Source organism: Phaenicophaeus curvirostris, unplaced genomic scaffold (assembly GCF_032191515.1).
Source record: "Phaenicophaeus curvirostris isolate KB17595 unplaced genomic scaffold, BPBGC_Pcur_1.0 scaffold_327, whole genome shotgun sequence".
NCBI lineage: Eukaryota > Metazoa > Chordata > Aves > Cuculiformes > Cuculidae > Phaenicophaeus > Phaenicophaeus curvirostris.
The window spans coordinates 1-52,180 of NW_027206930.1; the positions used below are offsets into that span (position 1 = coordinate 1).

Genomic DNA, 52,180 nt, shown 5'->3' on the forward strand with positions numbered 1-52,180 from the left:
CCCCGCACCCCCAAATCCCCCGCACCCCAAACCTCCTGCACCCCCAAACCCTCCCCTGCACCCCCCAACCCCCCTGCACCCCCAAAATCCCCCCTTGCACCCCCCAAAACCGCCCCCCTGCACCCCAAAATCCCCCCTTTGCACCCCCCAAAACCTCCCCCTGTGCCCCCCAAGCTTGTGCCCCAGCCGTCTGCACCCCCAAAATCCCCCCTGCACCCCAAATTCCATCCCTTGCACCCCCCCAACCCCCCCCCTGCACCCCAAAATCCCCCCCTTGCACCCCCAAAACCTCCCCCTGTACCCCCAAAGCTTGTGCCCCAGCCGCCTGCACCCCCAAAATCCCCCCTGCAACCCCAAAATCCCCCCCGAACCCCAAACCCTCCTGCACCCCAAATCCCCTGCACCCCAAACCTTCTGCACCCCCAAACCTCCCCCTGCACCCCCAAAATCCCCCCTTGCAGCCCCAAAACCTCCCCCTGTATCCCCAAAGCTTGTGCCCCAGCCGACTGCACCCCCAAAATCCCCCTGCACCCCCAAAATCCCCCCTGAACCTCTAACCCTCCTGCACCCCAAATCCCCTGCACCCCAAACCTTCTGCACCCCCAAACCTCCCCCTGCACCCCCAAAATCCCCCTGAACCCCAAACCCCCCCTGCATCCCAAACCTTCTGCACCCCCAAACCTCCCCCTGCCCCCCCAAATCCCCCCTGCACCCCAACCCTCCCTACACCCCAACCCCTTGCACCCCTAAACCCCCCCTGCACCCCACTCCCAGCACCCCCAACCCCCCCTGCACCCCCAAACCTCCCCCTGCACCCCAAAATCCCCCCTTGCAACCCCCAAAACCTCCCCCTGTAACCCCAAAGCTTGTGCCCCAGCTGACTGCACCCCCAAAATCCCCCCGAACCCCAAACCCTCCTGCACCCCCAAATCCCCTGCACCCCAAACCTTCTGCACCCCCAAACCTCCCCCTGCACCCCCAAAATCCCCCCTGCACCCCAACCCTCCCTACACCCCAACCCCTTGCACCCCTAAACCCCCCCTGCACCCCACTCCCAGCACCCCCAACCCCTCCTGCACCCCAAAATCCCCTCCTTGCACCCCCAAAACCTCCCCCTGTACCCCCAAAGCTTGTGCCCCAGCCGTCTGCACCCCCAAAATCCCCCCTGCACCCCCAAACCCTCCTGCACCCCCAAATCCCCTGCACCCCAAACCTTCTGCACCCCCAAACCTCCCCCTGCACCCCCAAAATCCCCCCTGCACCCCCAAACCTCCCCCTGCACCCCCAAAATCCCCCCTGCACCCCAACCCTCCCTACACCCCAACCCCTTGCACCCCTAAACCCCCCCTGCACCCCCACTCCCAGCACCCCCAACCCCCCTGCACCCCCAAACCTCCCTCTGCACCCCAAAATCCCCCCTTGCACCCCAAAACCTCCCCCTGTACCCCCAAAGCTTGTGCCCCAGCCGCCTGCACCCTCAAAATCCCCTGGCACCCCCCAAAATCCCCCCTGAACCCCAAACCCTCCTGCACCCCCAAATCCCCTGCACCCCAAACCTTCTGCACCCCCAAACCTCCCCCTGCACCCCCAAAATCCCCCCTTGCACCCCCAAAACCTCCCCCTGTACCCCCAAAGCTTGTGCCCCAGCCGCCTGCACCCCCAAAACCACCCCCTGCACCCCCAAAATCCCCCCCAAAACCCCAAATTCCCTCCCTTGCACCCCCAAAACCTCCCCTTGCACCCCCAAAATCCCCCCTGCACCCCCAAACCCTCCTGCACCCCAAAATCCCCCCCTGCACCCCAACCCTCCCTACACCCCAACCCCTTGCACCCCTAAACCCCCCCTGCACCCCCACTCCCAGCACCCCCAACCCCTCCTGCACCCCCAAACCTCCCTCTGCACCCCAAAATCCCCCCTTGCACCCCCAAAACCTCCCTCTGTACCCCCAAAGCTTGTGCCCCAGCCGTCTGCAACCCCCAAACCACCCTCTGCACCCCCAAAATCCCCCCTGCACCCCCAAATCCCCTGCACCCCAAACCTTCTGCACCCCCAAAACCTCCCCCTGCACCCCCAAAAACCCCCCTGCACCCCAACCCTCCCTACACCCCAACCCCTTGCACCCCTAACCCCCCTGCACCCCCACTCCCGGCACCCCAACCCCCCCTGCACCCCCAAACCTCCCCCTGCACCCCAAAATCCCCCCTTGCACCCCCAAAACCTCCCCCTGTACCCCCAAAGCTTGTGCCCCAGCCTTCTGCACCCCCAAAACCAACCCCTGCACCCCCAAAATCCCCCCTGCACCCCCAAACCCTCCTGCACCCCCAAATCCCCTGCACCCCAAACCTTCTGCACCCCCAAACCTCCCCCTGCACCCCCAAAATCCCCCTGAACCCCAAACCCCCCCTGCATCCCAAACCTTCTGCACCCCCAAAACCTCCCCCTGCACCCCCAAAATCCCCCCTGCACCCCAACCCCTTGCACCCCTAAACCCCCCCTGCACCCCCACTCCCAGCACCCCCAACCCCCCCTGCACCCCCAAACCTCCCCCTGCACCCCAAAATCCCCCCCTTGCACCCCCAAAACCTCCCTCTGTACCCCCAAAGCTTGTGCCCCAGCCGTCTGCACCCCCAAAATCCCCCCTGCACCCCCAAATCCCCCGCACCCCAAACCTCCTGCACCCTCAAACCTCTCCCTGCACCCCCCAAACCCTCCCCCTGCACCCCCCAAACCCCCCCCGCACCCCAAAATCCCCCCCTGCACCCCACAATCCCCCCCTAGCACCCCCAAAACCTCCCTCTGTACCCCCAAAGCTTGTGCCCCAGCCGCCCTGCACCCCCAAAAAACACCCCCTGCACCCCAAAATCCCCTGCACCCCAAACCTTCTGCACCCCCAAACCTTCTGCACCCCCAAAATCCCCCTGCACCCCAACCCTCCCTACACCCCAACCCCTTTGCACCCCTAAAACCCCCCCTGCACCCCCACTCCTGGCACCCCCAACCCCCCCGGCACCCCCAACCCCCCCCTGCACCCCAAAATCCCCCCCTTGCACCCCTAAAACCTCCCCCTGTACCCCCAAAGCTTGTGCCCCAGCCGACTGCACCCCCAAAACCACCCCCTGCACCCCCAAAATCCCCCCCTGCACCCCAACCCTCCCTACACCCCAACCCCTTGCACCCCTAAACCCCCCCTGCACCCCCACTCCCAGCACCCCCAACCCCCCCTGCACCCCCAAACCTCCCCCTGCGCCCTCAGACCCCTCTGCACCCCCAACTCCCCTGCACCCCCAAACCCCCCTGTACCCCAAACCCTCCTGCACCCCCAAATCCCCTGCACCCCCAAACCTCCCCTGCACCCCCAAAATCCCCCTGTACCCCAAACCCTCCTGCACCCCCAAATCCCCTGCACCCCCAAACCTCCCCCCTGCACCCCAAAATCCCCCAGCACCCCCAGACCCTGCATCCCCAAAATCCCCCCTGTACCCCAAACCCTCTTGCACCCCCAAATCCCCTGCACCCCAAACCTTCTGCACCCCCAAACCTCCCCCTGCACCCCAACCCCCCCCCTGCACCCCCAAAATCCCCCCCTGCCCCCCCAACCCCCCCCTTGCCGAGCCCCCCCCTGTGCCCCCCAGGATGCTGCGAGTGACAAGGGCCCCTCGGGCCCCCCCCCCCACCTGGACCTCAGCTGGGACCCCACAGGTGATGACCCCCCCCTGACCCCCCCCTTGACCCCACGGGGTCACCCCCTCAGCCTTGACCCCCACCCTGACCCCCACCTTGACCCCACGGGGTCACCCCCTCAGCCTTGACCCCCACCTTGACCCCCCCCTTGACCCCACGGGGTCACCCCCTCAGCCTTGACCCCCACCCTGACCCCCCCCTTGACCCCACGGGGTCACCCCCTCAGCCTTGACCCCAACCTTGACCCCCCCCTTGACCCACTGGGGTCACCCCCTCAGCCTTGACCCCCACCCTGACCCCCACCTTGACCCCGTGGGCCACAAGCTCCACGTTGACCTCAACCTTGACTCCAACCCTGACCCCGTGGGCCACAAGCTCCACATTGACCTCAACCTTGACCCCAACCTTGACCCCATGGGCCACAAGCTCCATGTTGACCTCAACCTTGACCCCACAGGCCACAAGCTCCACGTTGACCTCAACCTTGACCCCAACCTTGACCCCAAGGGCCACAAGCTCCACGTTGACCTCAACCTTGACTCCAACCTTGACCCCAACCTTGACTCCAACCTTGACCCCAAGGGCCACAAGCTCCATGTTGACCTCAACGTTGACCCCAAGGGCCACAAGCTCCAAGTTGACCTCAACCTTGACCCCAACCCTGACCCCAAGGGCCAGAAGCTCCACGTTGACCTCAACCTTGACCCCAACCTTGACCCCACAGGCCACAAGCTCCACGTTGATCTCAACCTTGACTCCAACCTTGACCCCAAGGGCCACAAGCTCCATGTTGACCTCAACCTTGACCCCAACCTTGACCCCGTGGGCCACAAGCTCCATGTTGACCTCAACCTTGACTCCAACCTTGACCCCAAGGGCCAGAAGCTCCACGTTGACCTCAACCTTGACCCCAACCTTGACCCCAAACTTGACCCCAAGGGCCACAAGCTCCACGTTGACCTCAACCTTGACTCCAACCTTGACCCCATGGGCCACAAGCTCCATGTTGACCTCAACCTTGACCCCATGGGCCACAAGCTCCACGTTGACCTCAACCTCGAGCCCAGGGGACCCCCCTCAGGCCTCGTCGGCGCCGCTGGCCGCGCTGGCCGCCGCGGTGGCCCGGGCTCGGGCTCGGGCCGGGTCCAAGCGAGGCCCCGTGGTGCCACCAGGCTGGGAGCTGGAGTTCCGTGACAGCTTCGTCCCCGTCAGCCGCGAGAGGCTGCAGGGGCTGCTGCTGAGGGTGGGGACGGGGGGGACGAGGGGGACGGGGGGGGACATGGGGGTCATGGGGGGAGATGGGGACATTGGGACGAGGGGGGACATGGAGACGTGGGGGGACATGGAGGGACTTGGGGACATGGGGACAAGGAGGACATGGGGGGTCATGGAGGGATGTGGGGACATGGGGACAAGGAGGACATGAGGGGACATGGGGGGACATGGGGACATGGGGACATTGGGGAGATGGAGACATGATGATGGGGGACAAGGAGGACATGGGGACAAGGAGAACATGGGGGAGAGATGGGGACATGGGGACGTGGGGGACGTGGAGGGACATGGGGACATGGGGACATTGGGGAGATGGAGACATGATGATGGGGGACAAGGAGGACATGGGGACAAGGAGAACATGGGGGAGAGATGGGGACATGGGGACGTGGGGGACGTGGAGGGACATGGGGACATGGGGGGAGAGATGGGGACATGGAGACAAGGGGGACGTGGGGGGACATGGGGACATGGGGACATGGGGGGAGAGATGGGGACATGGGGACAAGGGGGAGGTGGGGACATGGGGGACATGGGGACATGGAGGGAGAGATGGGGACATGGGGACAAGGGGGATGTGGGGACATGGGGGACATGGGGACATGGGGGGAGAGATGGGGACATGGGGACAAGGGGGATGTGGGGGGACATGGGGACATGGGGGGAGAGATGGGGACATGGGGACAAGGGGGATGTGGGGACATGGGGGACATGGGGACATGGAGGGGACATGGGGACAAGGAGGACATGGGGGGACATGGGGACATTGGGAGATGGAGACGTGAGGATGGGGGACAAGGAGGACATGGGGACGAGGAGAACATGGGGAAGAGATGGGGACACGGGGACAAGGAGAACATGGGGGACATGGGGGACATGGGGCCATGGGGGACACTCAGGGGCCGTGGGGACCCCCTGTCCCCCAGGAGTTCCACGCCTCGGCGGCCGCCCGCGCCGCCTTCCTGGCCTTCGCCGCCCGGCTGGACGCCGCGCTCGGCAGGCGCTACCTGCGGCTGCACCACCACCTGCAGGTGGGGCGCCCCGCGGCAGCCGGGGGGGGCTAGGGGGCACCTAGGGGGCGCTGTGGGGCACCTAGGGGGCGCTATGGGGCACTATGGGGCACTATGGGGTGCTATGGGGCACCTAGGGGGTGCTATGGGGCGCTATGGGGCGCTATAGGGTGCTGTGGGGCACCTAGGGGGCGCTAGGGGGCGCTAGGGGGCACCTAGGGGGCGCTATGGGGCACTATGGGGTGCTATAGGGTGCTATGGGGCACCTAGGGGGCGCTATGGGGCGCTATGGGGTGCTATGGGGCACCTAGGGGGCGCTATGGGGCGCTATAGGGTGCTATGGGGCACTATAGGCAGCTATGGGGCCCTATGGGGCACTATGGGGTGCTATGGGGCACCTAGGGGGCGCTATGGGGCGCTATGGGGTGCTATAGGGTGCTATGGGTCACCTAGGGGGCGCTATGGGGCACTATAGGGTGCTATGGGTCCCCTAGGGGGCGCTATGGGCTGCTATGGGTCAGTTATGGGGTGCTATGGGGCACTATAGGGTGCTATGGGTCCCCTAGGGGTCAGCTCTGGGGCACTATAGGGTGCTATGGGTCCCCTAGGGGTCAGCTCTGGGGCACTATAGGGTGCTATGGGGCACTATAGGGTGCTATGGGTCCCCTAGGGGTCAGCTCTGGGGCACTATAGGGTGCTATGGGGCACTATAGGCAGCTATGGGTCCCCTAGGGGTCAGCTCTGGGGCACAATGGGGCACTATAGGGTGCTATGGGTCCCCTAGGGGTCAGCTATGGGGCACTATAGGGTGCTATGGGGCACTATAGGGTGCTATGGGTCACCTATGGGTCAGCTGTGGGGCACTATAGGGTGCTATGGGGCACTATAGGGTGCTATGGGTCCCCTAGGGGTCAGCTCTGGGGCACTATAGGGTGCTATGGGGCACTATAGGCAGCTATGGGTCCCCTAGGGGTCAGCTCTGGGGCACAATGGGACACTATAGGGTGCTATGGGTCCCCTAGGGGTCAGCTATGGGGCACTATAGGGTGCTATGGGGCACTATAGGGTGCTATGGGTGTCCTATGGGTCAGCTGTGGGGCACTATAGGGTGCTATGGGGCACTATAAGGTGCTATGGGTCCCCTAGGGGTCAGCTGTGGGGCACTATGTGCTGCTATGGGGCACTATAGGGTGCTATGGGTCCCCTAGGGGTCAGCTCTGGGGCACTATAGGGTGCTATGGGGCACTATAGGCAGCTATGGGGCCCTATGGGGCACTATAGGGTGCTATGGGTCCCCTAGGGGTCAGCTCTGGGGCACTATAGGGTGCTATGGGTCCCCTCGGCTCTCTCCCCCCCCCAGGCCCTCTACTCCCCGCTGGACCCGGACCGGGAGGCCCCTCCGGGGGGCTCGGGGGGCGCGGGGGGCTGGCCGGGGGCCGAGGCTCGCCGGGCTCGCCGCTTGGTGGCCGCGCTGGCCCCGCTGCTGCGCCACGGAAACTTCCAGCGCCTGCCCGAGGCCGCCATCGCCTTCGCCCTCCTCGTGCAGCACCCCGAGGACGAGGCCCAGGTGGGGGGCGCTACGGGGTGATAGAGACCTCTATGGGGCTCTATGGGGCTCTACGGGGCGATATAGACCTCTATAGGGCTCTATGGGGCTCTATGGGGGCTCTATGGGACTCTATGGGCCTCTATGGGGCTCTATGGGGCTCTATGGGGCTCTATGGGGGCGCTATGGGGCTCTATGGGGGCTCTATGGGGCTCTATGGGCCTCTATGGGGCTCTATGGGGCTCTATGGGGCTCTATGGGGGCGCTATGGGGCTCTATGGGGGCTCTATGGGGGCTCTATGGGGCTCTATGGGGCTCTATAGGGACTCTATTGGTCTCTATGGGGCTCTATTGGTTTCTATGGGGCCCTATTGGTTTCTATGGGGCTCTATGGGGCTCTATGGGTGGCTATGGGTCTCTATAGGGCGCTATAGGGCGCTATGGGGCTTTATGGGGACTCCATGGGGCTCTATGGGGCTCTATGGGGGCGCTATGGGGGCTCTATGGGGCTCTATCAGTGGCTATGGGGCTCTATAGGGCTCTATAGGGCTCTATGGGCCTCTATGGGGCTCTATGGGTCTCTATTGGTTTCTATGGGGGCTCTATGGGCCTCTATGGGGCTCTATGGGTCTCTATTGGTTTCTATGGGGGCTCTATGGGTCTCTATGGGGCTCTATAGGGCTCTATAGGGCTCTATGGGGCTCTATGGGGCTCTATGAGTGGCTATGGGGCTCTATAGGGCACTATGGGGCTCTATGGGGCTCTATGGGGTGATATAGAGCTCTATGGGAGCTATGGGGCTCTATGGGGCTCTATAGGGACTCTATGGGGCTCTATAGGGCTCTATGGGGTTCTATGGGGGCTCTATGGGGGCTCTATGGGGGCGCTATGGGGCGCTATGGGGCTCTCTGGGGCTCTCTGGGTCTCTGTGGGGCTCTATGGGGCTCTATGGGGCTCTATGGGGCTCTATGGGGGCGCTATGGGGCTCTATGGGGTTCTATGGGGTTCTATGGGGGCTCTATGGGGGCTCTATGGGGCTCTATCAGTGGCTATGGGGCTCTATAGGGCTCTATAGGGCTCTATGGGGCTCTATGGGGCTCTATGGGGGCTCTATGGGGGCTCTATGGGGCTCTATGAGTGGCTATGGGGCTCTATAGGGCACTATGGGGCTCTATGGGGCGCTATGGGGTGATATAGAGCTCCATGGCTTACTATAGTGCTCTATGGATGCTATGGGGCTCTATAGGGCTCTATGGGGCTCTATAGGGCTCTATGAAGCTCTGTGGGTCTCTATGAGGCTCTATGAAGCTCTATAGGGCTCTATGAGGCTCTATGGGGCTCTATAGTGCTCTATAGGGCTCTATAGGGCTCTATAGTGCTCTATGGGGCTCTATAGGGCTCTATAGGGCTCTCTGAGGCTCTATAGGGTGCCGCCCCCCCCCCCAGGTGTCCGTCAAGCTGGAGGACTACGAGGAGCTGCAGCTGTGGGCGCAGGGGCAGCGCCTCGGCCCCCTCCCCAGCGAGAGCGGCGCCCCCCGGCGCTGGGCCCGCAGCGCCCCTGCCCCACACAGGCCAGTGGGGGGCTCCAAGGGGGGGGTCGGGGGGTTCCTGGAGGTGGTGTGGGTTCCAGGAGGTGGGTTTGGGGGGTTCCTGGTGGTGTTTTGGGTTCCAGGAGGTGGTTCTGGGGGTTCCTGGTGGTGGTTTGGGTTCCAGGAGGTGGTTTTGAGGGGTTCCAGGAGGTGGTTTGGGTTCCAGGAGGTGGTTTTGGGGGGTTCCAGGAGGTGGTTTGGGTGCCAGGAGGTGGTTTTGGGGGGTTCCTGGTGGTGTTTTGGGTTCCAGGAGGTGGTTTGGGGGGTTCCAGGAGGAGTTTTGGGTTCCAGGAGGTGGTTCTGGGGGTTCCTGGAGGTGGATTGGGTTCCAGGAGGTGTTTTAGGGGGGTTCCTGGTGGTGTTTTGGGTTCCAGGAGGTGGTTTTGGGGGGTTCCAGGAGGTGTTTTGGGTTCCAGGAGGTGGTTTGGGGGGTTCCTGGTGGTGGTTTGGGTTCCAGGAGGTGGGTTTGGGGGGTTCCAGGAGGAGTTTTGGGTTCCAGGAGGTGGTTCTGGGGGTTCCAGGAGGTGTTTTGGGTTCCAGGAGGTGGATTGGGGGGTTCCTGGTGGTGGTTTGGGTTCCAGGAGGTGGTTTGGAGGGTTCCAGGAGGTGTTTTGGGTTCCAGGAGGTGGTTTTGGGGGGTTCCTGGTGGTGGTTTGGGTTCCAGGAGGTGGTTTGGGGGGTTCCAGGAGGAGTTTTGGGTTCCATGATCAGATTTGGGGGGTTCCTGGTGGTGTTTTGGGTTCCAGGAGGTGGTGTTTTGGGTTCCAGATGGTGTTTTGGGTTCCAGGAGGTGGTTTTGGGGGGTTCCTGGAGGAGTTTTGGGTTCCATGATCAGGTTTTGGGGGTTCCTGGTGGTGTTTTGGGTTCCAGGAGGTGTTTTAGGGGGGTTCCTGGTGGTGGTTTGGGTTCCATGATCAGATTTGAGAGGTTCCTGGAGGAGTTTTGGGTTCTAGGAGTTGGTTTTGGGGGGTTCCTGGTGGTGTTTTGGGTTCCATGATCAGATTTGGGGGGTTCCTGGAGGAGTTTTGGGTTCTAGGAGTTGGTTTTGGGGGGTTCCAGGAGGTGTTTTGGGTTCCAGGAGGTGGTTTGGAGGGTTCCTGGTGGTGGTTTGGGTTCCAGGAGGTGGTTTTGGGGGGTTCCAGGAGGTGTTTTGGGTTCCAGGAGGTGGTTTGGAGGGTTCCTGGTGGTGGTTTGGGTTCCAGGAGGTGGTTCGGGGGGTTCCTGGTGGTGTTTTGGGTTCCAGGAGGTGGTTTTGGGGGGTTCCAGGAGGTGTTTTGGGTTCCAGGAGGTGGTTTTGGGGGGTTCCAGGAGGTGTTTTGGGTTCCAGGAGGTGGATTGGGGGGTTCCAGGAGGAGTTTTGGGTTCCAGGAGGTGGGTTTGGGGGGTTCCTGGTGGTGTTTTGGGTTCCATGATCAGATTTGGGGGGTTCCTGGAGGAGTTTTGGGTTGTAGGAGTTGGTTTTGGGGGGTTCCTGGTGGTGGTTTGGGTTCCAGGAGGTGGTTTGGAGGGTTCCTGGTGGTGGTTTGGGTTCCAGGAGGTGGGTTTGGGGGGTTCCAGGAGGAGTTTTGGGTTCCAGGAGGTGGTTTGGGGGGGTTCCAGGAGGTGTTTTGGGTTCCAGGAGGTGGTTTGGGGGGTTCCTGGTGGTGTTTTGGGTTCCAGGAGGTGGGTTTGGGGGGTTCCTGGTGGTGGTTTGGGTTCCAGGAGGTGTTTTGGGGGGTTCCAGGAGGAGTTTTGGGTTCCAGGAGGTGGTTTTGGGGGGTTCCAGGAGGTGTTTTGGGTTCCAGGAGGTGGTTTGGGGGGTTCCTGGTGGTGGTTTGGGTTCCATGATCAGATTTGAGGGGTTCCTGGTGGTGTTTTGGGTTCCAGGAGGTGGTTTTGGGGGGTTCCAGATGGTGTTTTGGGTTCCAGGAGGTGGTTTGGGGGGTTCCTGGTGGTGGTTTGGGTTCCAGGAGGTGGTTTGGGGGGTTCCTGGAGGAGTTTTGGGTTCCAGGAGGTGGTTTGGGGGGTTCCAGGAGGTGTTTTGGGTTCCAGGAGGTGGTTCGGGGGGTTCCTGGTGGTGTTTTGGGTTCCAGGAGGTGGTTCTGGGGGTTCCAGGTGGTGGTTTGGGTTCCAGGAGGTGGTTTGGGGGGTTCCTGGTGGTGGTTTGGGTTCCAGGAGGTGGTTTTGGGGGGTTCCAGGAGGAGTTTTGGGTTCCAGGAGGTGGTTTTGGGGGGTTCCATGAGGAGTTTTGGGTTCCAGGAGGTGGTTTTGGGGGTTCCTGGTGGTGGTTTGGGTTCCAGGTGGTGTTTTGGGGGGTTCCAGGAGGAGTTTTGGGTTCTAGGAGTTGGTTTTGGGGGGTTCCTGGTGGTGGTTTGGGTTCCAGGAGGTGGTTTGGGGGGTTCCTGGTGGTGTTTTGGGTTCCTGGTGGTGGTTTTGGGGGGTTCCTGGTGGTGTTTTGGGTTCCAGGAGGTGGGTTTGGGGGGTTCCTGGTGGTGGTTTGGGTTCCAGGAGTTGGTTTGGGGGGTTCCAGGAGGTGTTTTGGCTTCCAGGAGGTGGGTTTGGGGGGTTCCATGAGGAGTTTTGGGTTCCAGGAGGTGGGTTTGGGGGGTTCCAGGTGGTGTTTTGGGTTCCAGGAGGTGGTTTTAGGGGGTTCCTGGAGGAGTTTTGGGTTCCAGGAGGTGGTTTGGGGGGTTCCTGGTGGTGTTTTGGGTTCCAGGAGGTGGGTTTGGGGGGGTTCCTGGTGGTGTTTTGGGTTCCAGGAGGTGGTTTGGGGGGTTCCTGGTGGTGTTTTGGGTTCCAGAAGGTGGTTCTGGGGGTTCCAGGAGGAGTTTTGGGTTTCAGGAGGTGGTTTTTGGGGGTTCCAGGTGGTGTTTTGGGTTCCAGGAGGTGGTTTTGGGGGTTCCAGGAGGTGTTTTGGGTTCCAGGAGGTGTTTTAGGGGAGTTCCAGGAGGTGGTTTGGGTTCCAGGAGGCGGTTTGGGGGGTTCCTGGTGGTGGTTTGGGTTCCAGGAGGTGGTTTTGGGGGGTTCCAGGTGGTGTTTTGGGTTCCAGGAGGTGGGTTTGGGGGGTTCCAGGAGGTGTTTTGGGTTCCAGGAGGTGGTTTTGGGGGGTTCCAGGAGGAGTTTTGGGTTCTAGGAGTTGGTTTTGGGGGGTTCCTGGTGGTGGTTTGGGTTCCAGGAGGTGGTTTGGGGGGTTCCAGGTGGTGTTTTGGGTTCCAGGAGGTGGTTTTGGGGGTTCCAGGAGGAGTTTTGGGTTCCAGGAGGTGTTTTAGGGGGGTTCCAGGAGGTGTTTTGGGTTCCAGGAGGTGGTTTGGGGGGTTCCAGGTGGTGGTTTGGGTTCCAGGAGGTGTTTTAGGGGGGTTCCAGGAGGTGGTTTGGGTTCCAGGAAGTGGTTTGGAGGGTTCCAGATGGTGGTTTGGGTTCCAGGAGGTGGTTTTGGGGGGTTCCAGGAGGTGGTTTGGGTTCCAGGAGGTGGGTTTGGGGGGTTCCTGGTGGTGTTTTGGGTTCCAGGAGGTGGTTCTGGGGGTTCCTGGTGGTGGTCTGGGTTCCAGGAGGTGGTTTGGGGGGTTCCTGGTGGTGGTTTGGGTTCCAGGAGGTGGTTCTGGGGGTTCCTGGTGGTGTTTTGGGTTCCAGGAGGTGGTTTGGAGGGTTCCTGGTGGTGGTTTGGGTTCCAGGAGGTGGTTTGGGGGGTTCCTGATGGTGGTTTGGGTTCCAGGAGGTGGGTTTGGGGGGTTCCAGGAGGAGTTTTGGGTTCCAGGAGGTAGTTCTGGGGGTTCCAGATGGTGGTTTGGGTTCCAGGAGGTGGGTTTGGGGGGTTCCAGGAGGAGTTTTGGGTTCCAGGAGGTGTTTTAGGGGGGTTCCTGGTGGTGGTTTGGGTTCCATGATCAGATTTGAGGGGTTCCAGGTGGTGTTTTGGGTTCCATGATCAGATTTGGGGGTTCCAGGTGGTGTTTTGGGTTCCAGGAGGTGGTTTGGGGGGTTCCAGGAGGTGTTTTGGGTTCCAGGAGGTATTTTTGGGGGGTTCCAGGAGGAGTTTTGGGTTCCTGGTGGTGGTTTTGGGGGGTTCCTGGTGGTGTTTTGGGTTCCAGGAGGTGTTTCTGAGAGGCTCCAGGTGGTTTTTTGGGGCTCCAGGTGCTGTTTTGGGGGGGTTCCAGGTGGTGTTTTGGGTTCCAGGAGGTGGTTTGGAGGGTTCCTGGAGGTGTTTTGGGTTCCAGGAGGTGGTTTGGGGGGTTCCAGGAGGAGTTTTGGGTTCCAGGAGGTGGTTTTGGGGGTTCCTGGTGGTGGTTTGGGTTCCAGGAGGTATTTCTGGGGGGTTCCAGGTGGTGTTTTGGGTTCCAGGAGGTGGGTTTGGGGGGTTCCTGGAGGAGTTTTGGGTTCCAGGAGGTGGGTTTGGGGGTTCCAGGAGGTGGTTTTGGGGGTTCCAGGAGGAGTTTTGGGTTCCATGATCAGATTTGAGGGGTTCCAGGTGGTGTTTTGGGTTCCAGGAGGTATTTCTGGGGGGTTCCAGGAGGAGTTTTGGGTTCCTGGTGGTGGTTTTGGGGGGTTCCTGGTGGTTTTTTGGGGCTCCAGGTGGTGTTTTGGGTTCCAGGTGGTGGGTTTGGCTTCCACGCCCCCTTCCGAGGTCTCTCGACTCGCTTTTCGAGGTCTCACCGGGCGGTTTCGGGGGGGGGGGTCCCAGGCGTTACTTCAGCCGCGTGGTGGTGGTGGCTCGCCAGCGGGCCGGGCCGCTGGAGCTAGCCGAGTTCCGGAAGGTTCCGTTGGAGGCCTTGGAGCTTCTCCTGGAGAAGGGCCGCGTCAGGACCCCCGGCTTGACCCGCGCCCGGCTCCACCTGGGGCTGCTGGGCTGGGCCGCCCTCCTCTTCCTCAACCTGGGCCTGGGGCTCATGGCCGACCTCAAGGTGGGGGCCACCGCCCTGCTGCTCGGCCTCGGCGCCCTCGTCACCCTCCGCGGGACCAAGGTGGGGACAGGGGGGGACGGGGACGGGGGCCACCAGAGGTCCTGGGGGCACGGGGGGGCCCGGGTCACCTCCATGTCGTCTCCATGTGTTCTTCACGCCGTCTCCACGTCATCTCCACGTGATCTCCACACCATCTCCTCATGATCTCCTCGTGATCTCCATGTGTTCTCCATGCCATCTCCTCATGATCTTCTCGTGATCTTCACATGATCTCCTCATGGTCTCCACGTGTTCTCCATGTGATCTCCATACTATCTCCACATGATCTCCATGTGTTCTCCACACCATCTCCTCATGATCTCCTCATGATCTCCATGATCTCCACACCATCTCCTCATGGTCTCATGATCTCCTCATCATCTCCACACCATCTCCTCATGATCTCACGATCTCCACACCATCTCCTCATGGTCTCATGATCTCCTCATGATCTCCACACCATCTCCTCATGGTCTCACGATCTCCTCATGATCTTCACACCATCTCCTCATGGTCTCACGATCTCCTCACGATCTCCACACCATCTCCTCATGGTCTCACGATCTCCTCATCATCTCCACACCATCTCCTCATGATCTCCTCATGGTCTCATGATCTCCACACCATCTCCTCATGATCTCACGATCTCCTCATGATCTCCACACCATCTCCTCATGATCTCACGATCTCCTCATGATCTCCACACCATCTCCTCATGATCTCACGATCTCCTCATGATCTCCACACCATCTCCTCATGGTCTCACAATCTCCTCATGATCTCCACACCATCTCCTCATGGTCTCCTGATCTCCTCATGATCTCCACACCATCTCCTCATGATCTCCACACCATCTCCTCATGGTCTCACGATCTCCTCATGATCTCCACACCATCTCCTCATGATCTCACGATCTCCACACCATCTCCTCATGGTTTCATGATCTCCTCATGATCTCCACACCATCTCCTCATGGTCTCACGATCTCCACACCATCTCCTCATGGTCTCACGATCTCCTCATCATCTCCACACCATCTCCTCATGATCTCCACACCATCTCCTCATGGTCTCACGATCTCCTCATCATCTCCACACCATCTCCTCATGATCTCACGATCTCCACACCATCTCCTCATGGTCTCACGATCTCCACACCATCTCCTCATGGTCTCATGATCTCCTCATGATCTCCACACCATCTCCTCATGGTCTCACGATCTCCACACCATCTCCTCATGGTCTCCTGATCTCCTCATGATCTCCACACCATCTCCTCATGGTCTCATGATCTCCTCATGATCTCCACACCATCTCCTCATGGTCTCACAATCTCCTCACGATCTCCACACCATCTCCTCATGGTCTCATGATCTCCTCATGATCTCCACACCATCTCCTCATGGTCTCACGATCTCCTCATGATCTCCACACCATCTCCTCATGGTCTCGTGATCTCCACGCCATCTCCTCATGGTCTCATGATCTCCTCACGATCTCCACACCATCTCCTCATGATCTCATGATCTCCACATCATCTCCACACCATCTCCTCATGGTCTCATGATCTCCTCATGATCTCCACACCATCTCCTCGTGATCTCTTCACCATCTCCTCATGGTCTCATGATCTCCTCATGATCTCCACACCATCTCCTCATGGTCTCACGATCTCCTCATGATCTCCACACCATCTCCTCATGATCTCCTCATGATCTCATGATCTCCACACCATCTCCTCATGATCTCATGATCTCCTCATGATCTCCACACCATCTCCTCATGGTCTCCTGATCTCCTCATGGTCTCCACACCATCTCCTCATGGTCTCACGATCTCCACATGATCTCCACACCATCTCCTCATGATCTCCACACCATCTCCTCATGGTCTCATGATCTCCACACCATCCTCTCATGGTCTCACGATCTCCTCATGATCTCCACACCATCTCCTCATGATCTCCTCATGGTCTCATGATCTCCACACCATCTCCTCATGATCTCACGATCTCCACACCATCTCCTCATGGTCTCATGATCTCCTCACGATCTCCACACCATCTCCTCATGATCTCATGATCTCCTCATGATCTCCACACCATCTCCTCATGGTCTCACGATCTCCTCATGATCTCCTCATGGTCTCATGATCTCCTCACGATCTCCACACCATCTCCTCATGATCTCATGATCTCCACACCATCTCCTCATGGTCTCACGATCTCCACGCCATCTCCACGTGATCTCCTCGTGACCTCCTCGCGTTCTGGGTGGCGTTGGCGTGTCAGGCCTTCGCGCGGCGGCGCGAGGCGGCCGCTCTGGACCTGGCTCGCAGCCGGTACCGGCGCAGCGCGGCGCAGCACGCGGACCTCCTGGCCGCCCTCACGCGCCGAGCCCAGGACGAGGCCACCAAGGAGCTGCTGCTGGCCCACACCTTCCTGCCCCGCTGCGGGGGTGAGGGGGACACGGCGGGTTTGGGGGTCCCTGTAGGGGTTTGGGGGCTCCTGGAAGTGTTTTGGGGGGTTCTTGGGGGGTCCTGGGGGGATTTTGGGGGGTCCTGGTGGGATTTTGGGGGTTCCTATTGGGGTTTGGGGGGTCCTGTGGGGGTTTGGGAGGTTATTGAGGGGTCCTGGTGGGATTTTGGGGGTTCCTATTGGAGTTTGAGGGGTTCCTGTTGGAGTTTTGGGGGGCCCTGGGGGGGGTTGGGGGGTTATTGGGGGGTCCTGGTGGGATTTTGGGGGTTCCTCTTGGGGTTTGGGGGGTTCCTCTTGGAGTTTTGGGGGGCCCTGGGGGGGTTGGGGGGTTATTGGGGGGTCCTGGTGGGATTTTGGGGGTTCCTATTGGAGTTTGGGGGCTCCTGGAAGTGTATTAGGGGGTCCTGGGGGCATTTTGGGGGTTCCTATTGGAGTTTTGGGGGGCCCTGTGGGGGGGTTGGGAGGTTCTTGGGGGGTCCTGGTGGGATTTTGGGGGTTCCTATTGGAGTTTTGGGGTCCCTGTTGGGGGTTGGGAGGTTATTGAGGGGTCCTGGTGGGATTTTGGGGGTTCCTATTGGGGTTTGGGGGCTCCTGGAAGTGTTTTGGGGGGTTCTTGGGGGGTCCTGGTGGGATTTTGGGGGTTCCTGTTGGGGTTTGGGGGGTTCCTGTTGGAGTTTTGGGGGGCCCTGGGGGGGGTTGGGAGGTTATTGGGGGGTCCTGGTGGGATTTTGGGGGTCCCTATAGGGGTTTGGGGGGTTCCTGTTGGAGTTTTGGGGGGTCCTGGGGGGGGTTGGGAGGTCATTGGGGGGTCCTGGTGGGATTTTGGGGGTCCCTATAGGGGTTTGGGGGGTTCCTATTGGAGTTTTGGGGGGTCCTGGGGGGGGGTGGGAGGTTATTGGGGGGTCCTGGTGGGATTTTGGGGGGTCCTATTGGGGTTTGGGGGCTCCTGGAAGTGTTTTGGGGGGTTCTTGGGGGGTCCTGGTGGGATTTTGGGGGTTCCTGTTGGGGTTTGGGGGGTTCCTGTTGGAGTTTTGGGGGGCCCTGGGGGGGTTGGGGGGTTATGGGGGGTCCTGGTGGGATTTTGGGGGTTCCTGTTGGGGTTTGGGGGGTTCCTGTTGGAGTTTTGGGGGGCCCTGGGGGGGGTTGGGAGGTTATTGGGGGGTCCTGGTGGGATTTGGGGGGGTCCTGGGGGGGGTGGGAGGTTATTGGGGTGTCCTGGGGGTGTTTTGAGGGGTTCCTGGGTGGTTTTGGGGGGGTCCTGGGTGGTTTCGGGGGCCCCTGAGGGGGGTTGAGGGGGTTTTGGGGGGGCTGTTGGATTTTTGGGGTGCCCCCCAGGCCCTTCGGTGGCTCCCGAGGAGCTGGAGGAGCAGCTGCGGCTTCAGGTCGAGGAGTGGCTGGAGCGGAATTTCGGGGTGCCCCTCGCCTTCCCCGCCGGGAGAGCCCTGGGGGGGCTGCGGGACCTGGGGGGACCCCCCAAAACCTCAGGACTTGGGGACCCCCCACCCCCCCCCCAGCCCCGCCTTGGGGACCCCCCTGAACCAGCTGGGGGGGACCCCAAAATGAAGGGAGGCACTAAAACAGGGGGGGGACCCCAAAACTCTGAGCTCCTCTGAGGGGGCTCAGAGTCTTGGGGACCCCCCCCAGCACCCCCTAAATCAGCTGGGGGACCCCAAAACCCTGAGTGGAGGGGGGAGACCCCAAATTTGGGGGGTCCCCCCCTCTTAAGTTGGAAGGGGGGGGGGATCAATAAATTGGGGTCCCACGGCACCCGTGCCCGGCTCTGCTTCAGGGGCCCCCCCAACACCCCCCCCCCCCCACTAGGGGGACCCCAAAACCCCCAATTAGGGGCACCCCAAGCCCCCCTCCCACCCAGGGGACCCCAAAACCCCCCCTAGACCCCCCCAAAACCCCCAATTAGGGGCACCCCAAGACCCCCCCTAACCTGGGACACCCCAAAACCCCCCCCAGACCCCCCCAAAACCCCCAATTAGGGGCACCCCAAGACCCCCCCAACCTGGGACACCCCAAAACCCCCAATTAGGGGCACCCCAAGACCCCCCCAACCTGGGACACCCCAAAACCCACCCCAGACCCCCCCAAAACCCCCAATTAGGGGCACCCCAAGACCCCCCCTAACCTGGGACACCCCAAAACCCCCCCTAGACTCCCCTAAACCCCCAATTAGGGGCACCCCAAGACCCCCCTCCCACCCAGGGACCCCAAAAACCCCCCTAGACCCCCCAAACCCCCAATTAGGGGCACCCCAAGACCCCCCCAACCTGGGACACCCCAAAACCCCCCCCAGACCCCCCCAAAACCCCCAATTAGGGGCACCCCAAGACCCCCCCTAACCTGGGACACCCCAAAACCCCCCCAGACCCCCCCAAAACCCCCAATTAGGGGCACCCCAAGCCCCCCCCTAACCTGGGACACCCCAAAACCCCCCCTAGACCCCCCAAAACCCCCAATTAGGGGCACCCCAAGACCCCCCTAACCTGGGACACCCCAAAAACCCCCCTAGACCCCCCAAACGCCCAATTAGGGGCACCCCAAGCCCCCCCTCCCACCCAGGGACCCAAAACCCCCTCAAGCCCCCCCACTAGGAGCACCCCAAGTGCCCCCCCCCCACCCAGGGGACCCCAAAACCCCCTCGTGGTGTCCCCAGAATCTTCTCCAGCTTCAGCTTTTATTGCATTGCGGGGGGGAGGGCAGCGATGACGTCACTGGCCACCTTGATGATGTCACTGGCCACCTTGATGACGTCACTGGCCACCTTGATGACCTCCTAAGGCACATTGGTGGCCACCATGGTGACCACGTTGATAGCCATGATGATAGAAGAGGATGGTGGCCACCATGGTGACCACGGTGGTGGCCACAGGGGTCTCCATGATGATAGAAGAGGATGGTGGCCACCATGGTGACCACAGTGGTGGCCACAGGGGTAGCCACGTTGATAGCCATGATGATAAAGGTGATGGTGGCCACCACGGTGACCACGGTGGTGGCCACAGGGGTAGCTACGTTGATAGCCATGATGATAGAAGAGGATGGTGGCCACCATGGTGACCACGTTGGTGGCCACAGGGGTCTCCATGATGATAGAAGAGGATGGTGGCCACCATGGTGACCACAGTGGTGGCCACAGGGGTAGCCACGTTGATAGCCATGATGATAAAGGTGATGGTGGCCACCACGGTGACCACGGTGGTGGCCACAGGGGTAGCTACGTTGATAGCCATGATGATAGAAGAGGATGGTGGCCACCATGGTGACCACGTTGGTGGCCCCATTGGTCTTAATGATGACAGAAGATGCTGGTGGCCACCATGGTGACCACGTTGGTGGCCACAGGGGTAGCTACGTTGATAGCCATGATGATAAAAGAGGATGGTGGCCACCATGGTGACCACGGTGGTGGCCACAGGGGTCTCCATTATGATAGAAGAGGATGGTGGCCACCATGGTGGCCCCATTGGTGGCCACAGGGGTAGCCACGTTGATAGCCATGATGATAGAAGAGGATGGTGGCCACCAGGGTGACCACGTTGGTGGCCCCATTGGTCTCCATGATGATAGAAGAGAATGGTGGCCACCATGGTGACCACGGTGGTGGCCACAGGGGTAGCTATGTTGATAGCCATGATGATAAAGGTGATGGTGGCCACCATGGTGACCACGGTGGTGGCCACAGGGGTCTCCATGATGATAAAAGAGGATGGTGGCCACCAGGGTGACCACGTTGGTGGCCCCATTGGTCTTCATGATGATAAAAGAGGATGGTGGCCACCATGGTGACCACAGTGGTGGCCACAGGGGTAGCCACGTTGATAGCCATGATGATAAAGAGGATGGTGGCCACCATGGTGACCACATTGGTGGCCACAGGGGTAGCTATGTTGATAGCCATGATGATAAAGGTGATGGTGGCCACCATGGTGACCACGTTGGTGGCCCCATTGGTCTTAATGATGACAGAAGATGCTGGTGGCCACCATGGTGACCACGTTGGTGGCCACAGGGGTAGCTACGTTGATAGCCATGATGATAGAAGAGGATGGTGGCCACCATGGTGACCACGGTGGTGCCACAGGGGTAGCTATGTTGATAGCCATGATGATAAAGAGGATGGTGGCCACCATGGTGACCACGGTGGTGGCCACAGGGGTCTCCATGATGATAGAAGAGGATGGTGGCCACCATGGTGGCCCGTTGGTGGCCACAGGGGTAGCTACGTTGATAGCCATGATGATAAAGGTGATGGTGGCCACCATGGTGACCACGTTGATAGCCATGATGATGAAAGAGGATGGTGGCCACCATGGTGACCACGGTGGTGGCCACAAGGGTAGCCAGGCTGGTAGCCACGCTGGTAGCCACGCCGGTAGCCGGGTCAGTCCTTCTTGCGTAGGTGCAGGTAGGTGATGCCGCTGCCAGGGCCAGCGGGACGCAGAGCCAGGCCAGCACGAAGCAGTGGCCAAAGTGGCCACCGGGAGGGTGACCCCCCCAGGCCGCGTACAGCCCCGCGCCCCCAGCACCAACAGCCCTGGGGGGGCAAAAAGGGGGGTCACAGGGGATCTGGGGGGGGTAAAAGGGGTTGGGGGGGCAGGGTTGGGGGGTAAAAGTGGTTGGGGGGCAGGTTTGGGGGGTAAAAGGGTTGGGGGGCAGGTTTGGGGGGGTAAAAGGGGTTGGGGGGCAGGTTTGGGGGGTAAAAGGGGTTGGGGGGCAGGTTTGGGGGGGTAAAAGGGGGTTGGGGGGGCAGGTTTGGGGGGTAAAAGGGGTTGGGGGGCAGGTTTGGGGGGGTAAAAGGGGTTGGGGGGCAGGTTTGGGGGGGTAAAAGGGGTTGGGGGGCAGGTTTGGGGGGTAAAAGGGGTTGGGGGGCAGGTTTGGGGGGTAAAAGGGGTTGGGGCAGGTTTGGGGGTAAAAGGGGTTGGAGGGGGCAGGTTTGGGGGGTAAAAGGGGTTGGGGGGCAGGTTTGGGGGGTAAAAGGGGTTGGGGGGCAGGGTTGGGGGGGGTAAAAGGGGTTGGGGGGCAGGGTTGGGGGGGTAAAAGGGTTGGGGGGCAGGTTTGGGGGGGTAAATGGGGTTGGGGGGCAGGTTTGGGGGGTAAAAGGGGTTGGGGGGCAGGTTGGGGGGGTAAAAGGGTTGGGGGGCAGGTTTGGGGGGGTAAAAGGGGTTGGGGGGCAGGTTGGGGGGGTAAAAGGGGTTGGGGGGGCAGGTTTGGGGGGGTAAAAGGGGTTGGAGGGCAGGTTTGGGGGGTAAAAGGGGTTGGGGGGGCAGTTGGGGGGGTAAAAGGGGTTGGGGGGGCAGGTTGGGGGGGTAAAAGGGGTTGGAGGGGGCAAAAAGGGGGGTCACAGGAGATTTGGGGGGACAAAAGGGTTTGGGGGGCAGGTTTGGGGGTAAAAGGGGTTGGAGGGGCAGGTTTGGGGGTAAAAGGGTTTGGGGGGGGTCACAGGGGTGGGGGGGGCAGGTTGGGGGGGTCCCAGGGGACCTGGGGGGGGCAAAAGTGGTTTGGGGGGCAGGTTTGGGGGGGTCACAGGGTTTGGGGGGGCAGGTTGGGGGGGGTCCCAGGGGATCTGGGGGGGCAGAAGGGGTTGGGGGGTCAGGTTTGGGGGGGTCACAGGGGTTTGGGGGGAATAAAAGGGGTTTGAGGGGGGGGAGGTTGCAGAGGGATCTGGGGGGAGGGGTGGGGGGGGGTTTTGGGGTGTCCCTGGGGTTTTGGGGGGCCCCCCCTGACCTGCGAGCAGCTGCCCCCCCCCAGGGGCGAGAAAGGGCCCCCCCCTTGGCCCCAGCAGGAGCTGCCACACGAAGAGCCCGAAGGCCGCGCTGGAGACGAGAAGAGCCCCCAGCAGCCCCCCCTGCACCCCCCAGAGCCAGGCTGGGGGGGGGGGGAAAAGGGGGTTCAGGGGGTCCCCAAAAAATCCTGACCCCCCCCACCCCAAACCTGCCCCCCCAAACCCCTAAAAAACCCCCCTAAAACCCTGCCCCCCCCCTTCCAAATCTCAGCATCCTCCCCTCAAAGACCCCTCTGTGTCCCCCCCCACCCCCAAAATTTAGGCTTGGGGGGGGGAAAAAGGGGGTTCAGGGGGTCCCCCAAAAATCCTGACCCCCCCCACCCCAAACCTGCCCCCCCAAACCCCTAAAAAACCCCCCTAAAACCCTGCCCCCCCCCTCCAAATCTCAGCATCCTCCCCTCAAAGACCCCTCTGTGTGTGTGTCCCCCCCAAAAAATTTAGGCTTGGGGGGGAAAAAAGGGGGTTCAGGGGGTCCCCCAAAAATCCTGACCCCCCCACCCCAAACCTGCCCCCCCAAACCCCTAAAAAACCCCCCTAAAACCCTGCCCCCCCCTTCCAAATCTCAGCATCCTCCACTCAAAGACCCCTCTGTGTCCCCCCCCACCCCCAAAATTTAGGCTTGGGGGGGGGAAAAAGGGGGTTCAGGGGGGGTCCCCAAAATCCTGACCCCCCCCCCATGTGCCCCCCCTGCCCCATAGGTGCCCCATAGGTGCCCCATAGGTGCCTCCCCTGCCCCATAAGTGCCCCATAGGTGCCTCCCCTGCCCCATAAGTGCCCCCCCTGCCCCATAAGTGCCCCCCCTGCCCCATAAGTGCCCCATAGGTGACCCATAGGTGCCCCACAGCCTCCCTGCCCCATAGGTGCCCCATAGGTGCCCCACAGCCTCCCCGGCCCCATAAGTGCCCCATAGGTGCCCATAAGTGCCTCCCCTGCCCCATAAGTGCCCCATAGGTGCCCCATAAGTGCCTCCCCTGCCCGATAAGTGCCCCATAGGTGCCCCATAAGTGCCTCCCCTGCCCAATAAGTGCCCCATAGGTGCCCCATAGCTGCCCCATAAGTGCCCAAGAGCCTCCCCTGCCCCCCAGGTGCCCCCCAGGTGCCCCCCAGGCGCTCACGGCCGTCGGCGGCGCGGCCGCAGGCCCAGGCGCTGCTGCTGTTGTCGAAGGTGCAATCGAACCAGATGTTGCGGCCCCCGCCGCCCGGCAGCACCCACCAGCCCTGGGGGGGGGGGGGGCACCGTGGGGGTCTCCGGGGGGCTATGGGGCAGGTTGGGGGGCTCTAGGGGGCTATGGGGCAGGTTGGGGGGCTCTATGGGGGCTACGGGGAAGGTTGGGGGTCTCTATGGGGGCTATGGGGCAGGTTGGGGGTCTCTATGGGGGCTACGGGGCAGGGTGGGGGGCTCTATGGGGGCTACGGGGCAGGTTGGGGGTCTCTATGGGGGCTATGGGGCAGGATGGGGGTCTCGATGGGGGCTACGGGGCAGGATGGGGGGCTCTATGGGGGCTACGGGGCAGGTTGGGGGTCTCTATGGGGGCTACGGGGCAGGTTGGGGGTCTCTATGGGGGCTATGGGGCAGGGTGGGGGGCTCTATGGGGGCTATGGGGCAGGGTGGGGGGCTCTATGGGGGCTACAGGGCAGGTTGGGGGGCTCTATGGGGGCTACGGGGCAGGGTGGGGGTCTCTATGGGGGGCTATGGGGCAGGATGGGGGGCTCTATGGGGCAGGATGGGGGTCTCTATGGGGTCTATGGGGCAGGTTGGGGGTCTCTATGGGGGCTATGGGGCAGAATGGGGGTCTCGATGGGGGCTACGGGGCAGGATGGGGGTCTCTATGGGGGCTACGGGGCAGGATGGGGGTCTCTATGGGGGCTACGGGGCAGGATGGGGGGCTCTATGGGGCTACGGGGCAGGTTGGGGGTCTCTATGGGGGCTACGGGGCAGGCTGGGGGTCTCTATGGGGGCTATGGGGCAGGCTGGGGGTCTCTATGGGGGCTACGGGCAGGGTGGGGGTCTCTATGGGGGCTACGGGGCAGGATGGGGGTCTCTATGGGGCTACGGGGCAGGATGGGGGGCTCTATGGGGCTACGGGGCAGGTTGGGGGTCTCTATGGGGGCTATGGGGCAGGGTGGGGGTCTCTATGGGGGCTATGGGGCAGGCTGGGGGTCTCTATGGGGGCTACGGGGCAGGCTGGGGTCTCTATGGGGGCTATGGGGCAGGCTGGGGGTCTCTATGGGGGCTACAGGGCGGCTATGGGGCAGGCTGGGGGTCTCTATGGGGTTTCGGGGCGCTATGGGCAGGCTGGGGGTCTCTATGGGGCTCCCTATGGGGTTTCGGGGTGCTGTGGGGCAGGCTGGGGGTCTCTATCGGGGTTTCTCTGGGGTTTTGGGGCCCTATGGGGCAGGCTGGGGGTCTCTATCGGGGTCTCTATGGGGTTTCGGGGTGCTATGGGGCAGGCCTGGGGGTCTCTCTGGGGGTCCCTAGGGGTTTCGGGTGCTCTGGGGCAGGGTGGGGGTCTCTATGGGGTTTCGGGGCGCTATGGGGCAGGCTGGGGGTCTCTATCGGGGTTTCTCTGGGTTTTGGGGCCCTATGGGGCAGGCTGGGGGTCTCTATCGGGTTTCTCTGGGGTTTCGGGGTGCTATGGGGCAGGCTGGGGGTCTCTATGAGGGTCTCTATGGGGTTTCGGGGCGCTATGGGGCAGGGTGGGGGTCTCTGGGGGTCCCTATGGGGTTTCGGGGCGCTATGGGGCAGGGTGGGGGTCCCTATGGGGTTTCGGGGCGCTATGGGGCAGGCTGGGGGTCTCTATGGGGTTTCGGGGTGCTCTGGGTACCTTGTCGAGGGTGGCGATGAAGAGGAAGAGGAGGACGAGGCCGTGGAGGGCGGAGACGGAGATGAGGAGGGGGCTCATGGCTGGGGGGGGGGGCACGGGGGAGGGGGGGGTCAGCCCCAGAGAGACCCCCCCCTAAAAAATTTGGGGGGGAAAAAAGGGGAATTTGGGGGGAAAAGGGGATTTTGAGGGGAAAATTGAAGGTTTTGGGGGGAAAATTGAAATTTTTGGGGGAAAAGTGAAATTTTGGAGGGGAAAATTGAAATTTTGGAGGGGAAAATGGGGGATTTTGAGGGGAAAAGTGAAAATTTGGGAGGAAAATGGGGATTTTGAGGGGAAAAGTGAAAATTTGGGAGGGAAATTGGATTTTGAGGGGAAAATGGGGAAGGTTGAGGGGAAATTGAAATTTTTGAGGGGAACACGGAGGGGAAAATTGAAATTTTTGAGGGGAAAACGGGGGATTTTGAGGGGAAAACTGAAAATTTGGGAGGGAAATGGGGGATTTTGAGGGGAAAACTGAAAATTTGGGAGGAAAATGGGGGATTTTGAGGGGAAAAGTGAAAATTTGGAGGGAAATTGGATTTTGAGGGGAAAATGGGGAAGTTTGAGGGGAAAATTGAAATTTTTGAGGGGAAAATGGGGGATTTTGAGGGGAAAAGTGAAAATTTGGGAGGGAAATGGGGGATTTTGAGGGGAAAACTGAAAAATTGGGAGGGAAATGGGGATTTTGAGGGGAAAACTGAAAATTTGGGAGGGAAATGGGGGATTTTGAGGGGAAAAGTGAAAATTTGGGAGGGAAATTGGATTTTGAGGGGAAAATGGGGAAGTTTGAGGGGAAAATTGAAATTTTTGAGGGGAAAATGGGTGATTTTGAGGGGAAAATGGGGGATTTGGGAGGGAAATGTGAATTTTGAGGGGAAAATTGAAATTTTCAAAGGGAAATTGTCTGATTTTGAGGGGAAAATGGGAAAATTTCAGGGGAAAATGGGGATTTTGAGGGGAAAAGGGGGGATTTGGGGGGAAAAGGGGGATCTTGAGGGGAAACTGGGGACATTTGAGGGGAAAATTGAAATTTTTTTGGGAAATGGGAAATTTTGAGTAGAAAAATTGGGATTTTGAGGGGAAAAGGGGGAGTTTTGAGGGGGAAAGGGGGAATTTGGGGAAGAAAAACATGAATTTTGAGGGGGAAATGGGGGATTTTGAGGGATAAAAATAGAGTTGTGGGTGAAATGGGGAAATTTGAGGGGAAAATCGAAAAACTGGGGGAAGGGGGAATTTGGGGAGGAAAACGTGAATTTTGAGGGGAAAAGGGGGAATTTTGAGGGGAAAAGGGGGAATTTGAGGAGGAAAATGAGAATTTTGAGGGGAAAAGGGGGAATTTGAGGAGGAAAATGCGAATTTTGAGGGGAAAAAGGGGGAATTTGAGGAGGAAAATGTGAGTTTTGAGGGGGATAAGGGAGTTTGAGGAGGAAAATGTGAATTTTGAGGGGGAAAGGGGGAATTGGGGGAGGAAAATGTGAGTTTTGAGGGGAAAAGGGGGAACTTGAAGAGGAAAATGTGAGTTTTGAGGGGGATAAGGGGAATTTGAGGAGGAAAATGAGAATTTTGAGGGGAAAGGGGGAATTTGGGGGGGAAAATGTGAGTTTTGAGGGGAAAAGGGGAATTTGAGGAGGAAAATGTGAGTTTTGAGGGGAAAAGGGGAGTTTGAGGAGGAAAATGCGAATTTTGAGGGGATAAGTAGAGTTTGAGGAGGAAAATGTGAGTTTTGAGGGGAAAGGGGGAACTTGAGGAGGAAAATGTGAGTTTTGAGGGGATAAGGGGAGTTTGAGGAGAAAAATGTGAATTTTGAGGGGGATAAGGGGAGTTTGAGGAGGAAAATGCGAATTTTGAGGGGAAAAGGGGGAATTTGAGGAGGAAAATGTGAGTTTTGAGGGGAAAAGGGGGAATTCGAGGAGGAAAATGTGAATTTTGAGGGGAAAAGGGGGAATTTGAGGAGGAAAATGCGAATTTTGAGGGGAAAAAGGGGGAATTTGAGGAGGAAAATGTGAGTTTTGAGGGGGAAAGGGGGAATTGGGGAGGAAAATGTGAGTTTTGAGGGGAAAAGGGGGAACTTGAATGAAGAGGAAAATGCGAATTTTGAGGGGAAAAGGGCGAATTCGGGGGGGAAAATGTGAGTTTTGAGGGGAAAAGGGGGAATTTGAGGAGGAAAATGTGAATTTTGAGGGGAAAAGGGGGAATTGAGGGAGGAAAATGTGAGTTTTGAGGGGAAAAGGGGGAATTTGAGGAGGAAAATTTGAATTTTGAGGGGGAAACGGGGAATTTTGAGGGGGATAACGGGGAATTTGGGGTCCGCCCCTCCCCTCCCCTCCCCCCTCCCAGCGGTTCCCAACGGGACTCGGAAAGGGGGGGGGGGGGGGGTGATGGGTGGAGTTGGGGTGGGGGGGGGTTGGGGTCCCTCTCCCGCCCCTCCCCTCCCCCCCCCCCCCCCCCCGCACCGCGGGCTCCGGTCGCTCCGTTCGGATCCGTTCGGACTCGCCCCACCCCCCCCCCCCACCCCCCCCAAAATAAAACCAGGAACGGGAAGCACCGCGGCCCCTCCCCCACCCTCCACATCACCCGCCCCTCCCCCACCCATCAAGCCCCTCCCCCACCCCGAATTGGCCCCTCCCCCACCCCAAATGGGCCCCTCCCCCACCCCAAATTGGCCCCTCCCCCACTCAACAAGCCCCTCCCCCACCCCAACCCGCCCCTCCCCCACCCATCGAGCCCCTCCCCCACCCCGAATTGGCCCCTCCCCCACCCCAAATGGGCCCCTCCCCCACCCCATATTGGCCCCTCCCCCACCCCCAACCCGCCCCTCCCCCACCCATCGAGACCCTCCCCAACCCAACAAGCCCCTCCCCCACCCCAAATTGGCCCCTCCCCCACTCAACAAGCCCCTCCCCCACCCCAACCCGCCCCTCCCCCACCCATCGAGACCCTCCCCACCCCAACAAGACCCTCCCCCACCCCAAATGGGCCCCTCCCCCACCCCAAATTGGCCCCTCCCCACCCCAAACTCGCCCCTCCCCCACCCATCGGGACCCTCCCCCATTCAACAAGCCCCTCCCCCACTTCAAATGGGCCCCTCCCCACCCAACTAGCCCCTCCCCACCCATCAAGCCCCTCCCCCACCCCAAATTGGCCCCTCCCCCACCCCAAACTCCCCCCTCCCCACCCATCGAGACCCTCCCCAACCCAACAAGCCCCTCCCCTACTCCAAGTTGGCCCCTCCCCACCCAAGAAGCCCCTCCCCCACCCAACCAGCCCCTCCCCCACCCAACCAGCCCCTCCCCCCCCCCTCGAGCCCCTTGGCCCCCTGGATTCCTCCTGAGCTTCTCCCAGCCCCGATTCTCCAGCTTCTCCAGGTCCCCGTTGGCTCCTGGGGGTGACCGAGCACCCCAGATCCCAACCTGGATCCACTGGATCCCACGTCCCTTTGGCTCTTTCTCCACACGGAGGGGGTTCCAGCCGCTTCGAGTGGCCAAGATCCCAGCGATCGACCAGGATCTCGTGTCCCATCAGCTCCCGGGAGGGTCTGGATGCTCTGATGGTCCAAGATCCCAGAGATCCACTGGGATCTCACGCCCTCTTGGCTCCAGGGGGGCTGCCGGGGGGCTCTGATGGGCCAAGCTCCTGAGGATCCACTGGATCCCGCGTCCTCATTGGCTCCGGGGGGGGATCCTGGATGCCTGGGTTGGCCGAGAACCCGCGACCCCAACCGGGATCCACTGGATCCCGCATCCTTTTTGCCTCCGGGGGGGATCTGGAGGCTCGAAAGGTCGGAGATCCCGGGGATCCACTGGGATCTCGGCTCCCGGGGGGGGGTCTGGGGGGTCTCGGTGGGGCCAGGACCTACTGGATCCCCTGGATCCCGCGTCCCCCCCCCGTCCCCCGGGGTCTAGATCGCCTGGATCCCTCGCTTCCCAGCCTGGATCCAGCGGATCCCGCGTCCCCATTGGCTCCCGCATCCCCGTTGCTAGGCGCGCCGTCGCCATGGCAACCGCCGCCCTGGCAACGGGAGGGGTCACGTGGGAACAGGAAGGCGCGCGCGGGGGGGGGGGAGGAGGGGAGGGTCACGTGGGGCGGCGGCGTCGGGCACCATGGCAACGGGGGTGGTCACGTGATCGTGCGGGTGCGAGGGGCGCTTGGGGATCCCTGGGGGGGGGCTGGGGGGGCACTTGGGGGGCAGTTCTGGGGCTGGGGGGGCAGTTATGGGGCTGGGGGGGCACTTGGGGGGCAGTTCTGGGGCTGGGGGGGCAGTTATGGGCCTGGGGGGGCAGTTATTGGGGCTGGGGGGGCACTTGGGGGGCAGTTATGGGGCCGGGGGGGCACTTGGGGGGCAGTTATGGGGCTGGGGGGGCAGTTATGGGGCTGGGGGGGCAGTTATTGGGGCTGGGGGGGCACTTGGGGGGCAGTTATGGGGCCGGGGGGGCACTTGGGGGGCAGTTATGGGGCTGGGGGGGCAGTTATGGGCCTGGGGGGGCAGTTATTGGGGCTGGGGGGGCACTTGGGGGGCAGTTATGGGGCCGGGGGGGCACTTGGGGGGCAGTTCTGGGGCTGGGGGGGCAGTTATGGGGCTGGGGGGGCAGTTATGGGGCTGGGGGGGCACTTGGGGGGTAGTTATGGGGCTGGGGGGGCACTTGGGGGGCAGTTCTGGGGCTGGGGGTGCACTTGGGGGGCAGTTCTGGGGCTGGGGGGGCACTTGGTAGGCAGTTATGGGGCCGGGGGGGCAGTTATGGGCCGGGGGGGGCAGTTCTGGGGCTGGGGGGGCACTTGGGGGGGCAGTTCTGGGGCTGGGGGGGCAGTTCTGGGGCTGGGGGGGCACTTGGGGGGCAGTTCTGGGGCTGGGGGGGCACTTGGGGGGGCAGTTATGGGGCTGGGGGGGCAGTTCTGGGGCTGGGGGGGCACTTCGGGGGCAGTTATGGGCCTGGGGGGGCAGTTAGGGGCTGGGGGGGCACTTGGGGGGCAGTTATGGGGCTGGGGGGCAGTTATGGGGCTGGGGGGGCACTTGGGGGGCAGTTATGGGGCTGGGGGGGCAGTTCTGGGGCTGGGGGGGCACTGGGGGGGCAGTTATGGGGCTGGGGGGCAGTTATGGGGCTGGGGGGGCACTTGGGGGGGCAGTTATGGGGCTGGGGGGGCAGTTATGGGGCTGACCCTCTGCCCCCCCCCCCCAGATGGAGGAGCGGCTGCAGCGGGTGAGGGGGGGGCCCTGATTTTGGGGGGCTCGGGGGGGTCCCTAAGGGGGGGGGGGTGTCTCGATTTGGGGGTTCAGGGGGGTCTAGGGGGTCCCTAAGGGGGGGGTGTCTCGATTTGGGGGTTCAGGAGGGGTCTGGGGGGTCTCTAAGGGGGGGTCCCTGATTTGGGGGGGCTCTGGGGGGGTCTAGGGGTCCCTAAGGGGGGGGGTCCCAAAGGGGGGGTCTCGATTTGGGGGTTCAGGGGGGGTCTAGGGCGTCTCTAAGGGGGGGGAGTGTCTCGATTTGGGGGTTCAGGGGGGTCTAGGGGGTCCCTAAGGAGGGGATCTCGATTTGGGGGTTCAGGAGGGGTCTAGGGGGGCTCTAAGGGGGGGATCCCTGATTTGGGGGGGGTCCCTAAGGGGGGGGAATCTCGATTTGGGGGTTCAGGAGGGGTCTAGGGGGTCCCTAAGGGGGGGGTGTCTCGATTTAGGGGTTCAGGAGGGGTCTAGGGGGGCTCTAAGGGGGGGGGTCCCTGATTTGGGGGGGTCCCTAAGGGGGGGGTCCTTGGGATGGGATCCCAATTTGGGGGTTCAGGAGGGGTCTGGGGGGGTCCCTAAGGGGGGGGTCTCGATTTTGGGGGGTCCCCAGGCGCTGGGGGGGGCCCTGGGGGGGGCCCGTCGGCTGCGGGGGGAGCTGGAGCAGCTGCGGGGGGAGCGGCGGCGGCTGCGGAACCTGCAGGGACGGAAGGAGAGGGTGAGGGGGGGTCCCCAAAAATAAGGGGGGGACCCCAAAAATAAGGGGGACCCCAAAAAAAATGGGGGGGAAACCCCAAAATGAGGGGGGGAAAACCCCAAAATCTGTGACCACAAAAATGGGGGGGACCTCAAAAATGGGGGGGAACCCCCAAAATGAGAGGGGAACCCCAAAACCTGGGAGCTCCAAAATGGGGGGGACCCCAAAAATGAGGAGGGGGAATCTAGGACCCCAAAAATGATGGGAGGACCCCAAAAAACTAGGAGTCCAACATGTGGGGGGGGGGATCTGGGACCCCAAAATTTGAAGGGGGGATCTGGGACCCCAAAAATCGGGGAGGCGGGATCTGGGACCCCCCCAAAAAAAAGGGGGGACCCCAAAATTAAAGAGGGGGACCCCAAAATGCAGGAGCTGGAGGAGGCGCAGCGAGAGCTGGAGGCGGCGCAGGAGGAGGCGGCGGCGCAGAGAGAGAGGCAGGAACCCCAAAAATTAGAGGGGGACCCCAAATCTGGGACCCCCCCAAACTGGGGGGACCCCAAAACTAGACCCTCCCCTAACAGAGAACCCCCTCAAACCTGGGATCCCCAATCTGGGGGGACCCCTAAACTAGCCCCCTCCAAACTGGGACCCCCCCAAACCTGGGACCCCAAACTGGGGGGACCCCTAAACTAGCCCCCTCCAAACTGGGACCCCCCCCAAACTGGGACCCCCCAAACCTGGGACCCCAAACTGGGGGACCCCTAAACTAGACCCCTCCAAACTGGGACCCCCCCAAACTGGGACCCCCCAAACCTGGGACCCCCCAAACTGGGATCCCCAAAACTAGACACCCCCACAAACTGGGCCCCCCCCAAACCTGGGACCCCAAACTGGGGGGACCCCTAAACTAGCCCCCTCCAAACTGGGCCCCCCCCAAACCTGGGACCCCAAACTGGGGGGACCCCTAAACTAGCCCCCTCCAAACTGGGACCCCCCCAAACCTGGGACCCCCCAAACTGGGGGGACCCCTAAACTAGCCCCCTCCAAACTGGGACCCCCTCCAACCTGGGACCCCAAACTGGGGGGACCCCTAGACTAGCCCCCTCCAAACTGGGACCCCCCCAAACCTGGGACCCCAAACTGGGGGGACCCCTAAACTAGCCCCCTCCAAACTGGGATCCCCCCAAACCTGGGACACCCCAAACTGGGATCCCCAAAACTAGACACCCTCACAAACTGGGCCCCCCCCAAACCTGGGACCCCAAACTGGGGGGACCCCTAAACTAGCCCCCTCCAAACTGGGACCCCCCCCAAACCTGGGACCCCCCAAACTTGGGGGACCCCTAAACTAGACCTCCCCAAACCTGGGACCCCCCCAAACTGGGATCCCCCAGGCCTGGAAGCCTCGAAACTGGGATTTCTCCAAACCTGAGACCCTCCAAGTGAGGGGCCCCTAAACCTGGGGGGACCCCCAAATTTGGGGGGCCCTAAAAGTGGGGTGTCCCCCCCCCCAGGGCTGCGGCTCGGGGGGCGCAGGGGGTGACGCGCGAGGCTCGGAGGCAGCAGCGCAGGCGGCTGAGGACCCAGCGGAGGCTGCAGCGACGGTTCCTGAGGGCCAAGGAGAGGCAGCGGCCCCCCCCGGGTACCCCAAAACCTGGGGCACCCCGAAACCTCAGACCCCCTGAATCCCATTGTCTGGGACCCTCCCAACCCCAAAACCTGGCATGCCCCGAAACCTCAGACCCCCTGAACCCCAATATGAGACCCCCCTGAACCCCAAAACCTGGGACCCCTTGAACCCCAAAACCTGGGTTCCCCCCCAAACCCCAAAACCTGGGGCACCCCGAAACCTCAGACCCCCTGAACCCCAGTTCTGGGACTCCCCCACTTCAAAACCTGGGACACCCCGAAACCTCAGACCCCCTGAACCCCAATTCTGGGACCCCCCCACCTCAAAACCCGGGACATCCCGAAACCTCAGACCCCCTGAACCCCAATATCTGAGACCCCCTGAACCCCAATGTCTGGGATCCTCCTGAACCCCAAAACCTGGGACCCCTTGAACCCCAAAACCTGGGACCCCCCAACCCCAAAACCTGGGGCACCCCAAAACCTCAGACCCCCTGAACCCCAATATCTGAGACCCCCCCGAACCCCAAAACCTGAGACCCCTTGAACCCCAAAACCTGGGACACCCCGAAACCTCAGACCCCCTGAACCCCGATAGCTGCGACCCCCTCGACCCCAAAATCTGGGACGAGCCAAAACCTGAGACACCCCCGAACCCCCCCCGAACCCCAATGTCTGGGATCCTCCTGAACCCCAAAACCTGGGACCCCTTGAACCCCAAAACCTGGATACCCCAAAGCCTCAGACCCCCTGAACCCCAGTTCTGGGACCCTCCCAACCCCAAAACCTGGGATGCCCCAAAACATCAGACCCCCTGAACCCCAATATCTGAGACCCCCCTGAACCCCAAAACCTGGGACCCCTTGAACCCCTAAACCTGGGATGCCCTGAAACCTCAGACCACCCGAACCCCAAAACCTGGGACACCCAAAAACATGAGACCCCCCTGAACCCCAATATCTGAGACCCCCCTGAACCCCAAAACCTGGGACCCCTTGAACCCCAAAACCTGGGGCACCCCGAAACCTCAGACCCCCTGAACCCCAATTCTGGGACCCCCCCACCTCAAAACGTGGGACACCCCAAAACCTCTGAACCCCAATATCTGAGACCCTCCCTGAACCCCAAAACCTGAGACCCCTTGAACCCCAAAACCTGGGACACCCCAAAGCCTCTGAACCCCTGAACCCCAATTCTGGGACCCCCCCACCTCAAAACCCAGGACACCCCGAAACCTCAGAACCCCTGAACTCCAATTCTGGAACCCCCCTGAACCCCAAAACCTGGGACCCCCTGAACCCCAAAACCTGGGACCCCAAAACTAAGGGGGGACCTCAAAATAATGGGGGGGGGGGAACCCAGAGATCCCCCTGAACCCCAAAACCTGGGACCTCCCAAAATTGGGGCTTGGGGGGGGGGGGTTGGGGGTGGTTGCCTTGATTTTAGGGTCCCCCCCAAAACTGAGAGTTGCCCCCCCCTTTTTTCTACACCCCCCCCCCCAAAAAGTCTGGGCCCCCCCCGCCCCCCCCCAGCACCCCCCCTGCTGGGACCCCCCCGGAGGAGGAGGAGGAGGAGGAGGGTAAGGGGGTTTGGGGGGGTCCCAGGGTGGATTTTGGGGTGCAGGGGGGTATTGGGGGCTCCCAGGGTGGATTTTGGGGTGCAGAGGGGGATTGGGGGGGTCCCAGGGTGGATTTTGGGGTGCGGGGGGGGATTTGGGGGGTCCCAGGGTGGATTTTGGGGTGCGGGGGGGGATTTGGGGGGTCCCAGGGTGGATTTTGGGGTGCAGGGGGGGGGTTGGGGGGGTCCCAGGGTGGATTTGGGGGTGCAGGGGAGGGTTGGGGGGGTCCCAGGGTGGATTTTGGGGTGTAGGGGGAGTTTTGGGGGGGTCCCAGGGTGGATTTTGGGGTTTGGGGGGGTCCCAGGGTGGATTTTGGGGTGCGGGGGGGTGTTTGGGGGGGTCACAGGGTGGATTTTGGGGTGCAAGGGGGGTATTGGGGGGGTCCCAGGGTGGATTTTGGGGTTTGGGGGGGTCCCAGGGTGGATTTTGGGGTGCAAGGGGAGTATTGGGGGGGGTCCCAGGGTGGATTTTGGGGTTTGGGGGGGTCCCAGGGTGGATTTTGGGGTGCGGGGGGAGGTTTGGGGGGGTCCCAAGGTGGATTTTGGGGTTCAGGGGGGAGTTGGGGGGTCTGAGGAGGATTGGGGGGGGTCCCAGGGTGGGTTTTGGGGTTCGGGGGTGGCCCCCGCGGGGTCTGAGGGGTTTTGGGGGGTCCCAGGCCCCCCCTTTTCTCTCTTCCTGCTGGTGTCGGAGCAGCAGCGGCTGCGGCAGCGCCTGGAGCGGCGGCGGGAGGAGGTGGCACCCCAAAACCTGCCCCGCAGCGCCCCAAAGAGCCTATAGAGCCCTATAGAGCCCTATAGAGACCCCATAGAGCCCTATAGAGACCCTATAGAGCCCCATAGCGACCCCATAGGGACCTATAGAGCCCCATAGAGACCCCATAGAGCCCTATAGAGCCCCATAGAGACCCCCTAGAGCCCCCATAGAGCCCCATAGAGCCCCATAGAGCCCTATAGAGACCCATAGAGACCCCATAGAGCCCCCATAGAGCCCTATAGAGCCCCATAGAGACCCCATAGAGCCCTATAGAGACCTATAGAGACCCCATAGGGACCCCATAGAGCCCTATAGAGCCCCATAGAGCCCCATGGCACCCTATAGAGCCCCATAGCGCCCCATAGAGACCCCCTAGAGCCCCCATAGAGCCCTATAGAGCCCCATAGAGACCTATAGAGACCCCATAGGGACCCCATAGAGCCCTATAGAGCTCCATAGCACCCTATAGAGCCCCATAGCGACCCCATAGAGACTCCATAGAGCCCCATAGCACCCTACAGAGCCCCATAGCGACCGATAGAGACCCCATAGGGACCCCATAGAGCCCTATAGAGCCCTATAGAGACCCATAGAGACCCTGTAGAGCCCCATAGCGACCCCATAGGGACCTATAGAGCCCCATAGAGACCCCATAGAGCTCTACAGAGCCCCATAGAGATCCATAGAGCCCTATAGAGCCCCATAGAGCCCCATAGATTCCCCATAGCGCCCTATAGACACCCCATAGAGACCCCATAGAGCCCTCTAGAGACCTGTAGACCCCCATAGCACCCTATAGAGCCCCATAGAGCCCCATAGAGCCCCCATAGGGCCCTATAGAGCCCCATAGAGACCCCATAGGGACCCACAGAGTCCCACAAAGACCCATAGAGACCCCATAGAGGCCCATAGAGAACCATAGAGACCCCATAGGGACCCCATAGAGCCCTATAGAGACCCATAGAGATCTATAGAGACCCATAGAGCCACATAGCACCCTATAGAGCCCCATAGCGACCCCATAGAGACTCCATAGAGCCCCATAGCACCCTACAGAGCCCCATAGCGACCGATAGAGACCCCATAGGGACCCCATAGAGCCCTATAGAGCCCTATAGAGACCCATAGAGACCCTGTAGAGCCCCATAGCGACCCCATAGGGACCTATAGAGCCCCATAGAGACCCCATAGAGCTCTACAGAGCCCCATAGAGATCCATAGAGCCCTATAGAGCCCCATAGAGCCCCATAGATTCCCCATAGCGCCCTATAGACACCCCATAGAGACCCCATAGAGCCCTCTAGAGACCTGTAGACCCCCATAGCACCCTATAGAGCCCCATAGAGCCCCATAGAGCCCCCATAGGGCCCTATAGAGCCCCATAGAGACCCCATAGGGACCCACAGAGTCCCACAAAGACCCATAGAGACCCCATAGAGGCCCATAGAGAACCATAGAGACCCCATAGGGACCCCATAGAGCCCTATAGAGACCCATAGAGATCTATAGAGACCCATAGAGCCACATAGCACCCTATAGAGCCCCATAGCGACCCCATAGAGACCCCATAGAGCCCCATAGCACCCTACAGAGCCCCATAGCGACCCATAGAGACCCCATAGGGACCCCATAGAGCCCTATAGAGACCTATAGAGACCCATAGAGCCCTATAGAGACCTATAGAGACCCATAGCGACCCATAGAGACCCCATAGGGACCCCATAGAGCCCTATAGAGCCCCATAGCGCCCCACAGAGACCCCATAGAGCTCCCACAGAGCCCTATAGAGACCCATAGCGACCCATAGAGCCACATAGAGCCCTATAGATACCCCATAGAGCCCTATAGAACCCCCATAGGGACCACATAGAGCCCTATAGAGACCCCATAGGAACCTCATTGGGACCCCATAGGGCCCTATAGAGCCTCCATAGGGCCCTTTAGAGGCCCATAGAGACCCCATAGGGACCCCACAGAGACCCATAGAGACCCATAGAGCCCCCAGTGCCCCCTAAACCCCCTCAATTGCCCCCCAAACCCCTCAATTGCCCCCCAAACCCCCTCAATTGCCCCCCAAACCCCCTCAATTGCCCCTCGAACCCCCTCAATTGCCCCCAAACCCCCTCAATTACCCCCCAAACCCCCTCAATTGCCCCCAAACCCCCTCAATTGCCCCCCGAACCCCTCAATTGCCCCCTAAACCCCCTCAATTGCCCCTCGAACCCCTCAATTGCCCACCAAACCCCCTCAATTGCCCCCCAAACCCCCTCAATTGCCCCCCGAACCCCCTCAATTGCCCCCCAAACCCCCTCAATTGCACCCCGAACCCCCTCAATTGCCCCCCAAACCCCCTCAATTGCCCCTCGAACCCCCTCAATTGCCCCTCGAACCCCCTCAATTGCCCCCCAAACCCCCTCAATTGCCCCTCGAACCCCCTCAATTGCCCCCCAAACCCCCACAATTGCCCCCCAAACCCCTCAATTGCCCCCTAAACCCCCTCAATTGCCCCCCAAACCCCTCAATTGCCCCCCAAACCCCCTCAATTGCCCCTCGAACCCCCTCAATTGCCCCCCAACCCCCCTCAATTGCCCCCCCAGCCCCCCAAAATCCCGTGTCCCCCCCCCCCTTTCCAGCTGCTGGCAGCACTGGGGGCGGCCGAGGATTCCGGGGGGGCCCCGGGGGACCCCGAGTTGTCGGCGCTGGAGAAGGAGACGCGGGAGCTGGAGGATGAAGCCGAGCGAGGGAGGGGGCAACTGGGAGAACTGGGAGCAGGTGGGGCCCCCCCAAAATGGGGAGGGGGGACCCCTAAATTGGGGGTTGGGGGGGGACCAAAAATGATGGAGAGCTTAAAATTGGGGGGGGGGCAGGATTTTGGGGGGGGTCTCAGGGGCTTGGGGGGGGGTCTCAGGGCTTTGGGGGGGGGTGTCTCATGTTTTGGGGTGTCCCCCCCCCCCCTCTTGGCTCAGGGCTGGCAGAGCTGGTGGCCCTGTTGCCCCCCAGGGAGGACTCGACCCCCCCCCCGCCCCCCCCCGATTGGGATCTGGGGGGGGCAACTGCGACGCCTCGAAGAGGGGGTGACCCGGCTGCTGCTGGGGGGGGGGGAGCCCCCCCAAACTGCGGTGAGGGGCACATAGGGGGGGGGAATTGGGGGGCGGGGGGGGCAATTGAGGGGGTAATTTGGGGCCTGGGGGGGCAATTGAGGGGTTTGGGGGGGTAATTTGGTGCCTGGGGGGCAATTGAGGGGATTGGGGGGGCAGTTTGGGGCCTGGGGGGGGCAATTGAGGGGGTAATTTGGGGCCGGGGGGGGCAATTGGGGTGCTGGGGGGGGAACTGGGGGGCGGTTTGGGGCCTGGGGGGGGCAATTGAGGGGTTTGGGGGGGTAATTTGGGGCCGGGGGGGGCAATTGAGGGGTTTGAGGGGGTAATTTGGGGCCTGGGGGGGTAATTGAGGGTTTTGGGGGGTAATTTGGGGCCTGGGGGGGCAATTGAGGGGTTTGGGGGAGTAATTTGGGGCCTGGGGGGGCAATTGAGGGGCTGGGGGGGGAACTGGGGGGCGGGTTGGGGCCTGGGGGGGGCAATTGAGGGGTTTGGGGGGGTAATTTGGGGCCTGGGGGGGTCAATTGAGGGGGTAATTTGGGGCCTGGGGGGGCAATTGGAGGGCTGGGGGGGGAACTGGGGGGCGGTTTGGGGCCTGGGGGGGGCAATTGAGGGGTTTGGGGGGTAATTTGGGGCCTGGGGGGCAATTGAGGGGTTTGGGGGGGTAATTTGGGGGTCTCTATTGCCCCCCCCTCACTTTTTGGCCCCCCCCCCCAGGCTGAGCCCCCCCTGCGACGCCCCCCCCTCCCGCGCCCCCCCAGCCCCAGGTGAGCCCCATAAGTGCCCCCCCAGCCCCATAAGTGCCCCTCCAGCCCCATAAGTGCCCCCCCTCGTGCCCCTCCAGCCCCATAAGTGCCCCCCCAGCCCCATAAGTGCCCCCCCTCGTGCCCTCCAGCCCCATAAGTGCCCCCCCAGCCCCATAAGTGCCCCTCCAGCCCCATAAGTGCCCCCCCAGCCCCATCAGTGCCCCCCCAGCCCCATAAGTGCCCCCCCTCGTGCCCCCCAGCCCCATAAGTGCCCCCCCAGCCCCATAAGTGCCCCCCCTCGTGCCCCTCCAGCCCCATAAGTGCCCCCCCAGCCCCATAAGTGCCCCCCCACCCCTAGGGAGGCCCCCGCTATGGGGCAGGAGGAGGAGGAAGGGAGACCCCTGACCCACAGCGAGCTGCGAGAGAGGGCGCTGCACCAGGTAGGGGGGGGCACTTATGGGGCTGGGGGGGGCACTTATGGGGCTGGGGGGCACTTATGGGGTTGCTTATGGGGCACTTATGGGGGCACTTATGGGGCTGGGGGGCACTTATGGGGCTGGGGGGGCACTTATGGGGTTGCTTATGGGGCAGAGAGGGCATTTATGGGGCTGGGGGGCACTTATGGGGCTGGGGGGGCACTTATGGGGGCACTTATGGGGCTGGAGGGGGCACTTATGGGGCTGGGGGGGCACTTATGGGGTTGCTTATGGGGCAGAGAGGGCATTTGTGGGGCTGGGGGCACTTATGGGGCTGGGGGGCACTTATGGGGTTGCTTATGGGGCAGAGAGGGCATTTGTGGGGCTGGGGGCATTTATGGGGCTGGGGGGTACTTATGGGGTTGGGGGGCACTTATGGGGCTGGGGGGCACTTATGGGGGCACTTATGGGGCTGGGGGGGCACTTATGGGGCTGCTTATGGGGCTGGGGGGGCACTTATGGGGCCGGGGGGGCACTTATGGGGTTGCTTATGGGGCAGAGAGGGCATTTATGGGGCTGGGGGGCACTTATGGGGCTGGGGGGGCACTTATGGGGTTGCTTATGGGGCACTTATGGGGGCATTTATGGGGCTGGGGGGGCACTTATGGGGCTGGGGGGGCACTTATGGGGTTGCTTATGGGGCAGAGAGGGCATTTATGGGGCTGGGGGCACTTATGGGGCTGGGGGGGCACTTATGGGGGTACTTGTGGGGCTGGGGGGGGCACTCATGGGGCTGCCCCCCCCCCCCCCAGGTCCTGAGCCGCGAGGGCGTTGCCCCCCCCCCCCATCTCCCCTCCTCCCCGTTGCCATGGCAACCAAATATTTGGCCCCCGGTTGCCCCTGGCAACCGCAAAACTTCCCAAAACAGCCCAAAGTGACCCAAAGCCACCGGAAACGGGGGGGGGAGGGGGGACACAGAGCCCTCCCCCCCATAGCGCCCCATAGAGCCCCTATAGAGCCCCATAGCGCCCCCATAGAAACCAATAGAGCCCCATAGCGCCCCCATAGAGCCCCATAGAGACCCATAGAGACCCATAGAGACCCCTTAGGGCCCTATAGAGCCCCATAGAGCCCCATAGAGACCCATAGAGACCCATAGCGCCCCATAGAAACCAATAGCGCCCCATAGAGCCCCTATAGAGCCTCCATAGAGCCCCCATAGAGCCCCATAGGACCCCATAGCGCCCCCATAGAAACCAATAGAGCCCCATAGCGCCCCACAGAGACCCATAGAGACCCATAGAGCCCCATAGAGACCCCTTAGGGCCCTATAGAGCCCCATAGAGCCCCATAGAGCCCCTATAGAGCCCCCATAGAGACCCATAGAGACCCATAGAGCCCCATAGAGACCCCTTAGGGCCCTATAGAGCCCCATAGAGCCCCATAGAGCCCCATAGAGACCCCTTAGGACCCTATAGAGCCCCATAGAGACCCATAGAGACCCATAGAGCCCCATAGAGATCCATAGAGACCCATAGAGCCCCCATAGAAACCCATAGAGCCCCCATAGAGACCCATAGCGCCCCCATAGAAACCAATAGAGACCCATAGAACCCCATAGAGACCCATAGAGCCCCATAGAAACCAATAGAGACCCATAGCGCCCCCATAGAGCCCCCATAGCGCCCCCATAGCGCCCCCATAGAAACCAACAGAGCCCCCATAGAGCCCCCATAGAACCCCCATAGAACCCCATAGAACCCCATAGCGCCCCCATAGAAACCAATAGAGCCCCATAGCGCCCCATAGAACCCCATAGAGACCCATAGAGCCCCCATAGAACCCCATAGCGCCCCCAAAGAAACCAATAGAGCCCCATAGCGCCCCATAGAACCCCCATAGCGCCCCCATAGCGCCCCCATAGCGCCCCCATAGAAACCAACAGAGCCCCCATAGAGCCCCCATAGAACCCCCATAGCGCCCCCATAGAACCCCATAGAACCCCCATAGCGCCCCCATAGAAACCAATAGAGCCACATAGAACCCCACAGAACCCCCATAGAGCCCCATAGCGCCCCCACAGAGCCCGCATAGAGACCCATAGAGCCCCATAGCGCCCCCATAGCGCCCCCATAGAGCCTCCATAGAGCCCCATAGGGCCCCCATAGCGCCCACATAGAGCCCCCATAGAACCCCTATAGCGCCTCCATAGAACCCCTATAGAACCCCTATAGCGCCCTCATAGAGCCCCCATAGCGCCCCCATAGAACCCCATAGCGCCCCCCAGCGCCCCCATAGAAGACAATAGAGCCCCCCAGAAGCCAATAGAGCCCCCATAGAACCCCTATAGAACCCCATAGCGCCCCCATAGAGCCCCCATAGAAGCCCATAGCGCCCCCATAGAAGCCCCATAGAAGCCCATAGCGCCCCCATAGAGCCCCTATAGAGCCCCCATAGAACCCCATAGAACCCCATAGCGCCCATATAGAGCCCCCATAGAACCCCATAGCGCCCCCAGAGAGCCCCAGAGAGCCCTATAGAGACCCTATAGAGCCCATAGCGCCCCCATAGCGCCCCACAGAGCCCCCATAGAAACCAATAGAGCCCCATAGAACCCCTATAGAACCCCATAGCGCCCCCATAGAGCCCCCATAGCCCCCCTTGGGAGTCCCCTGACGTCATCCCGGGACACCCCCCCCCCCCCCCCGTCCCCCCATCCCCGACCCGCCCTCCGCACCGCCCGGCGGGGAAAGACCCGAGCGCGGCCGGAGAGCCACGAACCCGCCCGAGGGGACCCGAACCGGGACCCGAACCCGTCCGAAAGACCCGAACCGGGACCTGAACCCGTCCGGAAAGACCCGAACCGGGACCTGAACTCGTCCGGAAGGACCCGAACCGGGACCTGAACCCGTCCGGAAAGACCCGAACCCGCCCGGAAAGACCCGAACCGGGACCTGAACCCGCCCGCCGCCCGGAAAGACCCGAACCCGCCCGGAAAGACCCGAACCCGCCCGGAAAGACCCGAACCCGCCCGGAAAGACCCGAACCCGCCCGGAAAGACCCGAACCGGGACCCGAGCGCAGCCGGGGAGACCCGAACCCGCCCAGAAGGAGCCAAAAGGAGCCAAATCTGCTCAAACTGGGACTCGAACTCGTCCGAAAGGACCCAAAAAGGACCCGAACCCGTCCAAAAGGACCCAAACTGACCCAAAAAGGGGCTCGAACCCACCCAAAAGGAGCCAAAAGGAGCCAAATTGGCCCAAAAAGGGACCTGACCCCACCCAAAAGGAGCCAAAAGGAGCCAAATCCATCCAAAAGGGACCTGACCCCACCCAAAAGGAGCCAAATCCACCCAAAACGGGACTCAAACTCATCGAAAAGGACCCAAACTGACCCAAAAAGGGGCCCGAACCCACCCAAAAGGAGCCAAATTGGCCCAAAAAGGGACCTGACCCACCCAAAAGGGGCCAAATCCATCCAATTGGGACTCCAACTCCTCCAAAAGGACCCAAACTGACCCAAAAGGAGCCAAATCCACCCAAAACGGGTCTTGAACTCATCCAAAAGGACCCAAACTGACCCAAAAAGGGGCTCGAACCCACCCAAAAGGAGCCAAAAGGAGCCAAATCCACCCAAAAAGGGACCTGACCCCACCCAAAAGGAGCTAAATCCACCCAAAACGGGTCTCGAACTCATCGAAAAGGACCCAAACTGACCCAAAAAGGGGCCCAAACCCACCCAAAAGGAGCCAATCCACCCAAAAAGGACCTGACCCCACCCAGGAGGAGCCAAAAGGAGCCAAATCCACCCAAAACGGGTCTCGAACTCATCGAAAAGGACCCAAATTGACCCAAAAGGACCCAAATCCACCCAAATCGGGACTCAAACTCCTCGAAAAGGACCCAAACTGACCCAAAAGGACCCAAATCCACCCAAATCGGGACTCAAACTCATCGAAAAGGACCCAAACTGACCCAAAAGGACCCAAATCCACCCAAAACGGGTCTCGAACTCCTCGAAAAGGACCCAAACTGACCCAAAAAGGGCCCCGAACCCCTCCAGAAGGAGCCAAAGGGACCCGAACCAGGACCTGAACCCCCAAAGGGACCCAAAAGGACCCAAACCAGGAGCTAAACCGGTTCGGAGGATCCAAACCAGGATCGAACCCCAAAGGGACCTAAATCGGATTCAAACCGATTCGGAAAGACCCAAAAGGGACCCAGACGGGCCTCGAACCGGTCCAGGAGGACCCGAACCCCCAAAAAGGATCCGAATCGGGACCCAAACTCGTCTAGAAGGACCCGAACCGGTTCGGGTGAGTGGGGGGTGGGGGGTGGGGGGGGGTTTGGAACCCCCAAAACGGGACCTCGCCCTGGTGGGGGCGGGGCAGCCCCCCCCCCCTTCCCCCTTTTGCAGGATGTGGGGGGGAAGTGGATTCTCCAGTGCCTTATATGGGCATCAGCCTGAGCGGCCCCCTCCCCCCGGGAACAGGGAACCCCCCAAAACCCCTGGGACCCCCCCCCAAAAAACCCTTGGGATCCCCCCCAAAACACCTGAACACCCCCCCCCCAAACACCTGGGTGCCCCCCCAAGGCCCTGGGACCCCCCCTAAACCCAAGGGAAACACCCCAAAATCTCTGGGACCGGACCCCCCCAAAAAAACCCTTGGGATCCCCCCAAAACACCTGGTTGCCCCCCCCCCAAACACCTGGGTGCCCCCCCAAACCCCAGGGATCGCCCCAAGCCCCTGTGACCCCCCGAAAACTCCTGCAGCCCCCCTAAACCCAGGGACATCCCCGAACCCGTGGGACCCCCCCAAACCCCTCAATCTCCCATAATCCCTTAGTTTGCCCCCCAAACTCCCTTTTCTCCCCCCAAGCCCCATTTTTTCCCCTTTTCTCCCCAATTTTTCCCTCCTAACCCCCATTTCTCCCCATTTACCCCCTCTAACCCCCATTTCTCCCCCATTTACCCCCTCTAACCCCCATTTCACCCCCATTTCCCCCCTCTAACCCCCATTTCTCCCCCATTTCCCCCTCTAACCCCCATTTCTCCCCCATTTCCCCCCTCTAACCCCCATTTCTCCCCCATTTACCCCCTCTAACCCCCATTTCTCCCCCATTTACCCCCTCTAACCCCCATTTCTCCCCCATTTCCCCCCTCTAACCCCCATTTCCCCCCTCTAACCCCCATTTCTTCCTCATTTCCCCCTCTAACCCCCATTTCTCCCCCATTTCCCCCCTCTAACCCCCATTTCTCCCCCATTTCTCCCCTCTAACCCCCATTTCTCCCCCATTTCCCCCTCTAACCCCCATTTCTCCCCTCTTAACCCCCATTTCCCCCTCTAACCCCCATTTCTCCCCCATTTCCCCCCTCTAACCCCCATTTCTCCCCCATTTACCCCCTCTAACCCCCATTTCTCCCCCATTTCCCCCTCTAACCCCCATTTCTCCCCCATTTCTCCCCTCTAACCCCCATTTCTCCCCCATTTCTCCCCTCTAATCCCCATTTCTCCCCTGTAACTCCCATTTCTCCCCCATTTACCCCCTCTAACCCCCATTTCTCCCCTCTAACTCCCATTTCTCCCCCATTTACCCCCTCTAACCCCCATTTCTCCCCCATTTCCCCCTCTAACCCCCATTTCTCCCCCATTTACCCCCTCTAATCCCCATTTACCCCCTCTAACCCCCATTTCTCCCCATTTTCCCCCCCTCTAACCCCCATTTTCCCCCTCTAACCCCCATTTCTCCCCCATTTCCCCACTCTAACCCCCATTTCTCCCCCATTTCCCCCCTCTAACCCCCATTTACCCCCTCTAACCCCCATTTCTCCCCATTTTCCCCCCCTCTAACCCCCATTTTCCCCCTCTAACCCCCATTTCTCCCCCATTTCCCCCTCTAACCCCCATTTCTCCCCCATTTACCCCCTCTAACCCCCATTTACCCCCTCTAACCCCCATTTCTCCCCATTTTCCCCCCCTCTAACCCCCATTTTCCCCCTCTAACCCCCATTTCTCCCCCATTTCTCCCCTCTAACCCCCATTTCCCCCCTCTAACCCCCATTTCTCCCCATTTTCCCCCCCTCTAACCCCCATTTTCCCCCTCTAACCCCCATTTCTCCCCCATTTCCCCACTCTAACCCCCATTTCTCACCCATTTCCCCCCTCTAACCCCCATTTACCCCCCTCTAACCCCCATTTCTCCCCCATTTCCCCCCTCTAACCCCCATTTCTCCCCCATTTCTCCCCTCTAACCCCCATTTACCCCCCTCTAAGCCCCATTTCTCCCCCATTCCCCCCCCATTTCCCCCCCTAACCCCCCTCTCTCCCCTCGGCAGCCCCCATGCCCGCTCAGTGCCGCCTGCCGCTGTCGTCGCCGCTGCGCTGGGCGCAGGCGCTGAGCTGCTGCCTGGCCTTCAGCACCGCCTCGGCCGCCGGCCCCTGGCTGCCGGGCGAAGGCGACGGCTGCGTGGCCGCCTGGGCCCTCTCCTTCGCCTTCACCCTCCTCCTCCTCCTCGCCGAGGCCGCCGGCCGCTCCCCGTCCCGCCTCGACGTCCCCTTGGCCTTGGCCGCCGCCGCCGCCATGGCCTGCGCCGCCGCCTCCGTCATCTGGCCCTTGGGCCACCTCCGCGAGTCCAGGGATGCTCAACGCCCTCGCGCCCTCCGCGCCGCCGCCGCCGCCTCGTCCTGCCTCGCCGCCTGCCTCTACGCCGCCGAGGTCTTCCGCCACCGAGCCAAACCGGGCCAAGCCGCCCCGTACCTCGCCACGCCGTCCGGCCTCCTCAAAATCACCGAGACCTTCCTCGCCCTCCTCCTCGTGGGCTTGGCGGCCGAGCTGGGCGCGGGCTCGGGCCCCGAGGCGTGGCGCTGGTGCCTGGGCATCTACTGCGTGTCCTTCGCGCTGGGGGCGCTGCTGGTGGCCGGCTTCCTCTGGGGTTGCTCATATTGGGCTTGGACGCGGGACCCGGCTGTCGCGCGCCGAGCCCTGGGGGTCTACGCGGCTCTGGGCCTCGTGGCTTACGGCGCCGCCGTCGTCCTCTGGCCCCTCTACGCCTTCCGCGACGAGATGGGGGGACGCAGCCGACGGCCCGGGGGTTGCGGCCCCACCTGCCCCTGGGACCGAGAGGTGCTGGTGGCCGTGCTCACCGCCCTCAACCTGCTGGCCTACGGCGTCGATCTGGTGCAGACGGGGAGGCTGGTGCTGCTCAGGGCCTGAGGGGGAAGGAGCCGGCCCTAGGGGGGCTGAAAAGCCTCGTAAGGGGAGGGATCGGGCCCCTAAGGGGGTCCTGGGGCCTCCTGTGGGGCAGGATCAGGCCCTAAGGGGGTCCTGGGGCCTCCTGTGGGCAAGATCAGGCTCTAAAGGGGGTCCTGGGGCCTCCTGTGGGGCAGGATCAGGCCCTAAGGGGGTCCTGGGGCCTCCTGTGGGGCAAGATCAGGCTCTAGAGGGGCTGAGCACCCTCCTATGGGGCAGGATCAGGCCCTAGAGGGGTCCTGGGGCCTCCTGTGGGGCAGAATTAGGCTCTAGAGGGGTCCTGGGTCCCCCCCAGAGCAGGATCAGGCCCCTAAGGGGGTCCTGGGGCCCCCCCAGAGCAGGATCAGGCCCCTAAGGGGGTTTTGCCTCCTCCTGTGGGGCAGGATCAGGCCCTAGAGGGGTCCTGGGTCCTCCTGTGGGGCAAGATCAGGCTCTAGAGGGGCTGAGCACCTTCCTATGGGGCAGGATCAGGCCCTAGAGGGGTCCTGGGTCTCCCCCAGAGCAGGATCAGGACCCTAAGGGGCTTTTGCATCCTCCTGTGGGGCAGGATCAGGCCCTAAGGGGGTCCTGGGTCCTCCTGTGGGGCAGGATCAGGCCCTAGAGGGGCTGAGCACCCTCCTGTGGGGCAGGATCTGGCCCTAGAGGGGTCCTGGGGCCTCCTGTGGGGCAGGATCAGGCCCTAAGGGGGTCCTGGGGCCTCCTATGGGGCAGGATCCATCCCCTGAGGGGGTTTCGCCTCCTCCTATGGGGCAGGATCAGGCCCCAGAGGGGCTGAGCACCCTCCTATGGGGCAGGACCTGGGGGGGGTCGGGGTGAGGGGGGTGGGGGGGTCGGCCTTAAATTGGGGGGGGGGGTTACGACATCAATAAAGGTGAGAAAAGCTGAGAGAGAGTGTGAGGAGATGGGGGGGCACTGGGGGGGGGGCATGGGGGGGGAGAGGAGGGGGGGGATGGGAGATGGGGGGGGGCTTGGGAGGAGCCCGGGGGTCCCCAGGGCCCTGCCCCCCCCCCCCAGCCCCCCCCCCGCGCCCCACATTCCACAAGATCTGGGTTGCTGCCCCCCCCAGGGACGCGTCCCTATTTCCAGCCCCCCCCCCCCCGGGGATTAAATGGGGGGGGGGGAAGGGACCCAGTGCCCCCCCTCCCCCTCCAGCCCCCCCCCACCATCCCATAGACCCCCCCTATTGAGCAGACCTGGCCCCCCCCAAGCCCATGGACCCCCCCCCCTTAAGCTGCCCCCCCCAAACACCTTCTCTCCCTCCCCCCAGGCTGCCCCCCCCCATTCTCCCCCCTCCCTCTTGCTGCCCCCCCATTCTCCCCCCCCCTTGCTCCCTCCCCCCCCCAAACCTTCTCCTCACCCCGAATCCAGGTCCCCCCCCATCTCCCCCATCTTCCTGCCCCCCCCACCTTCAAACCCCCCCATCCTGTCCCCCCCTTCATTCTTTGACCCCCCCTCAAAGCTGCCCCCCCCCTTTCCTTCCTTCCCATGGAGCAGCCCCTACCTGCCCCTCAGGCCACGCCCCCTCCCTCAAGCCACGCCCCCTCCCCATAGAGATTGATGCGTCCTTAAGCCACGCCCCCTCCCCCTCAGGCCACGCCCCCTCCCCCTCAGGCCACGCCCCCTCCCCCTCAGGCCACGCCCCCTCCCCTCAGGCCACGCCCCCTCCCCCTCAGGCCACGCCCCCTCCCCTCAGGCCACGCCCCCTCCCGCAGCCGCAGGGCTGGGGCTCCCCCCCTTGGCCCCGCCCCCTCCCCTCAAGCCCCGCCCCCTCCCCCGGGCCCCGCACCGCCCTGTCTGTCTGTCTGTCCGTCTGTCTCTCCGGGCTCCGTCTGTCCGTCTGTCCGGCGGCTGCAGGTCCGTGCCCTGAGGGGGGGGGGGGGGGGTGGGAGGGAGGGGGGTGGGTGGGGGGGGTGGGGGTGTCTGTCTGTCTGTCTGTCTGTCTGTCCGGCCCCTCCCTGCAGGGCTCCGTCTGTCCGTCTGTCTGTCCATCCCTGGCTCGGCCTGAGGTCGGTCTGTCTGTCCGGGGGTCCCTCTGTGGGTCCGTCCGTCTGTCCATCCACGGGGTCTGATCATGGGTCCATCTGTCTGTCTGTCGGTCTCTCCAAGGTCTGTCTGTCCATCCGTCCGTGGGTCCCTCTGTGGGTCTGTCCGTCTGTCCATCCACGGGGTCTGCCTATGGGTCCGTCTGTCTGTCTGTCCGTGGGTCTCTCCAAGGTCTGTCTGTCCATCTGTCCATCCACGGGGTCTGCCCATGGGTCCGTCTGTCTGTCTGTGGGTCTCTCCAAGGTCTGTCTGTCTGTCTGTCCATCCACAGGATCTGCCCATGGGTCCGTCTGTCTGTCTGTCTGTCTGTGGGTCTCTCCAAGGTCTGTCTGTCCGTCCATCCGTGGGTCCCTCTGTGGGTCTGTCCGTCTGTCCATCCACAGGGTCTTCCCATGGGTTGGTCTGTCTGTCTGTCCATCCATCCGTGGGTCCCTCTGTGGGTCTGTCCGTCTGTCCATCCACGGGGTCTTCCCATGGGTTGGTCTGTCTGTCTGTCCATCCATCCGTGGGTCCCTCTGTGGGTCTGTCCGTCTGTCCATCCACGGGCTCTGCCCATGGGTCCGTCTGTCTGTCTGTCTGTGGGTCTCTCCAAGGTCTGTCTGTCCATCTGTCCATCCACAGGGTCTGCCCATGGGTCCGTCTGTCTGTCCGTGGGTCTCTCCAAGGTCCGTCTGTCCGTCCACCTGCGTCTCCGCCATCCGGGGCTCCATCTGTCCATCCATCCCTCGGTCTCTGGGTCTCCCTGGGGGTCTGTCCGTCCGTCCGTCCGTCCGTGGGGCCGCCCACGCCTGGGGCTGGGGGGTCCGTCTGTCCGTCTGTCCGTGGGCGAGCGGGGGGGGGCGGAGGCGGCTCTGCTGCCCGTGAGTCACGCGCCGGGGGGAGGCGGCTCCGGGGGGGCCTGTCCGCGTGTCCGTGGGTCCGTCCAGGTGTCCGTGGGTCCGTCCAGGTGCTCCAGGTGTCCGTGAGACCCTCCTGGTGTCCGTGGGTCCCTCCTGGTGTCCGTGGGTCCACCCTGGTGTCCGTGGGTCCCTCCTGGTGTCTATGGGTTCATTCTCATGTCCTTGTGTCCGTGGGTCCATCCAGGTGTCCGTGAGTCCTTCCAGCTGTCTGTGAGTCCGTCCAGGTGTCCGTGAGTCCCTCCAGGTGTCCGTGGGTCCATCCAGATGTCCATGAGTCCTTCCAGCTGTCCGTGAGTCCCTCCAGGTGTCCACAGGTCCATCCTGGTGTCCATGAGTCCATCCAGATGTCCTTGAGTCCCTCCAGGTGTCCACGGGTCCATCCTGGTGTCCATGAGTCCCTCCAGCTGTCTGTGAGTCCATCCAGGTGTCCATGGGTCCCTCCTGGTGTCCGTGGGTCCCTCCAGCTGTCCATGAGTCCTTCCAGCTGTCCGTGAGTCCATCCAGATGTCCGTGGGTCCCTCCAGGTGTCCACGGGTCCATCCTGGTGTCCATGAGTCCATCCAGATGACCGTGGGTCCCTCCTGGTGTCCATGGGTCCATCCTGGTGTCCATGAGTCCATCCAGATGTCCGTGGGTCCCTCCAGGTGTCCATGAGTCCATCCAGGTGTCCATGAGTCCTTCCAGCTGTCCATGAGTCCATCCTGGTGTCCGTGGGTCCCTCCAGGTGTCCATGAGTCCTTCCAGCTGTCCATGAGTCCCTCCAGGTGTCCGTGGGTCCATCCTGGTGTCCATGAGTCCTTCCAGCTGTCCGTGGGTCCATCCAGGTGTCCACGGGTCCATCCTGGTGTCCATGAGTCCATCCAGATGTCCGTGGGTCCCTCCTGGTGTCCATGGGTCCCTTCTGGTGTCCGTGGGTCCTTCCAGCTGTCCATGAGTCCATCCAGGTGTCCATGAGTCCCTCCAGCTGTCCATGAGTCCCTCCTGGTGTCCGTGGGTCCCTCCTGGTGTCCACGAGTCCTTCCAGCTGTCCGTGGGTCCCTCCTGGTGTCCATGGGTCTGTCCTAGTGTCCATGGGTCCCTCCAGTTGTCCGTGGGTCCCTCCTGGTGTCCATGAGTCCTTCCAGCTGTCCATGGGTCCCTCCTGGTGTCCGTGAGTCCATCCAGGTATCCATGAGTCCATCCTGGTGTCCGTGGGTCCCTCCTGGTGTCCATGGGTCTGTCCTAGTGTCCATGGGTCCCTCCAGTTGTCCGTGGGTCCCTCCTGGTGTCCATGAGTCCTTCCAGCTGTCCATGGGTCCCTCCTGGTGTCCGTGAGTCCATCCAGGTATCCATGAGTCCATCCTGGTGTCCGTGGGTCCCTCCTGGTGTCCATGGGTCCCTCCAGTTGTCCGTGAGTCCCTCCTGGTGTCCATGGGTCCGTCCTGGTGTCTGTGGGTCCATCCCCGTGTCCAGGTGTCCGTGGGTCCTTCCAGCTGTCCATGAGTCCATCCAGGTGTCCGTGGGTCCATCCTGGTGTCCATGGGTCCCTCCAGCTGTCCATGAGTCCCTCCTGGTGTCCGTGGGTCCTTTCAGCTGTCCATAAGTCCCTCCTGGTGTCCGTGGGTCCATCCTGGTGTCCATGAGTCCCTCCTGGTGTCCGTGGGTCCATCCTGGTGTCCGTGGGTCCCTCCAGCTGTCCGTGAGTCCATCCAGGTGTCCGTGGGTCCCTCCTGGTGTCCATGAGTCCATCCTGGTGTCCGTGGGTCCCTCCAGGTGTCCGTGGGTCCCTCCTGGTGTCCGTGGGTCCCTCCGGGTGCCCTCCTCTCCGTCCACCCCCGACCTCCACCTTGTTCCCCCACAGAGTCGCCCTCGCTGGGTCCGTCCGTGGGTCCGTCCGTGGGTCCGTCCGTGGGTCGGTCTGGATGGCGCTGGCGGGGCCGGAGGGGGAGCGGGGGGTGCCGCGGCCGCTCTTCTGCCGCCGCGGGGCCCTGCGCCACAAGGTCGTCCACGAGGTCAAGAGCCACCGCTTCACCGCCCGCTTCTTCAAGCAGCCCACCTTCTGCAGCCACTGCACCGACTTCATCTGGTGAGCGCTCGCCCGGGGGGCAGGGGCGCCTCGGGGGCCCCGCAGAACCAGGTGGCACGGTCAGGTGGACCTCAAGGACCCCATAGAACCAGGTGTCATGGTCAGGTGGACCTCAAGAACCCCCTAGAACCAGGTATCCAGGTGAGGTGGATCTCAGGGACTTCATGGAACCAGGTATCCAGGTGAGGTGGATCTCAGGGGACTTCATGGAACCAGGTGTCTAGGTGAGGTGGATCTCAAGGACCCCATAGAACCAGGTGTCTAGGTCAGGTGGGTCCCAAGAACCCCATAGAACCAGGTGTCCAGGTGAGGTGGATCTCAAGGACTTTATGGAACCAGGTGTCACGGTTAGGTGGGTCCAAGAACCCCATAGAACCAGGTGTCCAGGTGAAGTGGATCTCAGGGACTTCATGGAACTAGGTGTCTAGGTGAGGTGGATCTCAAGAACCCATAGAACCAGGTGTCCAGGTGAGGTGGATCTCAGGGACTTCATGGACTCAAGTGTCTAGATCAGGTGGATCTCAAGAACCCCCTAGAACCAGGTGTCCAGGTGAGGTGGACCTCAGGGACTTTATGGAACCAGGTGTCTAGGTCAGGTGGATCTCAAGGACCC

The 52,180-nt window shown here is 62.0% G+C and overlaps 4 protein-coding genes and 1 pseudogene across 5 annotated transcripts; 3 read left to right on the plus strand and 2 right to left on the minus strand.

Annotated features, from left to right (window-relative positions):
* Nucleotides 1-3,613: 3,613 nt before the first annotated feature.
* LOC138734942 (circumsporozoite protein-like) lies at nucleotides 3,614-7,371 on the plus strand (the record flags this gene model as incomplete). Its single annotated transcript, XM_069882768.1, has 4 exons — nucleotides 3,614-3,700; nucleotides 4,140-4,925; nucleotides 5,884-5,988; nucleotides 7,328-7,371. Coding segments are annotated over 2 exons (824 nt in total), but the record flags the coding sequence as incomplete, so codon positions are not given.
* TMEM143 (transmembrane protein 143) lies at nucleotides 5,842-18,236 on the plus strand. The gene is made up of 6 exons (XM_069882769.1): nucleotides 5,842-5,988; nucleotides 7,328-7,534; nucleotides 8,960-9,084; nucleotides 13,757-14,036; nucleotides 16,305-16,470; nucleotides 17,826-18,236. The coding sequence occupies exons 1-6, from the start codon at nucleotides 5,842-5,844 to the stop codon at nucleotides 18,101-18,103; spliced, it is 1,203 nt and encodes a 400-aa protein (XP_069738870.1). The 3' UTR covers nucleotides 18,104-18,236.
* A 921-nt stretch (nucleotides 18,237-19,157) lies between these two features.
* LOC138734939 (uncharacterized) lies at nucleotides 19,158-27,651 on the minus strand. Its single transcript, XM_069882764.1, has 5 exons — nucleotides 27,602-27,651; nucleotides 25,110-25,189; nucleotides 23,400-23,502; nucleotides 22,227-22,367; nucleotides 19,158-21,036 (listed from the first exon to the last, which is right to left on the minus strand). The coding sequence occupies exons 2-5, from the start codon at nucleotides 25,185-25,187 to the stop codon at nucleotides 20,456-20,458; spliced, it is 903 nt and encodes a 300-aa protein (XP_069738865.1). The 5' UTR covers nucleotides 25,188-25,189; nucleotides 27,602-27,651; the 3' UTR covers nucleotides 19,158-20,455.
* Nucleotides 27,652-35,888: 8,237 nt separating this feature from the next.
* Nucleotides 35,889-41,003, minus strand: LOC138734944 (shematrin-like protein 2; annotated as a pseudogene).
* Nucleotides 41,004-42,044: 1,041 nt separating this feature from the next.
* LOC138734940 (myeloid-associated differentiation marker homolog) lies at nucleotides 42,045-47,367 on the plus strand. 2 transcript variants are annotated; one of them, XR_011339655.1, is made up of 3 exons: nucleotides 42,045-43,625; nucleotides 45,647-46,866; nucleotides 46,908-47,367. XR_011339655.1 is itself a non-coding variant. In XM_069882765.1 (2 exons), exon 2 carries the CDS (start codon nucleotides 45,652-45,654, stop codon nucleotides 46,522-46,524), a length of 873 nt encoding a protein of 290 aa, XP_069738866.1. In that variant the 5' UTR covers nucleotides 42,045-43,625; nucleotides 45,647-45,651; the 3' UTR covers nucleotides 46,525-47,367. The 2 variants fall into 2 exon arrangements, 1 of the variants encoding a protein (XP_069738866.1); XM_069882765.1 differs by having other exon boundaries at nucleotides 45,647-47,367.
* The last annotated feature ends 4,813 nt before the right edge of the window (nucleotides 47,368-52,180 follow it).

What these genes read in the sequence shown, in the direction of transcription:
- TMEM143 (XM_069882769.1), top strand. Translation starts at nt 5,842, where the DNA reads ATGGGGGACACTCAGGGGCCGTGGGGACCCCCTGTCCCCCAGGAGTTC. An exon ending in TCACCCTCCGCGGGACCAAG is followed by an intron (nt 14,037 to 16,304) that starts GTGGGGACAGGG and finishes TTGGCGTGTCAG; the next exon opens with GCCTTCGCGCGGCGGCGCGA. An exon ending in CTTCCTGCCCCGCTGCGGGG is followed by an intron (nt 16,471 to 17,825) that starts GTGAGGGGGACA and finishes GGTGCCCCCCAG; the next exon opens with GCCCTTCGGTGGCTCCCGAG.
- LOC138734939 (XM_069882764.1), bottom strand. Translation starts at nt 25,187, where the DNA reads ATGAGCCCCCTCCTCATCTCCGTCTCCGCCCTCCACGGCCTCGTCCTC. An exon ending in TCATCGCCACCCTCGACAAG is followed by an intron (nt 23,503 to 25,109) that starts GTACCCAGAGCA and finishes CCCCCCCCCCAG; the next exon opens with GGCTGGTGGGTGCTGCCGGG. An exon ending in CGGCCGCGCCGCCGACGGCC is followed by an intron (nt 22,368 to 23,399) that starts GTGAGCGCCTGG and finishes CCCCCCCCCCAG; the next exon opens with CCTGGCTCTGGGGGGTGCAG.
- LOC138734940 (XM_069882765.1), top strand. Translation starts at nt 45,652, where the DNA reads ATGCCCGCTCAGTGCCGCCTGCCGCTGTCGTCGCCGCTGCGCTGGGCG.